This window comes from Cynocephalus volans, chromosome 10 (assembly GCF_027409185.1).
Source record: "Cynocephalus volans isolate mCynVol1 chromosome 10, mCynVol1.pri, whole genome shotgun sequence".
In the NCBI taxonomy this organism is placed as follows: Eukaryota; Metazoa; Chordata; class Mammalia; order Dermoptera; family Cynocephalidae; genus Cynocephalus; species Cynocephalus volans.
Genome location: NC_084469.1, coordinates 66,921,396 through 66,993,484, shown reverse-complemented (window position 1 = coordinate 66,993,484; position 72,089 = coordinate 66,921,396). Strand labels below are relative to the sequence as shown.

The 72,089-nt window shown below is 40.5% G+C and overlaps 1 protein-coding gene across 1 annotated transcript; it reads left to right on the top strand.

The window, feature by feature from the left end:
- The first annotated feature begins 19,408 nt into the window (after positions 1–19,408).
- Positions 19,409–71,253, top strand: LOC134387436 (zinc finger protein 124-like). The gene is made up of 3 exons (XM_063109907.1): positions 19,409–19,625; positions 20,925–20,971; positions 71,116–71,253. The coding sequence occupies exons 1-3, from the start codon at positions 19,409–19,411 to the stop codon at positions 71,251–71,253; spliced, it is 402 nt and encodes a 133-aa protein (XP_062965977.1).
- Positions 71,254–72,089: the final 836 nt, after the last annotated feature.

Here is a 72,089-nt window from a genome sequence, read left to right as displayed (position 1 = left end):
ATTTGGCACAGAAAGGAACTGCTATAGGCACCATGCTTGGAAGGCTATTCTGGTTTCATTTGTTTCTGGAAAAACATCAATTGCCAGTAGTCAATCATGAAATGACTTACAGTTTGGAAGATGGTGAAAGTAGCTTTTAGCTGGTGTCTGCATTTCATTGTTGTTTATTTGTTGCTTTCTCATAGGTTTTCACAAATTTGGGGGAGGTGTACCTACCAAGGCCACAGTCTTTCCTCCCTTTTCAACTTTTATTTCTATGCCAAGTCATAGCTTCAACCCCATTAGTGTCCTCACATGATCAGTGCTAGAGAGACTGCCTTATGGAATAGTACTTGATCCTACTGGATACCACCCTGGGAAGGCAGAGGGAATACATAATCATGGTGAATTTTACTACATTTGTTTCCCTACTGTCTTCTGTGGTGTAGATTTCTGACTTTTTTTCCCCTAAGAGTGGAATCATTAATTGGGGGAAAAAACTTTTTTTTGGCCTACATTGACCATTTTTACAGAAATTTATGTGTCAGGACATTTAAGACTCTCCTCCTCACTAGGTACGAGGCTAGGAAGGAAAGAATTCAGTAAAAGAGGAGAGAATTCTGTGGTGCCACTTATATAAAGATTGCATACAAAGAAAGAAAACAAAACAAAAACTAGGTTTCTAATAGAAAATTAAAAGACATGAAAAAATTATTCACAAAAGAGAGATTAGAAATGACTGACATACATGTGTGAGGAGGAGGTGAGAATTTTCAACCGCTCTAATAAAAATAAAAGAGGCAATTGAAAACATGTGAAGCAATTTTTTACCCCTCTAATTAAGTCACATTAAAAATTTAAAAGACAGAGGAAAAAATGATGTTTGAAAGAGTGTGGCTTAACTTACTTTCCTGCATTGCTCTAGGGAGTGTTCATTAGTACAACCCTTTCAGAAACGATTTAGCAATATGTATCATGGGCCTTTAAAACAATCCTACCTTTTGACCCATTAATTTTACTTTCAGGATACAAATAAAAACAAAATAATCTTGAATGACATAGAAGTTTGTGCAAAAGTACCATATTGAAATTATACTTACAATAGTGATACACTGAAAATAGCTTAAATGTCCAAAGAGATCAAGTTGCATCTATAAAGAATGTTTAAAAACAAATTTTTGTTATTGTTGAATTCAAAATAAAATTTTACAATCAAAAACTTCATTCAAATATACATATAAAGAAGGCATCAGATTTATAAACCTGGAGTGATGACACTTTTAATTTTCTTTTTTATTGTTCAGATTTTAAATAGGTGATCTATAATACTATAATAATTGGAAGAAACTTTATTTAAAACAAAACAATGGCATTGATTGTGAAGTCTGTCTATACTACAAATCACTGAAGAAGACCCAAACCAAAACTGTGTCTTCAGCAGTGTGGCATGAAAGTAAAGGCCATTTGACTGTGCCACCTCAGTCCCACCTATAGAGGTGACCCTAGACCTGGTAATCATTCACAACCTGAAAGCACCAAGGAGGTCTCTGAAATCTCTCCTGGCTCAGGAGGAGAGAAATAAAGTCATTTCGGAAGAGACTAAATTCATCCTGAATGAGAGAAAATCTCAATCATTGCCAAAGTGAATTGTGTCAGAATGTAGCTGATGAAAGTTCCATACTCCCCAAACCAAATTTTGATTGATTGGAGAGAGAGGGAATTCTCTGCAAGTATCCTATCACCTTCTCTCAAGGGATGCTAACTCCATGAGCCCACAGACCTTTGCTGCCTGATCCACCTTTGTAATATCCAACTTCTGGCATATAGTAAATGCTCAGGAAATCTGGCAAATGAGCAAATAAACTCAGTTGCTAAAGCCAGAAACCTAGGAGTCTTCTTGAGTTTTCTCTAGTCTTAGTCCCAAGCCAATCCATCCTTTAGGTTCTTCCTTAAAATGTGTCTCCAATGGTTTCCTTCTCTCTCCTTCCACTGCCTACCCCTCACTCCAGGCTACCATATTTCTTATCTCGAGAACTCCAACAGCCTTCTCTCAGCTTTCTCGTCTCTCATTCTGATCCCTTGCATTCTCCAGCGATCAGCAAGATTGATGGTCTTAAAGTATGATAAGATCGGGTCATTCTGCTGCTTGATTTCAAAGTTTTCCAACTGCTAGAACTCCTTATCGTGGTCCTCAATCACCCACTCAATTGATTGCACTGCCACTTCATATTTCCTTCCAATTCTCAATTCATGTCACTTTCTTATTTATTCATCGTCCCATGATCACACCGTTCTGCTTCCAGTGCCCTCAGTTTCCTTAATACCCAAGCTCCTCTCAACCTCAGGGCCCATTTAGATGCTACTCCTGCTGCACAGAATGCCCTTTTTTCCACTTGGGTTTGAGCTTAAATAACCTATCTTCAAAGATACCCTTATTGTCCATCTAATTAAAGAAGTTTTTCTTGTTATTTTCCATATAATTCACGTTTTGTTGTTGTTGTTGTTTGGCCTTGTATAGCACTTATGATAATTTGTAATTAAGTACATATTTATTTTTTCAGTCTGTTCCTCCCACTCAAATGACACCCCATGAGAACGGACACCATTTTCAGTCTTGTCTACTATGATATCCCCGTGTCTGAGTGCAGAGCTGTGCAGAACAGGCAGTTCACGTCTATTTGCTGAATGGATGAATGAGCTACTAAAGAGAGAAGTGATTGACAACACAAGAATGAGTGAAGGATGAGGCGGAACAACACAGACTTAGGAAGCAGATAGGAAAAAGAGAGGATTAATAAAAGCAGCCCTAAAGTGGAATAGCCCATTGTGACCAGAGTTTCACCAATGCTCCCAGAAGGAGCAAATACACAGACGTTGCTAGGACTTCAAGTACTAATGGAAGATGATGTACTCACAACCTTTATATAATTCAACTTTATATAATTCATTATTGTGAGCTCTCTTTTTAAAAAATACATTTAAAAAGCTTTTACTTTTCATTTTCAGTAATTCTCACCAATTTTCATCCATCTGTTGGTGCAGTATCCTGAGTTTTAAGAAAACTATTGGACCAAGAGGGATCAGGCAGTGATGCCCCAGTACCCAGAATGAACAGAGCAGGAGACCTCCCTCCACATACTGGATTTGAACAGAGCCTATTTACACATCAGGGGCAGGGCTGTCCCTTAAGAGAACACAGATGGCAGAGGCCATACCCCAGGGCTATGTGCTGAACATGTAGGGAAAGCAATTATAAAGGGATTTAAGACGATGGCAGAAAGGGAGAGGTTAAGTCTCACTCCCTTCTGTGATGTATTAAATGGTAAAATGAAAAAGCTTTGGAACATCAAACTAAACTCATCTGGCAAATTGTTTTTGGAATGAGATGAGCTTGTGCATTTGGACTCTTGTCAGCTGTGTAAACACCCCATTATCTAGCTGGTTATCTCTGAGGTTCTGAGAACACCACACAGGCTCACTGTACCTGCCCACAGACCCAGCACTGCCTGGAAAAAAACGCTGCCCTCCTGGGTGGCCTTGGAAGTTGTTATCTCCGTGCACATCGGAGCACACTGGAGCTGTTTGCTTCATGGTCACAATGACCCTTTTGGTGGGAATCCAGGCCAGGGAAGAATAGTTTTCAAAAAAAAAATGAGAGGTTCGTTGACATCCCTGAATGGCAGTATTCAAAAAAGATGGTCTACTGGCTGAATAATCATTTTGTTTTCTTTTTAGGTCCCCCAATTATGTTAATTTGGAAACTGTATCTATTAATTGCCCAATTAGACATCTGGTAATCACTCGCTACAGAAATATCCCAAATCAAAGTGACGAGGGCTGGGTACACTATTTTATTGTATCACAAATAAAAATCTAATTTAGATTTAATAAAAACTAATTCCAGCTAATTTAATACCAATTGATCATTAACGGGGTGCATTTTGTGGTTTATCAAGTATATAAGAAGAGTGTATAATTAGCTGGAAATGGCATCCACAAGGTTATAATTAAATCCTTGGTAACTTTTAACTTTCAGCAAATGTTTTACCACTTAATTAACATTTCAGAAGATGATTTATAACATGATTTATTAAATGCCGATTGCACAGAGTGCTGGGACAACTAATCAGTGTAGTGATGGAGCCTCCTATTTACAAAGTGTCTCTCCTTTCGAGCTAAGTAAATATCTTCTTGCAGAGTAAATAAGGTATCTACATACCCTTTTAGTAAAATTAATAATCAATTATAGGCTGAAGTAATTGGATTTTTTTTAATATTCTGGTCATAGCACCATATTCACAGAGACCCAGAGAATCAAATAGAATAACATAAAGGAAGTTTGTTTGCTTGATTTTTTTCCACTTCTTTTGCTGGACTCGAAGCACTACCTCCATCAGACTGTAATAGGCAAAAGGGCAGGGACCATGTCTGTCTTCTTCACAGTGGCAGTCTCAGCTTTTTGCACCTAGTTAGCAACCTAGTCAGCAACTAGCAAGTCATTACATGCTATAGACATAAAGACAGCTACTGCAAGGAGTAAGAAGGAGACAGGGTCTGTGCTGTCTGTAATATCTAAGCTTCCTATATTAGTCTGTTTCTGTTGCTTATAACAAAATACATGGAACTGGGTATTCTATAAAGAAAATAAAATTTATTGCTTACAGTCTTAGAAGCTAGTAAATCCAAAGTCCAGGGAACACATCCATTGGGTAAGGGTCTTGTCCTGGTGGTGAGTACAGCAACTCAGAATATCACATTGCAAAATGGTTGAAGCAGAGAGAGCAGAGAAAGAGAAAGGCAGACTCTCCTCTCCTTTTAAAGCCCTCAGAACCATGCCCCTGACCACCATTTTTAATCCTTTCACTACCACGACCTGGTCCTACAATCCAATCACCTCTTTAAGGCTCCACCTTTCAATTAACATAATAGGATTTCCCACCATCTTAACAGTCACAGTGGGAGCTAAGTTTCTAATACATAAAACTTGGGGGACACAATTCAAGCTTTAATGAGTTTTGGGGGGACACAATTCAATCCACTACACCACCTCAGTTTATATTCAAAATCCCTTTCTCCTAAAGTTGGCTATGACGAATGCTATGTTTTCCTGATTTATGGTTTGGATGAACACATAAAGTGGAATTGTGACCATGAGACTTACATAAGATATTGCATGTGAAGGGCTTGATGGAGTAAACAGCCAACAAATGTGGGCCCTCATCCCCCTCCTCTGTAGCATTTATCACAATTGTAATTTCACAATGATTTGGGTGATGATCTTATTACTCTCTTTCTTCCTGTCCAAATCAGAAGTCCTATGAATGCAGGACCAGATTTGGTGTTGCTCATCACTGTATCTCTAGCATATTATAGAAAAATGATCACGATGTTGGTCTTTCATGAATATGTACTTAAGCAATAGATGGATGAATGAAGCCATTATCGTTATTAGCAATTTAAAATGCGCAATGTATTTGGCCCTCCAAACCTCTGTTCTTCAAGAGAAGAAGAGAAAACCGGGAACTCAAATCACGGTCTGTTGAACCATTGTGCGGTAACAATTGCAGCAGTCTGTTTCCCCAGCAAGGCAAGTCTCCCCAGCACTGCAGCCACGACTTCTGCCTTCAGCCTTCCAACAGAACTCCAGTGACTGTGCAGTTGGGTCTTCCTGCATTCTGAGCTGTCTCTGTGCTCCCAGCATGGCCGTCAGAGCTTATTGGAGTATCATTTCCTCACAAATGTCTCAATATATTCTCATGCCAAGCCCAGTTCTGCAGGGGCTATCTCATTTGCATCTGAAGGTATCAGAATCTTGCTGAGCAAGTCCCTTCCACCCCAAACATCTTTCTAGATCTGAGCTCAGCACCGTTTTAACGTGATGCTTCTCGCTTTCCCTGAGGCCTGTTCCGGGAAGGTGAGCTATATTAAACTTGCTGCTGTAATGTTTGGGTTTATTGATTTTTTTAAAAAAAACTTGGCACCAAACAGCCAAAAGGCAGTTTTTAAAAAAATCAGAAGGGGAAAAGAAACAAAAAGGGGAAAATATGTATCCAACTGCAGCATTTAGCATTGTCCACTATGGAAAGCATTTCCAAGTGCTTGTGCTTCAAAATGTATCAAAACACAGCTCTTTCCTTGATGGCCTTTTTAAAGAAAGATGGCAGTTTAAGACTGTAAGTAGCACCAGAGGACAGGGATGTGAGTTCATTGTTTTATTACCAGGTCAGTGCTTGGCTGAGTCATAGAAAGTAGAAAACACACTTAGGTGAGACTTCTTGCAAGTAAGGATTCTCTTCTGCCATTAGTTCTGGCATCCTCTAAAATTTGACAACCAGATTCATTAGGGGAGTCTTGAGGTCTGTAGTACTACCACAAATTCAAAGGCACTTTTCACAGAGTTGCCTTTTGGGAGTTGTAGGATCAAGTTTGCTCATCGATTAGATTTGGCCTTTCTGAGCAGAGTGTAGAAAGCCTTGGGAGGGGATGCTTAACCCAGTCTGAGGTATGAAGTAGTCATCTCAAACTTGTCCCCAATAACCACTGCTGAAAAATGGCTGGGGTCACAGTATCCATCCACCCAGCCCACCATTGATCTATTCATCCAACCATCCCTCCTTCCTGTATACCTCCATCTATACATCCATTTATCTATTTATCTCTCCATTCCTCCCTTCCTTCTTTCCATCCAAAAGTTAGTTTAAACACTAGGCTAGACACCATGGATGTATACAATGATAGAATTGCTTCATATCACCAAATGCTTCTCCATATTTCAAATTTGTCATGATCTCCCATCCTTCATGCTTTTGTTCTTTGCTATTACCACCCTGGAATATTCTTTTCTACTTGAAAAATTCTTTCTCATTGTTAAAATCCCAGTCCAAAGTTACCATCACCTGAGAAATGTTCATCCAATGTCTGAGTCTGAATTAATTGTTTCTACCTATTTATTTGCTTGGTATTTTATGTATATATATTCAGTAGATCTTGCCATGTTTTATGTTAGTCATTTAAAAAATAATGGTGATAATAACAATCACGATAAAAAGATTTTATTCAATAAATACTACCTATGACTAGGAGCTTTGCTAATCATTTCACATGTATAAACATTTAGTCCTCACAACGATGTGTGAAGAAGGTCCTATTATTATCCTTAGTTTACAGAAGAAACAGGCACAGAGAGGTTCTTCATATGTCACTCAACTTGGCAGTGAGCTCTCCCCTTGGGAGGTATGAAGGGATTCTGTGTACCACAAAGCTTAGTCAATGCCTGTCACAGAGGCACAAAATAGATCCTCAGAAAATGAACAAACAAACAAAAAAACACATGAATCAGAGGAAAAAAGAATAAATGCATCTCAAAAACACTAGGTATAGTCTCACCTTCCTAAATGACTGGACCCATTTCTGAGAACCACAAAGTAGCATAACGTTACAGGAATAACATTATAGGAGTTTTTACTTGGCCACCTTCACTTGTCATTCAGATGTGGATTCGCTGTGAATTTTAGTGTATTTCCAGGGACTGTTGCTGGGTGTTCAATATATATCAGGAATGCTGATATGCATTTTACATAGATTATATCATTTAAGAACTCACAACACCCTATTAGGTAAGGACCATTGCTATTTCATTTCACAGGTGCATAAAAACTGAGGCTTAGAGATGTTAGGAATCTTGCCCAAGGTCAGCTTACTAGGAAGTAATGAATTTGGTGTTTAAAGCTATGCGGGCTTTCACCAGAGCCTCTGAGCCTCAGCACCACGCTCTGCTAACAGGCACACACAGAGAGAAAGAGCAACAAATGGGAAGGAGAAAAAGGCAGATATAGAGAAAGCAGGACAAGGACATCATTTCCTGAACAGTATAAACACTTAGGCTGCCCTGCCCCTACTTTTCTTTCAGGCTCATTGTTTTCAATAATTCCTATTCAAAATGCCTTGAAATGTTAAGCCCTTGAACAAAATATCTCTCAGAAAAGGCTAAACTTCTGCTCAAGGACAAAACATGTGTGTGTGTGTGTGTGTGTGTGTGTGTGTGTGTGTGTGTGTGTGTGTGTGTGTGTGTGTGTGTGTACAATTTATAATATAGGAATTTATATGAATGTTGTTTGGGCATTTAGGTTCAAAAAGATATTCTTTCTTAACTGTGTTTCTAGAATGGTATGGCTGATCATGATGCCTTCTTCATCTCTATGGGATGTTTTTTGTCTAGGTTTATGAATAGATTAATCTATGCCACTGGCCTTGGCATTCAAAGTAGCCCTACTAATGACATTTCTTGCACTGGAATATCTACCAAGAGTTCAACAAAGCTGTGAGTACAGGTGGTGTGCAATCACTCTGCAATCACTCGCAATTGTTTACTGGTTCTACCACAACCTTGAAATTCCTTTTTTCAAAGATCACCAGTGACCCAATGCTCACCAAAACTAATGGCCTCTTCTCAGCCATCATTTTTCTGGTACTTGCTGAACAATTCAATATCACTCACTCATCTCTCTCTCCCCTGAAGGTCTGTACTGCCTGAGATTCTATGTCTTTAGGTACTGGATAACTTTTAATTTCACCATTTATTTACAATTTCACTATGCATCTTAGAGATCACCATATTCTCTAGCCTTCAGGATAAACTTTTCTATTGATATTCCAGACAGAAATGGTTCAAACCCCCTTCTGATGATAGACTAAAACAACAACAAATTTTACCATAAACCTGCATATTTTGGTCATCCATTTAAGGATACCTATTTTAAAATCATCAGCTGCAGAGTCAGTATTCAAAACTCATTTTGAAATAACTCTAGGAAAGGAGCACAAACCCAGTTTTTTAAAGTGGAATAAGGACAACTTCATTTCCAATCATCAGATTCTTGTCTTGTACCTGTGACTTATCTGGCTTCTACCTGTTGAGTATGACAAACTACATTTCAACACACAAGCAGGCTTCAGACGCTGAGAAATATGACAGACAGTAAGGGAGATACAGAAAGAAAATGTGAGTCTTCTCTTACTTATAAAAAGTTGGAATTCTTTCAGACCCTGTCTGCTAAACAATAGAGAGGAGTGAGTGTTTACAGCCACAAAAACAAACAACAACAGAAAAACCCCTATAATTGATATACAATTGTAAAAATGAGTCAAGAAATTAAAAAGTGATGCTTTAGAGAGACCCATTGACTTTCTGGGTTTTTAAAAGGAATAAAAATTGTCTGAGGAAGAGCATGTGCACACGCACACACAATTTTCATAGTGCTTCACCACAACCAAGCCACCTGCTGTGATTTTGGTTTAATTGATAAGAAAACACTGTTAGAAATATCTGCACTTAGCCTTGGGCTGTTCACAAACATTTCCTCATTTGAGATAGCTATCAGATTCTCTCTTAGGGTTTTAGGGACTAAGGGCAGAATGGGAGAGTGAAGCTTAACCTTGGCCCAGGCATCTACTACTCAACTACACACAGCATGACAGGGGTGGTATTCCAGGACCAGAACTGGGTTTATTTTTGTAAACCAGAAAAATCTAAAAATTGGTGATTGCCCTGTCAAAAAGAGCACCAATTGTCAAACCAGAGAATCCAATTGGGAGGGGCCATTGAGTGATGGAGGAAGGGAACAAAGAAAGGAGTCAGGGGCTCTGGGATGTAGAAATGAGTAAGTGGATAAATAAATGGCATCTGTCCAGCATATGCAATTGTGTGTGTCCTTGAGGGCCCAGATTCCCAGTGTATTGGCTGCTGAATGAGTGGAATATAGATGGGTTGTTCCAGATTCAAAGGTTGGTGTGGATAGAGGCCAGCAAAAGAGTACCACATGCATATTTCTTAAAAAAAGAAAAAAAAATTGAGTGAGAAACTAAAATTACATTGAAAGGAACTTAGGACGATTTTTCTGCTTCTGAGAAAGATAAATGTTCGGCTAATATGCTTTGCTCTTTTTACACATTTATTTTTTAAAAAGACATTATTGTAAGTCTTTTATATAATAATTTGATAAATTAAAAACTGCTTCTCCCATCCCTACTTTGGATTTTTTATGCTATTTACCTTGACATGACAGCTTATTTTTCTTGTCAGTTGAGCTAGTTGGTATGGCAACATTTAATTTCTTGAATAAATGTCTATCAAAATCCTGAGGGAAAAAAGTAGTGCTGGTTCGTTGTACAAAAATGAATTATTACCACCTCCAACAACAGGAGTGACAAAATATTATAATAATTACAATAACAGTAATAACAACAGCAATAGTAACAACACTAAGTATAACAATTGAAGCACAGAAAGCAGAGACTCAGCAGTCAGACACCGCAACACTCAAATTCCTGGGATCTCTTTTTGACTCAGTAAACCTGGGTAAAGATCACTTCAAGTGGCCATTTATTACCTAGAAAAGGAAGCTATTTCTACATCATTCATAGGATTACACACAACTCATAGTGTTGTAGAGGAAATGTATTATGACATAAAAATCAAAAGGAAGAAAAGAAAAACGTCCTACATATCTTCTACCACAGAGTAGGTTTCTAATAGAAAATAATCCCAACATCTGTTTTTACAATCTTAAAGCCAGTTCAGTAACTGTTGAACAATTTTATTTATTTATTTTTTATTTTTATTTTTTTCCTTTTTTTTTTTTTTTAATTTTATTTTGTCGATATACATTGTAGCTGATTAATGCTCCCCATCACCAAAACCTCCCTCCCTTCTCCCTCCCCCCCTCCCCCCAACAATGTCCTTTCTGTTTGTTTGTTGTATCAACTTCAAATAATTGTGGTTGTTATATCTTCTTCCCCCCCCCCCGGTTTGTGTGTGTGTGTGTGTATGTGTGTGTGTGAATTTATATATTAATTTTTAGCTCCCTCCAATAAGTGAGAACATGTGGTATTTCTCTTTCTGTGCCTGACTTGTTTCACTTAATATAATTCTCTCAAGGTCCATCCATGTTGTTGCAAATGGCAGTATTTCATTCGTTTTTATAGCTGAGTAGTATTCCATTGTGTAGATGTACCACATTTTCCGTATCCACTCATCTGATGATGGGCATTTGGGCTGGTTCCAACTCTTGGCTATTGTAAAGAGTGCTGCGATGAACATTGGGGAACAGGTATACCTTCGACTTGATGATTTCCATTCCTCTGGGTATATTCCCAACAGTGGGATGGCTGGGTCGTATGGTAGATCTATTTGCAATTGTTTAAGGAACCTCCATACCATTTTCCATAGAGGCTGCACCATTTTGCAGTCCCACCAACAATGTATGAGAGTTCCTTTTTCTCCGCAGCCTCGCCAGCATTTATCGTTCATAGTCTTTTGGATTTTAGCCATCCTAACTGGGGTTAGATGGTATCTCAATGTGGTTTTGATTTGCATTTCCCGGATGCTGAGTGATGTTGAGCATTTTTTCATATGTCTGTTGGCCATTTGGATATCTTCCTTAGAGAAATGCCTACTTAGCTCTTTTGCCCATTTTTTAATTGGGTTGCTTGTTTTCTTCTTGTAAAGTTGTTTGAGTTCCTTATATATTCTGGATATTAATCCTTTGTCAGATGTATATTTTGCAAATATTTTCTCCCACTCTGTTGGTTGTCTTTTAACTCTTTTAATTGTTTCTTTTGCTGTGCAGAAGCTTTTTAGTTTGATATAATCCCATTTGTTTATTTTTCCTTTGGTTGCCCGTGCTTTTGGGGTCGTATTCATGAAGTCTGTGCCCAGTCCTATTTTCTGAAGTGTTTCCCCTATGTTTTCTTTAAGAAGTTTTATTGTCTCAGGGTGTATATTTAAATCCTTAATCCATTTTGAGTTGATTTTAGTATACGGTGAGAGGTATGAGTGATCCCAGGGTCTTGAACAATTTTAAAGACAAGGAAGATGGCACTACACACAGATGAACCAAGGTGTGTCTGAGTTCTTTCCTCCCACTTGAAATAGCATTATTCCTAGAACCATCTGAATTCTCATCCCTTGTCAACCATAGGGATGGCCTCATTAACGCCATGGAGTTAACGTGAGAAGCAGTGGCCTAACTCTAGACTCAAATAGATTCCTCCCTCAGCCATAAAGTGAGATACTCCAATAAATCAAAGCTGAGAGCAAAAGACAAGGTTTATCCAGAAAGATAATTGTCAAAACAATTTTCAAAATAGAGTGGGAGTGAATGCATACTCAATAATGCACATGAATTCAGTTCCCCTGTGAGAGGCACTGTGCTAAGAATTTTATGAATAAACTCTAGTCCTCAAAACAACCATTGTAGGCAGTGACCTTCTGATTTCCACTTTACAGATAAGGAAACCAAGATTTTAGTGGCTATTAGCTGATTGCACAAAGTCACACACCTAACCAAGTCGCTGGCTAAACTTCAAAAACAAATAGGCTTGCTCTAGAGCCCACGTGCTCAACCTAAAGTGTATTCTCTGCAGAAGAAAGAAAGAAAAACACACTATAAACAGAAAAGAAAAACAGGGACAGGGAGAGAGAAAGAGAGAGAAGAAAAACAATTAAAAAGAAAGAAAGGTAAACAACATTTCCTAAGAAACACAAACAATTGAATTGCTTCCTAAAAAGAAATCTGCTTAAACACTTCTTTTTTCTCCATAACCCCCTTTCAGAGCATATTAGAATGTGAAGACCTTGAATAAAACAGTCTGAGAAAAAACTAAACTTCTGTGCACAGGCAGTACATTTCTACATGTAAGGAATACAATTTGTTTCCGTGTTTTATAGAACTCTATTCTCAAAAGAACACTCTTATTTCTACAGCCTATCACTCATGCTGGCTTGGTTGGACCTTATTTTTGTCTTCACCGTCCCAGTGGTGAAATGTTTTCAGTTTGCTTCTACGGATAGACCTACAGACACCACTGACCTTGGTGGATTAAGCCCATGATGCTGATGGGATTATTTTCATACTAGAATCACCCCCAGGAATTCAACAAAAAAGTAGTGATGGTTCATTATCACTCACACATTATCACGTTATCAACATCTCAATCTGGTATGTCCTCCCTCTGCAATCTGTAAATTCTTTATCTTGAGACTCACAAGACACTATCTCTCCCAAACACAGTGGTTTCTTCTCATCTTCAGTTATTTTAGAATTTTAGAATTTTAATTATTTTAGGATTTTATTTGGACCATGGAGTCCTCACCTCTTTACAACTGGTCTTCTAAACTTTTATAATGTGTTGACTTCATTTCACATTTTTAGCAATAAAACTATTGTAATATTCAAATGACTGCATTCCCAGCTTTGAAGTATCCTTTGATACCATCCCCCCATCTCTCACGTCAAAAGCCAAAGTCTACAAGGTGTTGTTGAAGTTGTCTCCATCTCATGTCCAGGTCAGGCATGAACTCAGGTCTACAAGATCAGCCCAGGCTATATCCTTGGCCACAGTGATTGGTTTAGAATGGGCATGCAATCCTACACAATCCCAGGAAATTTTCACAATTTTGTAGGCAAACAGTCCTCTTTCCTTCTAAGCTGGAACCTGTAAAGATGTGAGTCTTCAGGTCCTGGAGCCATCCTGCCATCATGTATTTTGTGAGAATTAATCCAACAAGGAACAGAGCAGAACTGAGAGATGAAGTGCAAACAACCCCGGAAATAATGAGCTACTGGGAATATAGCTTCTGTATCACATTGCCAGGGACAGTTTCATGGGCGTGGGGTCAGTGTAATCACACAGGCCCTACACTAGGGGTTTAATACTCTGCAGTCACTGGCCTGTGATTATTAATACTTTTGTCTTCAAAGTTGTGTTTTGGAAGGGAAATTCAGTGGGATGATGGAGCATGCACCGGGAGCTTGGAGCTATGGCTCATAAGTGGTTCTGCCTCCTGCCACCTCCCTGCCTCCCTAGGACAAGTTGTCCCCTGCTTGCTCCCTGCTCCCTAGAGTCTTGGGCCCCATCTGGCCTCCTGCTCCCTGTGCTCTGTAGCAGTTCTGCACTAGCTGCTTCTCTCCGCCCAGTCAGGGACTGGTTAACATTGACGGGGAGCGAGGGAATGCATGCAATACACCATCACCCTCAGCCCCCAGCGGAGTCCTGGATGCAGTCAAGGGAAGGGCTGGGTTGGGCACATGTCCTGTAACATCTTAGGGTAGAGCTAGGTGTTGGCCATCCCTACCCCAGGCTGAGAGTGCCAAGCTGTGTTCAGCAGTTGGTCAACTCAGCAGGACCCAAATGTGTCCCTGAGTGGAGGGTGCAATGCCTTGGGTTTATCCTTTCACAGTGGGCTCACGGGAAAGGAGGATTGATTTCCCCTTCTCCAAAAGGGCCCCACTGTTTTATTTTTCACTGGCTCCCCCAGTAATGTTGCTGGACCTGCATATTATCCATGGAGTTTACAACGATGTGAGATAATAAGTTCCATTTTTTGCTTAATTGTCTTGAATTGGATTTTCTATCAGAGGCCTAATGAGCACACCACTGTTTTCTGCTGCCCTGGGCGAGCTGACACATCTCAATCTCTGTGCTTATTCTTGGCCTCCCCACCCTCTGCACAGCTGCTCTCTCCTCCCAGATCACCTGTTGCACAGACCATCAATGCTTCTCCGTGCTGCTGCTCTGCCCATCTGCTGAGCCCAAGGAGTAGACTCTCTCTTAATCCCCTAAAGTGGGGCTGGTTAGTTAGCTCAGTTGGTTACTGTGCAGTGCTGATAACCCCAAAGTCCAGTGTTTGATCCCTGTACCAGCCAGCCACCAAAAAAAAAAAAAAAAAATTAAAAATGAGTAAAATAAAAATCCTCTAAAACACAGCTGAGACCAGGCTGCTAGAAAATGAGCTTGACACCTAGGGAATTAAAGCAGACAATATAATATAGGCATGTCAGTCTCAAAGCTAGAGTGGATTCTGTACTCTTCAGGTTCCGCGCTTCTACAGGAGAATACCTCCTTTCCTGCCACCATGTCGTGGAAGCCAGATTAAATGTGGATGAGTGTTTCAGTGGCCCCCAAGCCACACTCAGAATCTGTATCACGTTTTCCTGAAGCTGTTGGAAAGGAAAATTCCATTGTTAGATCAACAGCAACAAAGGAAAACAAAAAATGATGGTACTAATTTTCAAATTCAAATCAGATTCCATTTCTAGCCATCAAACATTTTTTAAATTTTATTCACTTATTTTTAATTGACAAATAATACTTGTGTATATTTATGGGGTACAATGTGATGTTTTGAACTATGTATACTTCATAGAAAGAATCAATCAAGCTAATTAACATATCCATCAATTCACCAACATATCATTTTTCTGTGGTGAGAATGTTAAAAACCTATTTTAGCAATTTTGAAACATACACTACATTATTATTAGCTTCAGTCATCATGCAGTACAATAGATCACTAAAACTTATTCCCTCAAGTGACTGAAACTTTGTACCCTTCAATTACAATATCTTCCCTTTTTCCCTCCCCACCCCACCCTCAGACTCTGGTAACCACCTTTCTACTCTCTGGGATTTTTTTTTTTTTTATAATTAATAGACTTTATTTTTATAGCAGTTTTAGGTTTACAGAGAAATTGAGTAAAAAGTACAGCTAGTTCCCATACCCCCAAGTCTCCCCCCGCCCACACACACAGTTTCTCCTATTATTAACCTCTTGCATTAGTGTGGTACATTTGTTACAATTACAAACCAGTATTGATATATTATTATTAACTCAATTTTACATTGGGTTCTCTCTTTGTGTTGAACCATTCTACTATGAGATGCAGTCTAGCCATCAAAATAGTAGAAGGTCAGTCAAAGGACACCTAATTATATGAACATTTTATTTCATACTTGTAACGACTTTAAAGATGCAAGCATTACTGTTTCTAGCAATTCAATTAAATAGCAAATTGTAGACCAATCTTGCTTAAGAACATAGATGTAAAGATTATACATAACATGCTAGCAAAATGAATTCAAGGTTGTTATGACCAAATAGAACTTATTGAAGAATAAAACAATGGTTAAGTACTAGAAAATTGAAATTAATTCACAACACTAAATGGTTCAAAAGAAAAATTATATAATTCTTTCAAGAGATACAGAAAAATTAAATTAAATTTAGTTCCTTTTTATGATTTTTTTAAAAAACGAACTTTTAAAAAAGTCGAATTAAAGGGAATTCCTTTAACATGACAAAAAGAACCTATAAATGGTGAAATGTTAGAAACTTTTCCATTAAACTCAGGATTGAGATGTTAATTCCCATTATTACATTTTCTGTTCAATCTTGTCTAGAGGTCATAGCCAGGAAATTAAGGAAGGAAGGAAAGAAGGAAAGAAGAGAGAGAGATGAAGAAAGAAAGAGGAAAAAAGAAAGAACAGCAAGCAATCTTCAGGAAGAGAATATAGAAGAACATCTTTGTAACCTTGAAATAGGCAAAATTTTATAAACAACACACAAATAGCACTTAAATAAAATAAAATAATTATAAAAGAAAATTGGACATAATAAAAATTTTAAACCTCTGTTCAACAGACACCATTAATAATATGAAAAGGTAAGTTACAGACCGTGAGAAGATATTTAGAATGTGTTTGCCTGACAAAGAACTTTGTTACAGAATATATAAAGAACTTCTATAAATCAATAATAAAACATCAATCCAATTAAAAATAAGCAAAATATTTGAATAGGCACCTCAAAGAGAAGATATACAAATGGATAATAAGGACATGAGTAGATATTCAACATCATTCATCATCAGAGAAATGCAAAATTAAATTAAAGTTACATTACACTAAATTAAATTAAAATGCAAAATTAAAACCACTATGAGGTAGCACATCATACCCAAGGGAATGACTAAGACTAAAAAGTCTGATAACAACAGGTGTTGGATAGAATGTGAAGCAAATGGAAGTCTGATATGTTGCTGGTGAGTATGTAAAATAGTACTAACACTTTGGTTACTGGCAGTTTCATGCATGTGTCCTTAGAGACTTGAACAAGCATGCTCCACAGCATCTTTATTCATGTTAGCCAAAAACCGTGAACAACCACATGTCCAACAAAGAAAAAGGGACAAATACATATATTCATACAGTGGGAATACTGGAATAATATTCAACCATGACAAAGAGCAAGCTACTGATACATTCAAAGAGTGTATTTTTGCTACCTGCAGTTGGAGACTGAGAACTCTTTATCTACTAGCACAAGAAGCACAATGTACCTATGGGTTTTATCCAGTGACAAAGGATTGTAGGTGTGGGCTTATGAAAGCATAGCCGCCTTGCCTCAGGGCAGGACAACTCTGAAATCTCACTTCCACTCTACAACTCTGCTGCAGGAACAGCCTGGAGCTTCCTTGCATAGGCTCTGCCTGGAATCACATCCCGTCCTACTTTCCCCATTCCCATGCTGGCTTCTCCTGGGAGACCTTCTTAATAAGCCACTTGCATACTACTCCTCATCTCAGGCTGTACATCTAGGATCCTGAGCTAAGACATCCCACTATCCATGGGCCAAATTTAATTTTTAAAAAATTGTTTGTGATATTTAATTTTAAAACTGAGTATATTTGTACTGCATTTACTAGCCTTATTTTGTTCTTACCACTTCTTTCTGTTTTAATTGAGTCATGTTTTGTTTACTGATCTTCACTGACCTTCCCATGAAGGCATTTGAGTTTTTTACCCCTGACCTGTGGACTTTAGACAGGGAAGTGTAATTTAGGGCCCTTGACAATCCCACCCCATTATACACGTCTGGCTTCATTCCCCACCTCTCTGTCTCAGGCGCCCTCATTTCCTGCCACCACTTAATGTTTTTCCATTCTCTATTTCTACAGGCACTTGCTCACCTTTGTTTCTTTACATATTGTTTGTTTATTACGTTAGGTTCCCCTAGCAAAATCCTATTCATCAAGGCCCTTATCAAATGTCCCTTTCCAGAGCACCACACATTAGAGGAACTGATTAAAGACCATTGCAGGAGGAAGTTAGAGAGGCAAAGGGTAGGAGGGTCAGAAGGAGAGGTGAGGAGGGGAAGAGAGCAGAGATTTATCTTCTGGAATTCATGGAAGAATGCCAGGAGATAGAAAACCCCTTCAATTCTGTATAGCATTGGTGTGTTTCTACTTATTTCTGGGGAGGAGGTTTATGACTTTCATCTCGTAGATATCTTTACTAAGAGACAGAAAGGCAATGGGGGAGAGAGAGAAAAAAAGGAAATAAGAATTTTATAACATTTTCTACATTTCAGAACTATGCTTGGGCTCCTACTCACCATGATAACATCATGAGGTCTACAGCTGCTATATTTCCATTTTACTGATAACAGAACTGAGGTTCAGAAGGGTGAAAGTACCCTGATGACATACATCCTCTCCATGTCAGAGACAAGAGGTCCACCCAGGTTTAGGATATGCAAGATCATGCTTTTTATTCTACTGGCTTCCTTCTGGACCCAAGGCATCAAGTGGAGATATTTCCCAAAGGCTTTTGTGTGACTTCTGAAGGCCAGAGCAGGGCAAGATGCAGGCAAAGGATAACTGGTTGTGTCCCTTGTCTGCTCATAAAACTAAGGCTGCTTGGGGACGATGGTCATTGCAGTCAGAGCTTGCATTGACAACTTCATTAGGAAAAAATAAAAGTCTATAATAATCAGAGGTCTGAGAAGTGAGAGACAGAGAGAGAGAGAATTAAAAGTCATCAGCTCTATCACAACCCTGTGGCCTTCTTTGTTTCAACAAGTGTTCTTTATAATCACCTATACTTTAAAGCTGTGGTTCTCAAAGTGTGGTCTGAGGACCAGCAGCAATAGCATCACCTGGGAACTTTTTAGAAATGCAATTTCAGGCTCTATCCTAGACCTGTGGAATCATGCTCTGGGGGTAGAGCACAGAGATTCATTTTAACAAGCCCTCCAGGGAATTTGAATGCTTGTCTGAGTCTGAGAACCACTGATGTAAAGTATGCAAAACCCTCTCATTTAGTTTCTCAGTGGTTACTTTTGGAAACCTTGATTCTGTCCTTCTTGCTCCCACTGTACATTGAGGATACTAAGGCTTAAAAGGGATGCAATTGCCTGAAAAGAAATCCAGGTGGCTGGCTTTGTAGGACAGCCCTCTTCTCTGAATATGGTGTGTCTCCCACATATTCTCCTGGTGTCTCTGTGAGAGCCCCACCCACCAGAAGAATCAAAAGAAAGCTTTTCCACCTCCACTGTAAGCATTCACAGGCTTCCTGACAAGCCAATGGATACATAGAGCCTTGTATGACCCAAACTGATATGGGAAGATATATTCAGACCAATGCATTTGACTTCAGCTAGGAAAATAATTTGAGTGTCAAGTAGACTTTTGATCCATTAAAGATGTATATTTCCAATAGTTCCATGTCCTCTGCTCCAGGAGTCCCAGGTGACTCTGCTGCAGTCTCTGTTGCCCTGTGACCCACAGGTATTGGGAGATCCTCAGGGAAGATGCTGGGATACCCCAGACTCTGGGAAATGTACTCAATGGCATTTGAGGATGTGCCTGTGAACTTCACTCAGGAGTGGGCTTTGCTAGATCCTTCCCAAAAGAAACTCTACAGAGATGTGATGTGGAAAACCTTCAGAAACCCGGCTTCTACAAGAAACAAATGGGAAGACCAGGACAATGAAGATCAGTACAGAAATCATGAAAGCAATCTAAGAAGTCACATGGTAGAGAGACTCTGTGAAAGTAAAGAAGGTTGTCAGTGTGGAGAATCCTTCAGCCAGATTCCAAATTCTAATCGGAAGAAAATTTCTACTGGAGTAAAACCATGTGAATGCAGTATGTGTGGGAAAATCTTCATATGTCATTCATCCCCTCATATGTGTATCATTTCCTACACTGCTCACAAATATAAGTGTAAGAAATATGGAGAGAAGGCACATAAATGTAAATGATGTGGGAAAACCTTTGTTTCTGTCACAGATGTTCAAAGGCACATGGTAATGAGACAGGAGATGCTCAGTTTCCCAGAGTCTGGGGTCTCAGGCCTCTCCACTGTCTCAAACCGCTCACCAAAGTCTCAGGCCCTTCCTCTGGGCCCTGAGTTACTGTTGCATGTTGCACCTATTTTTAGCACCCAAGGAGAGATTGAGACAGCAAAAGGCATTGATCAAATTTAATTGATCAATGTCCACGGTAGAGCATGTGCAGACAAGGGGTTCCATAAGTGTTACATAACCTGGGAACACCACCTTAGTTAAATATTCAGAGACAGCAATGAAATGTTAGGTAGCCAATGATTAAAGGTAGAAGCCAGGGAAAAACAATGCAGCTACTCACTTTTGAGTCATTCTGCGCTTTGCCTGTGAAGTGTGTACTCTTTACTCTTTCTGTTAAACTCTCTTTCACTTTCTACTCTGATTCTGCTCTTGAATTATTTCCTGTGGTGGAGTCAAGAACCTGGTAGGGGACAGGGTCAAAAGGTCAGTGGTTTGACATACCCCAGACCCTCTCCTTTGGTGACAGTAACACACACTGGAAATGGACCTCATAAATGTGTGGTATGTGGGAAAGTCTTTGCTTTATTCTGTTTATTTTCTATATATAAAAGAATTTACATTGGTGGGGTACCTTATAAATTTAAAAGTTGTAGGAAAGCATTAAAATTTCCCATTGTCTTTGAATATACGAAATGACTTACACTAGAGAAAGCCCTATGAATGTAAAAAATGTGGTAAAGGCTTTACTGTTCTAGCTACCTTCAAATACATGAAAGAAATCATACTGGCAAGAAACCCCATGAATGTAAAAACTGTGGGAAGGGCTTCAGTTATTCCAGTTACCTTCACATACATGCAAGAACTAATACTGGACAGAAACCCTACAAATGTAAGAAATGTGCTGAAGAATTCAGTTTTTCCAGTTGTTATTGAATACATGAAAAGACTTACACTGGAGAAAAACCCTATGAATGTAAAAAATGGGTAAATGTTTCAGTTTTTCCAGTTCCCTTTTAAGACATGAAAGAAGTCACAGTGGAGAGAAATCCTATGAATGTAAGGAACGTAAGGAAGCATTTAAATTTCCCAATTCCTAAACGATAAATGCTGGCGAGGTTGCAGAGAAAAAGGAACTCTCATACACTGTTGGTGGGACTGCAAAATGGTGCAGCCTCTATGGAAAATGGTATGGAGGCTCCTCAAACAATTGCCGATAGATCTACCACATGACCCAGCTATCCCACTGTTGGGAATATACCCAGAGGAATGGAAATCATCAAGTCGAAGGTATACCTGTTCCCCAATGTTCATCACAGCACTCTTTACAATAGCCAACAGTTGGAACCAGCCCAAATGCCCATCATCGGATGAGTGGATACGGAAAATGTGGTACATCTACACAATGGAATACTACTCAGCTATAAAAACGAATGAAATACTGCCATTTGCAACAACATGGATGGACCTTGAGAGAATTATATTAAGTGAAACAAGTCAGGCACAGAAAGAGAAATATCACATGTTCTCATTTATTGGTGGGAGCTAAAAATTAATATATAAATTCACACACACACACACACACACACACACACACACACACACAAAACCGGGGGGAGGGAAGAATACATAACAACCACAATTACTTGAAGTTGATACGACAAGCAAACAGAAAAGACATTGTTGGGGGGGAGGGGAGGAGGGAGAAGGGAGGGAGGTTTTGGTGATGGGGAGCAATAATCAGCCACAATGTATATCGAAAAAATAAAATTAAAAAAAAAATAATAAAATAAATAAATAAATTTCCCAATTCCCTTTGAATACTTGAAAGAATTCACACTGGCAAAAAATCATATATTTATTGTAAAAAATGTGGTGAAGGCACTGGACATTCTAGTTCTCCTCAAATATATGAAGGGACTCACACTGGAAAATAACTTTATGACTGTAAAAAATGTGGTAAAATATTCAGATGTTTCAGTTGCATTTGAATACATGAAAGAGCTTATGGTAGAGAAAAACACTCTGAATGTAAGAAATGTGGTAAAGCCTTCAGATTTTCTAGTTCCTTTCAAATAAATGAAAGAACTCACATTGGAGAAAAACCCTATAAATGTAAGAGATGTGGTAAAGCCTTCAAATGTTTCTTTTCCCTTAGAAAACATGAAAATACTCATACTGGAAAGAAATCCTATGACTGTAAGACATTTGGTAAAGCCTTAGATGTTCCAGTTTTCTTTGAATACATAAAAAATATTCATATTGGAGAAAAAAATGTATAAATGTAAAAAATGTGGTAACGGCTTCAGATTTTCTAGTAATGTTTGGAAACATGTAAGGAGTCATACTGAAGAGAAACCCTTTTAATGTAAATAAAGTGGTGAAGCATTCAATTTTCCCAGTTGCTTTCAAGAACATGAAAGTACTCACATGGAAGAAAAACCCGACGACTGTTAAAAATGTTGTAAAGCTTGCAGTTTTTTCATATTTTTTGAAAACATTGAAGGACTCACACTAGAGAAATGCCTTATAAATGTAAAAATGTGGTAAGGCCTTCTGCTCCAGTAACATTTGAAGACATGAAAGAACTTATTCTGGAGAAAATATCTATGCACAGAATGTGGAAATGCTTTCATTCCTCTGCTATCCGTTCAAAGACACATGACAACACAGTGTAGTTGGACCTATAAGAATGCGTACTGGATTGAAACCCCAGTAGTTTGTAAAAAATAGGAAATTTTTAAATTTTAATAATTACTTCAAAAGTTTTGTGAAAACTTTCACTGGAAAAAAACACTGAATTCAAATAATGTGGAAAGCCTGACACAGATTTATTGTTGTATCATGCTCGAGAAAATTCAAATGAATCAAACGTTTAACAAGTTATAAATCTGCTGTGTTTATTAGGTGCTTATTCTTAAGAGGTCCTCTGGATTTTCAATTTCCACTTTTTTTTGCAAGGAATCACTGCAATGAGAATTCCATAGTTACTCTTTAAGCAATAGTACAGAATTTAATAGGAAGTAGTTTTTTTCTTGTCAGTAAGAAATATAATTTTTCTCCATCTAAATATGTGGATAGCTTTACTTTTTATTGAGTTATTTGTTCTGTGATTAATCGGTTATCGAAAAATAAATTTTTGTTAATTGTTGAGATTTTCTTACTGCCTTATGTGGCAAGCTCTGGGTATCTCTCACCTGTTATGTATATTCCACCTTTTTTGTTTATGGAAATAACTACTCTTTTTTCTTACGTAAAGAAATTCATTCATTTTTTCCTCCTAATAAAGAATTTGTATAAATTTGTAAAGAAAAAAAATATATATATATATATATTACATTTCCCCCAGAGAAATGAAATAGCCAAGTGTTTTTTAAAACTGTAAAATGCTTTAAAAAAATTTCAGTAGTGCTACCCTTTTGATTAGCATCTACTATGCACTGCTAAAAAAAACAAAGAGGAAAATAACTAAGTGATGTTCCCAATTTAATCGTGATCACTATTTCTCTCTTAACCCTTCAGTTAATTTCTGTTGATCTACAACAGTGGTTTTCAATCTTGGTTGCACATTAGAATCCTGGTAAATTTAAAATCCTGATGCCCAGGCCCTCACCCAGACCAATTAAATCAGAATGCCTGATGGAGGAACCAGATATTTTTTAATACGCCAAGTGTTCCAGAGCACAGCCATGTTTGAGAATCACTCTAGAAACTCCAGTCTGCTTAGCACGGTCTGCAAATGACTAGATGTTCCAGCTCCTGCTCAGCTGTGCAAAACTTCTCCCCAGAGCTCAGCTTCCTGACCTCTTTCTGGTCAACTGAATTTCAGTGGCTTCATCACTCCCAGGACTTTGCATCTGCTGTCGCTCCTGCCAGGATGCTCGCTTTAGCAGCTCATCCTGTTTCTGACTCATTGGCATCCTTCATGTCTCAGCCCACATGTTTCCTCCTCTAAAAGCAGTATGCGGGCCACTTCAATTAAAGTCATGTCTGATGTCATTCTCACCTATTACCTGGTTTATCTCTTTCAAAACATATTTTACAGACTTGACCCTATATTTACTGACTTGAGGGCTGTTCGTTGTGCCCCCTCTTAGTGCAGGATCCAGAAAGCAGAGGCTCTGCTTTTCTTGCTCACTGACACATCCCCAGTATCTGGAAGGGTGTCTACTTCAATGGTTATTCCTTGGACAAATGAATAAAGAAGAATGAATGAACTGAGAGGGTCCCAGTGATTATTCTTTGGAACTTTAATCATATTCAGTATTCAAACTCCAGTGTTCTGAGTCCAGATTCATTGATTTTTTTTTCCAACTCAGTCTCACCAACCATTTCTGCTTTCATTCTATTCACACATGTTTAAACCAACAAGGTTAGAAGAGACTCACTGTTCCTAATAAGGAAGCTGGGAGTTGGAGACTTGGAGTTCACCTTCTGTGATATGGCAAGGAGTAGGCAGGTAGGCACAGCACAAAACCAGCTGTGTAAATAGCATCACCTCCAGCCGAATTTAAATGAAGTCAGTAAATTATGCCTTCAGACCCTAAACCATTTTTTTCACCATGCTGGAGAAACAAAAAGGAGTGTGCAGAGAAGCAATTTCTCTGCCCGAGTATTTCATTAAAAAATGAATGAAAGGGGCCCCCCAAGGGAGATATGACCATGGGACATACTTTTCTTAAAAAATGGAATAATCACATTTTGGTTCACCTAGTCTAGTCAATTCTCACCATTAGCAATAATGGAGGGTCATGAGCTGGGATGAACTTCAGCCCGTCACATGCCCTGGAGGAGAAACAGAGGGGCAGGAGAGCCTCTGCCAGCAGAAGCAATAACACCCTTGTTTATAAGTCACCTTTGTCAACTCTTGGGGGATAACTATTATGAAAGTGTTGTTAATATTTTTCTCCCTCTCCATAGTTTCTGACAATGGAAATACACCTGTGGATATATTTTGTTGGCTTAACATGCACTGTAGAACCAGCATTTGCTCTTTTGCTACACAAAATAAAACAACTTCATACAATATCAGTACCAGAGAAGGCTAAGTCTGGGCAACCATTACTGAGCGTTGAATATCAGTATCTACCTAACTAGCATTTATTTTTAAAGAATGTTTAGAGGGGCAGGGGGTTATTTAACAATCATAATTTTATTAAGCCTTGTTATAATTCCAAGAGCAAAGAAAAAGTTTTTGTTTCCATTTGACAGAAGAGGAATCTGAAAAGAAAGGCTATGCCACTTGTCTATGATCCCTTAGTTATTTGGTGGCAGAGCTGGGATTCAGACCCAGGCCAAGCACAAGTCATAATACACCATAGACTTAAGGAGTCTCTATGAGTGCTAATAATAATAACAGTAATAGCTATTTATTATTATCAGGTATATGACAATGCTATGAAAAGTGCATTACACATATAATCTTATTCAAATCTCACAATAAGTCATTTAATTCTCACCACAACCCTATCAAGTAAAAAATGTTACTTTCTCTTTATAGATAAAAATACCAAGGGTCAGAAAGTTTAATGGCTTGCTTAAGGTAATACTCAGTAAGTGGCAGAGCTTTCATTCGGACACATATCTTTCAACCTCTTTTTGCTCTTCTGTAGTAATCCCTATGAACAAGACTAGAAATCACCATGCTTCTCATAGCACCAAGAACATCAAGCCCTAAGATTTGAAACTTGATTTGGCTACTAAGTCATCATGCCATCTTTGGATGAGTCCTCTCTCCTTTCCAATAGGTTGTTGGGCTGAACTCTGTCTACTGCATCTTAATTCCTGGTCTAGTGCTCATTTCCATCACACGCAAACTTGGACAAAACACACAACAACACCATCTGGCAAGCTGTCCAGTGGGGCTCTTTTAACGGTGAGATCACCTGGTTTAAAAAATTAAAGATGAAAGCAAACCCTTCCTGGACACAAGTCTCAGAAAGACAAAAGAGCAGGAGTGGCTGTTGGAGACAAGCAGGAGACAGTCCCATGTCTTTGTTACTGTCACTCCCAGGAAGAGGGGCCGTGGGTGAGTTCCCCACTCCACACACTGTTCACAAGGGCATCTGGGAAAACAAAATAAAAGCAAACAAAAAAACCTGGAGCTGAGAACATAATTACATAAACTTGAAAAATGAAGTAAAGACCAAATTAAGACAGTAAGCCTTAGGCACAAGTATAAGTGGAGGGCTATAAGCAAATCTCTTGTAGCAGCAAGTAAAAAGAAATATAAGGAGATCTTCTTATATTGGGGGGAGGAGATGTAGGCAGTAGCATAGAGGCAGAATCCAAGGGTTTCAGTTTCCCCACAGTGCCCCAAACAGACACCATGGTGACAGCAGCAGTGGCTGACCGCTCCCACAGGCAGCATCTGAGCAGGGCCTGTGCTGTGCACTTTGTGTGCATCAACTCACAGAGCCACACTCAGCCCCATGGTGGAGGCACTACCATCATTGTATAGAGGAGCAAATGGACTCGGATGCTAAAACCTCATCCAGACCAGGATTCAGAACCAGGCCATGCTGAGCTCTTGCTCCTAACCACTGTGATAGATTAGTTTAAGAACAGCTCTTGTCATTGACTGTAGTCCAGACAAGTGGAAACCCTCTTCCGTCAAGAGATAGGACAGTGTGCTCAACTACGGTGGCTGAATTTGTAAATGTGGCCCTCTCTGCTTTCTTTCTCAGTCCCACACTAAGTACTGCCTTTGCCCAATTTCTTAACCACCTCTGCTAAGTCCTTGTCCTCCCTCCTCAGTATGTGTGACATTTGCTTCCTCCCCTATACTCACACTTCTCTATTTGGCTATTGGCAGCCTATTGATAAACTAATTGATTCATTGATCTTCAACATCTCCTGAGTGCACACTGAAATGCCACTCTCAGTCTGAGGTGCTGAGCACAAAGAGGGGTACAGGGCAGGGTGTAGAGGGAAGCACAGGACACCCCCAGGGAGCTCATGGAACAGTGAGGGCAATGTGTAGGCAGGCAGATGGGGTGAAGCAGAGGAAGAGTACTCAGAAAGAGCCCCAAAGTTCCCCCACAGGAAGGACATTAGGTTCTCTACAAGTGATGGATGTTGGAGATTAAAGACTGTTCCATCTTGTCTAGGATAGTGTACAAAGAAAACCTGTGATGCTCAGACTCTGCCATGCATGAAAATCTCTGGGAGACTGGTGGAAAACACAGAGCATAGGCCTCATGAGCACCTAGGCTGTAGATTCTAATATGATGGTCTGGGACCTATGAGGAACCTAATTTAGTAAAAAAAATCTCAAGGTGATTTCATTTCAGGTGGTCTGAACTGCAGCAGGCAGGCAATAAATACTTGCTAATAAATACATACAAACTTACCTACATAGATGTTATAGAAATAGACAAATACACGTTTATTAGCAATTCCATATGGACAGTATTTCATACTCCCCCCAATATAGTTACTGCATGAGCATCACTGGGGAAAAAAGTCCACTTACCTGGAACCCTAGGAACAACTGAAATAAAAGATAAACACACTTATCTCAAAATTGTAGTAAGAGGTTGTATAAGTACATTTCTGTTTCTCATAATGGAATACCTGAAACTAAGAAGTTTATAAAGAAAATGAAATTTGTTTCTTACAGTTTGGTAGGCTGGCAAGTCCAAGGTCCAGGGGGTACATCTGGTGAAAGCCTTCTTGGTGTGAACTCTCTGCAGCATCCCATAGAGATGCAGGGTGTCATGTGGGGACAAAATGTCAAAAACAAGCAAGCAAATATTCTCACTCGCTCTCCTTATAAAGCCCTTAGAACCACACCCATGACAATCCATTAAACCATCAACCCATAACTCCAAGAATGGATCAATACATTCATGAGGACATAGTTCTTACAATCTAATCACCTCTTAAAGTCCTCACCTCCCATCACCATATTGAAGGTTAAGTTCCAACATGATTGTTGGGGGACATCCAAACCACAGCAGAGTCTTTATGAATAACAGCATAAATGTTCACCATTGTGAATGTGACTTGAAACATCTGTACTGAGACCCCGAGAAGGCCTGAGTTGGTAGAGCTTGCTCCCCTTCTCCTGCCCACAGTGCTTAATTTCTCTTCATAACTGGCCACTCAAGGCCAGTGTCCACCTTGATGCTTCACTAAAATCTGCAGCCCATGCTGTATCTTAAAAGCACCACAATTTTTTAAAAAAATTTTTCTTCCATTGAACTGTCATTGCTCCTCTACTTAGATGCTGACTGTGCTTCTCCAGCTAATAAACCAGCCCCCAAATCTTGATTGATCTTGATCTCCTAGATGTCCACATATTCCATAGATGTTATTGTCTAATTAGTCACCCATTCACCAAAACTTATCTAAAGTATTTATTCATGCATGCTGCAACTATTTATTGAGCAACTACTACATGCCCAGCACAGTTTCAGGCACTGTGTACCTTGTAATGGAAAGTCAGACATAGTCGTCCAACCACAGAGAGCTTGGGAAGACAGACATTAAAAAATATCTACAAATAATTAACAATATGAAGTAGTTTTAAGGGAAACTAACAGGGCATGGAAATAGAAAAAATAACACAAGTGATAGTTTAGGCGAATCTGAGGAGTTAGAAAACAGAACATAGCATCCCCTGAGTCTGGAAGGGGCTTGGTGTCTTTAAGAAATTGCAGATCAAGGTGAGCGGATGGTGAGAAGAGGGAGGAAAAGTGTGAGACCAAGTTGAAAGGTAAGATGGGCTACATGACCTGAGACCTTGTATCCATGGACAGTGCATTCCAATTGAACATAAAATGCAGTGGAAAGTCACTGAAGGGTTTGAGCAGGAACATGACAGGACTTGTTAAGATCCCTCTCATGTGAATATGCCACGTACTTTATCCATTCATCAGGTAATAGATATTTGGGTTGTTTTCACCTTTTGGCTATTATGAATAGTGCTGCTATGAACATTCATGTACAGATTTTTGTTTGACTACCTTTATTCAGTTCTTTTCGGTATATACCTTACAGTGGAATTGCTGGGTCATGTCGTAATTACATGTTTAACTTATTAAGAAAATGCCAAATTTTTCCATAGTGACTGCACCATTTTACATTCCCACCATCAATGTATGAGGGCTCTAATTTCTTCACATGCTACAACTTAGATGAAGCTCAAATGCATTATGCTAAATGGAAAAAGCCAAACACGAAAGACGACATATTGTATGATTCGTGGTCATTGCATTGTCCATTCATGGTCTGGACATTGTACGAAATGTCCAGAATAGACAAATCTGTTGAGACAGAAAGCAAATTAGTGGTTACCAGGGGCTGAGGGAGAGGCAGAATGAGGAGTGACTGCTTAGTGGGGGCAAGGCCTTTTGGGGTGAGGAATTAGAGTCCTGATTCTAAGTCCTGAAATTAGCAGTGATGGTTACAAAACACTGAGGATGTATTGAATGCCACTGAATTGTATACTTTAAAATGATTGAAATGGTATTTTTATAACTGTAATTTTTTAAAAAAGGATGTCTGACAAGTGCAGGGAGAATTAAGTAAGAGGGAACATAGAGAGGGACGTAGAAAGAGATGCATGGTGCTGACTTCAGTAGTCCAGGTGAGAGGTGATAGAGTAGTTCTGCAAAGGGGAATGGAATTCTATCCGACTGACACCTTGTTCTTTTTTAATGCAACTTGTTTTTCACAAATTTGATCCCTTGTTATTCCTTTTTAATGCAACTCCTTTTTCTGTTGCCCATAAATTTAATCCTCATGTTCACTGGTTCATCCCTAGGTCTCTCCTCCCACTGAGTCCTCTGTTGTACTGGAAGCATCCATGTCTTATTACATTTGTTAAATAAATAAAATAAATCAGTAGCATCAGATAGCTTAAGGCCATGTGTGCAAACCTGCTGAGCAGCTTTCCTCATTATATCCTTCCTCCCTGTTTCCTATCCCAGCCAACTTAGGGTCCCAGACTTCATGGAAGTAAGAAGGCCCTAAAATCAATACAGTATTTAATGGGAAGGCACTGAAGTGTGGCCAGCCCAGAAGCAATCTGCTGACTCAGAAGCATCAGGAGGGCTTCTTAGGCCTGGATGCTGCTGGCCCGAGCAGCAGTGGAAGCCCCAGACAGACAAATTGCAGTCATCAATCCCAGGGAAGAAAGACTTGCCTCCTACCTCCTGTATCAGCAGGAGGGAGAAAGAGTTGCAACCTGGTAGCTCTGTCTCTGAAATGGTAATGAGGATCATTCCTGACATTGGATAATAGTGGACTTGAAAGCAAGTCAGAAATCACCGTGTGTTTCCTGTTAGCAGCCTGACTTATATGTTGCAGGGTCAGCACAGGCCAGGCCTGTTGGTGTAACTTTGTGGAGAAGGTGCCATGATCCCATTAATATGGACTCTGCCTCCTCCAACTGTAACATGGATAAGCATGCTGTCATCACTGTGCAGCAAAGATCAGGTACACAACAGACTTGTGCAATCATCATTCACTACATTCTCCTCTCATATAATATAACCTTGCACACTAGTTGCACTGAAGCTTGGTGCTTGGCTTCATTGCATTTCATTATGTTTTTTAAAAAGCATTTTATTAGCTATCCCTCAGTAGAAATCAAAGTAGCAGGAGGATAAGACTATGGTCTTTAAAGTCATGCAAACTGATATTTACCTATTGGCTCTACCACGTACTAGTTGAGTGACTTTAGGAAGGTTACTTAGACTCTTAAAGCCACAGTTTCTCATCTGGAAAATGGACATGATGGTATCTACTTCATATAACTGCTGGGGAGTATATGATATACTTCTATTAAGTATGTATCACAGTGCCTGCATACAACAAATGTTTAATAATTTTTTTCCTGTTATTATTGGAATCATTGTTTTATGCAAAAGTAGAGAATTCCATTGCTATACTGATCTCACCGAGGATTAGTGAATGTCAGCATCTACAAATAACTGACTTGCTTTGTTCTTTACTTTTTTCTTACCTGAACCCATGTTCAGTACTGACCAGGAGTCCTGGCTTGAGTCAAAGCTATATTTATTCTAGTTCTAGTGGGGAGAGTACTGCCATGAACCCTGGAGAAGGGACCTTACCCACAGGAGAGAAAGGTGAGGCCCACCCATAGGTCACTTGGAACAAGGGAAGGGGGATTTGGAGAGAAGCACAGTGCTTATCCCTCTGGGCACCCTCCTGGTGTGACTCCCCCGAGTCTTAATCTATTGTGTATGTCTCAACCCAATCCAACAGAGAGGGTACTTTCCTGGAAGATTCTTTCAAAGGACATGCCTAGTGAAATGTTCTCCCTCCTTTTGTGACCCATTGCTCTAGAAAGCCATGATTACTGCAGAGTGATGACTTATGGGTTTATGTTGTATAGTAGGCACAGGGCTGAAGAGAGGTTGGAAACCACCTCACTAAGGTGAGGGGCTTTCAAGAAAGCTTTCACTGCAAGTGAAATCTAAAGACTGGATTAAGTGAAAGAATGTTTATACCAGCTTAATTCATAGTGGGCCCAAACTGGAAATATTTAGATGTCCATCAATAGTAGAATGATGAATATGCTTTATGATTTCATTTACACAAAGTTCATAAATAAGCCAAATTAATTGATGGCAATACATGTGGGAATAATGGCTACCTTATTAAGCAGGTGACTGGAAGGGGGTACAAATGGAGTGCTGGGATGTTCCATTTCTTGATCCACGTGGTGGTTACACAGATGTTTCATTTCGTGAAACTTATTTGGGTTCTAAATTTAGGATCCATGCACTTGTCTGCATGAGGGTACTTCAAAAAGTTCATGGAAAGATTTGTATTATATTTCAATTCTATTTTTCCATGAACTTTTTGAAGTGCCCTTGTATGTGTTATTTTTCGAAAAGAGAGAGAGAGAAGGAAAGAGGAAGTTTACTTAAAGCTGAAGCACTGGCTCCCTCAAATCTCCATGAAGCATTGAGCAGATTAGGATCTGTGGCTTCAGCAGTCATGGACAATGGTGGCCTAGTGCCAGGGCCAGCACCCTCAGCACCACACAACAGGGGTTTTCAGTGGGCAGCAGCATCACAAGCCACAGAAGCCAGGACATTAGGAGATGCTACATGAGCTCAAGTCACTTGGTGGAGCCCACATATGTAGACACGCCGCATTTCAGTTCTCCCAGGAAATATTTAGGGAGGGCTTGGAACACCTTAACCCAGTGGGTTCATCCACATAGGGAAAAAATTCCAGCTTTAGAAAGTTACTGTGACTCTGCTTTAACCCTCAGTCTGGTGACAACTAAGAAATATACTTTGAAATGTTTTGTGAAGACGTCATCACAAAATGGATGTAGCAAACAGTTGGATAACAAATACTCAAGAAATGTTCATCCCCCTTTCTATCATGTTAAATTAAACTCATTGAAGCACAATAAAATAATTTCCTCTAATTTAATATAGCTAAATGAAGAATTTAAATTTCTGAGCTGCGGACATGAAAAATTATTCACTCACAGCACCATTGCCCTGTTGTCTCTAAGCATTAATCAATGGACATATATTAAATTTGGTAACCACACCTACTTCACTGAATATGGAGATTTTTCTAAAACTTTGATATTACAAATATCACTACAATAAAATTGTTATGTATAGTTTGCTTTTTTCCCTCTTTTTGGGATATCACTAATAATTTATTAAATTAATTCCTATAAATAGGATTAATAGGAATAATGATTTGGGCATATTTAAAGCCTATGAAATTTACTTCTTGAATTAAATTATAAATTTCACTGCCAGAGTTTATTTTTAGCTTGCTTTTCTTTTGTTTTATTGTGTTTATTCATATATTGTTTATTTGCATGGCAAGGTTATTTGGAAAAAGGTCAGAAGGGCTTTGTCCCCATGTCTAAACTCTGGCCTAAGTGAGCATTTTAGATTCATAAAGAGAGGCAATTCTGCAGATGGTGAATTTTATGGCTGTGAGTTTAGCCAGGCTCTTGAAATAAGAACAACCACATGCAGCCCTCTCTCAATATTTCTAGCCAACCAAAATCAGACTTCATATTCAAACCATGTCTGGCTGAATTACTTCCAATCTAAAATGGCTTTGAAATTTTTCATATTAATGGATTTGAATATAAAAAGTAATAAGAGAAATCTATAGACCTATATAATTTTAAAGTTTTATGTACGTGAACCTAGAAATATAAGAAACGTAGCTCATGCTGATGGATAATATTCACAATGTAAGAAGATCTATGATGAAACTTGGGTGCTGGAGAAAAACTCATCCAATTGCGTGGCTGGTTTTTTGAAGAGCATGAGAAGTAGTTTAATGCAGGAAACATTGCAGCAGACCAAAGAAAGGAAGAAAGTATGGAACCATCTAATATTTACTTTGCCTCTAGGAGAATACTTGAAAACCTGTACTCCTCTTACAATTGTCATACAATAATCTCCAAATCCTCATATTTCAAAAATTTTTCCTAAGAAAGTTTTCAAATGTTGTATTAAAATGACACTGATTGAGTTGGAATTTTAAAAGCAAAATAATTGAGAAAAACAAAAAGCAAAGAAAAAATATAGATGTAGCAATTATAAGGGTTATAATGTTTCTGTGATTAATTCTAAAATAGGATTCTGAGCTCCCTAGCATCCCAGATAAAGAAGGAAACACGGTTCAGTTCAAATGAGATGAGAAATCTCAATTCTGTAACTGAGTCATAGAAGAAACTTAATGTCTGAATGAAACTTCTTTTCTGGGCCATTATGAAAGGGACACAGGAAAATATGAAGGTCAATGTTATCTGCCAAAATTTTACTGCAAGTGCAGATGTTGAATTCATTCTTTGAGCTTTCAGAGCAACTTTCAGTTAACGTTGAAGTTATTGGCTGCCATCCCATTTAGCACAATTCTGTGAAGACTAGGACAATATATTTCAGGTTTGTAATAAGAGTACTACAAAGACCTCTCTCACATCTCACATTTAGGTTTCCAGGGAATGATCCTTTAGCTCAGGGGTCAACCTGGCCAAAGGTAAAGCACCTAGAGACAAGGTAATCATGACATTTAGAAATCAGTGTTTCACAAAACTGATTATCAGAATCACCTGTGTTTTTTTGGGGGGGGGGGGTTGTTGCTTTTTGGGGTTTTTTGTTTGTTTATTTTTTGACACTGAATCAGAGACACTAAGGTTAGTGCCTAGGAATGTGCATTTTATTTTTATTTATATTTTTTATTTTTATATTTATATTTTTATTTATATTTGTATTTTATTTATATTTATATCCCCAGATGAATCAACAGCAGAGAGTTGGGGTCAGCATTTAGAAACAAGTGGTTGAAAAGGCTCTTTCTGAAGACTTTCTCTGTGTTCTGTCCCTTGGCAGAAGCCAAGTAGCAAATGAGGAGAGACTGGGACCCCTGAAGACCGTGTATAGTAAAGGTTACCTCAGGTGGAAGATTAAGGATGAAAGTTTCATCCTAAGTGCTGCTTAGGGGGCTTTATGGTTAGGATAAGAAAGGACAAGAGTTCAGGCCATGAGCCCACCACCCTGGCATGCCCCTCTTGCATTCATGAGACCCAGATATTCCCTGCAAGGCACAGGGACCCATTAAAGTCATTCTTCTCCCAGGGCAATGCCTGTCTTCTCTGGCAAATTTTGATAAATGCAATGCCAAGTTGAGCAGTGTGCAACCACCGTAAGCAATATTAATCAAAGAAGGGGCTGGTAGATCTCTTGGGTACTTTTGTAGGGAGGAAAAATAATCACATGTCTGATTTCTTCAAATGACCACATTTGTTGGACCACTTTTTTTTCTCTAACCTAACAATCAGGCTGCCTGCAGTCCAGTAGTTAGACTGCTATCATTGGCTCGTGTGTAAAAAGCTGTCCCCCGTAGGCCTATTCCTGATTTGTATTCTCTCCAGGTCCCCGAAATACTAAATAAATAAAAGCGGATGGCTTTTAATGAAAGCCTTAGTTTCGTCGGTTTAGCTTTTAATTGTGTGACAGTCAAACACACACACACATCACATCTTGAGCTGTTTATTGGAATTACAAACCTTCAGCCTAAATGTCAAGCTATACCACAGAGAAATGTGAACAGCTCAGTTTATTAATGGCAAGTTCGAAGGTTGGTCCCATCACTCACTGCAATGGGGACTCCGGCTTGCTCAAGCTCTCAGCTTCTGACACAGATCAACATGATCTCAGTGTTGACATAGACTGGCTTAGAAACCCAAGGCACAGGAGAAACTGGTAAAAGCCCTGTGTAGGCTCTGAGTAACCTGCATGCAGAAACTGAAGCATAAAGACAAAAGGTACACCTGTGTTGGCTTGGATTAGGTTTACCAGCGTTACCTCTTTTGGGTCTATTTACAACAGATTTGGCATTGAGCAATGCCTGAGCCTTCTTTTTCTCATCAGAAAGTAGCCATAATATCATCTGCCTCTATAGGCTGCTGTGAAGTTTTGACATAACATGTTTTAGTCTTTAAACAAGTGTCTGACACATAGTAGATTTCCAAGACAATGGCGATTAGTTTAATTAAGATAGAAAATGTTTTTAAAAATGTATAGGGTATGGTCTAATCTTGAGTTGAGTAGTTAATTCTTTCAGTTTAGGAATTCAAGACAAACATTTATAATAAAGACCACATCTGGACAAAGGCCTTTGAGGCACATACAATAACACAGTTGAAAGTTCAACACCAAGTCGGACAAGACATATTACAATGTTGACCCCCACAGTCCTACTGATACCCCAGATCAGAACAGGTCAACCTGGATCAAAAAAGCAGAAGTCACTTTTCCTCTTTCTGTTGTCATGTCATTAAGGTGACAAAATGCCAAAGGGGCAGGAAGCTATGGGGAAAGAACAATGGCACAGTGGCAGCTGCCAACAATGGGCCTCAGAACATGCTACCCTAATGCTTAATGCTTAATGCTTAATACGCAGGACATTATGAGTTTGTCATACCTTCTTCTCCATATGGAAACAGCAAAAAAAAATAATCTCGGGTCAATAAACATATATAACCACATAGGTATCTTGTGCATATAAATCCCTTAATATTTTTATCAAGAGAAGTCAAAAAACAAGCAGCCAAGTAAAGATGGGTACCTTCACATTTTCTTAAGAAATTAAGGAGAATTCAGTCTCATTGATCTGCAATTTACAGACCCAGAGCCTTTGCTTTATATGTTTCTACCCACATCCCCTGTAGATTTTATCTCCCCTTTAGCCCCAAAGAATAGGAACCTGCTTATCAGAAGAAGGAAGAGATATTTTGCTGCTACCAGTCAATTAACAGCAGTTACTAAAAATGACTCAATTAAATTCTTGTCCAGAAAATTTTATTGGTTTTGAAATAGAAGCAGAGAAGGGTTTTCTGGATTCCTTAGGGTCCCAAATATACCTCTGTGACCTAGAGTTGACTTTTCTCTTATTATGGCAAGTGGAAAATTGGAAGGTCTTAATGGATAGCACTGTTTACAATGTGCCACCAAAGAATGGTCATGCTAAGGTCATTACCTCTTAACCATAGTGTTTGCCCCAGCCCTGAGGTTCACCCACCCTGAACAACACACCTTTGAGGTCCCAAAACATGTCTATAAGCTGCATGTACTGTGGGCCTAGCATCTGCAACACCATGCACACTGTCTGAATAGTTCATGTCTTACAACATTCCTCTTCCACCGGGTGGATAAGAAAACAGATTCAGAGAGATTAAGTGATTTGCTCAAAGACACATGGCCAGTGAGCAGCGAAACTGAGGCCTGAACTTAATCTGCCACTCCACAGCGAGTGCACTAAACCTGGACTTCATTCTGCCTCCCCACTCACTGCTGTTGGAACATAAATACCATTCAGAGGGTAATAAGTCTTTTCTGTTCTCCCACTTGTGTACCACCAACTCTGGCCCTTGACTGGCCCTTGATCAAGAACTCCATCTCCAACCCCATGAGAGGAAGAGGAAGAGCATTTAGATAAGAGGAAGGATTTGATGATCCTAGGGCTAGAGAAAATACCAGACAATCAGGGCAAATCTCTGCTTGGAAAACTCTTATGATTTATACATGTACACCAGGCATTAGAGTTAAAAAGTCATTTTCAAAACAAACAAACAAAAAAGCTATTTTATTTTCATAAAAGTGTAAACTTGAAAATCAAGTGGGAGGCTCACATTTTCTTTTCTAGGTTCCTTCTTCAGTGATGTCAGAGAAGAGACAGAGGAATGATCCAAGGAACATGCAGCAACGTATCTGAAGAAAGGAGAAACACTAACACCTCATTTAATGCTCAGTTATGACTGAGGAGCTCTTCTGTGTAATCAAATGTTTTAGCATAAATACATCACCACAAAATACAATAGAATTGAATTCAAACAAAGTAAAGATAGGCAAAGTAGATGAGAATTTCCAATTGTATTATATCTAGGCCCTTTAGGAACCAAATGTTCCTTTAGGACAGGAAGGATCCTTTCAGAATGTTCCCAATGCCTCCTCCATGAAGTATGTTCCATGTTCTGCTGATTTTGGAGTCATGTAATGTCCAGCAACCCTGTCTTAAACTCAGTGTGGAAAGCACAAAAGACAAGAGCAGTCAACCTCTGAGTTAAACCCAGGCATGACTTCTTGTGTCTGGACCCCTGTAGCCTTCCTCTGATTGCTCTGTCACTATTGATTGCTTTTCCTGGGGACTGGCTAATGACTGCAGGAAACCTGTAAACCTGTTCCATAATGATCAGCCTCAATGATGAGCAACCTTGACCTCACAGTGACCCAAGCAATGCAGTATAGAAGAAAAGGTGTGTGTGTGTGTGTGTGTGTGTGTGTGTGTGTGTGTGTGTGTGTGTGTGGTGGTAGTGGTAGTGGTGGTGGTGATGATATAAGGCAAGACAGGAAAACAAAATTATTCAGCCTCTTTGGTCGTGGCTAGCACATACTACCAAGAAAAGATGGTGCTGGACAAGCAAACCCAAATAACAAATTCTCATTGAAATAGCTCTAGAGCATACCATCCCCACCACCCCCACCCCCACATACCTTATCTTCAGGCCTAACCACTCACCTGCACCTGGCCCTGAGTCTTAACTCCATACTTCAGCTTTAGTGCCTGCCTTTGGCCCCTGCAGGTTTGGACCCCTCTGTGTCCTGACCTGGCTATCTGAAATTTGCCTGAACATTTTAACTGAGAAATCTACTGCTCCCCTCAAAGTGCCCCAAGGCACTGATGAATCTCGATTTGCTTTTAAACCCACAATAGCTAAAATTGAGCTGCGGCATGGGCTGTGCTGATGACTTTCCAGGCTGGGCTAGCTATGGAGGTGCCAGCAAATTCCTCCACAACTGCATCCTTGCTGGCTCCACTCCCTTCTCCTTCTCATATTTCAACAGAGGCTCAATTTGGAGGTTTCTAGACCCTCAACCCTGAAGCTATTTTTACATCTCTGTCAAATCTCTTCCTGATCCCCCTCCTTTGAAAAAGACCCTTATAAATCTCATCATAATGGCAGGAATACAAGACACTGAAAGGGTAGAAAAGGATTGGGCAGCACATGTCCTACAGCTGTCACCATTTGGGGATCAGAAAGCTGGTGAAATTTTTTAAAAGGCAGCCACACTGCCATACATTGCACGTATCTGTCTTATGTATGTTTTAACTGTCTAATAAGACCATTCATGTATTTCTCTCTAATAAAACGTAAGTAAATTTTTAAAATTAAATTAAAGTTAAGTCTTTTTAAGTTAAACTCTGTGACTCTTGGAATATACACCAACTTGAATGTCCCATGTACTTATTCAGAGGGTCCACATCCTTATGAATGCCCCAATTTAAACATGTATATGATGAGGGAGAAGGAGGAAGAGGTAGACTGCAGATAAGTCACCAAGCAATAACATACAATGTGACATGTGTCCTCATTGAAAAATCACCAAGGGCTGGATGAGCCCAGGGAAGAGTCCTAACTCAGACTTGCTGAATAAAATAACACTGTGAAAGTAACATCTGAGCTGAAGCCTGAAGGATGAATGAAGAGCCAGATATAGAGAGAAAAAGTCAAGCTGAGGCAGGAGCTGTGCTGATGACATAGGCTCCAGAATGTGCACTGGTCCAGAGACCCATGATGGTGCAGTGAAGGAAACCTGATCTCATTTTTGGAGGAACCAAGAGAGCCAATGGTGAGGAACAAGGTTACCAAGGTGACCAGGGCCAAATTATGAAGACTATTTATATCAGCTTCTAATAACCTGCATAGTCCACCCCAGCTCTAAACCAGGAAGATGCAGAGTCACCCCATCCCCTTTATTTCTGATAAATGGGGTGTTTGGCTACTTATGGACCTTTCAGGATTGCCATCACCTAGAGTATAAAGTTCATACTCTTGAGTTTTTTATTAAAATTTCATTAAATTTTGTAACTCACCCATTCAGACTCATCTCACCGCATCCTTATTCCCCCATACCCCTTGATACTGATACCACTTACCAGATTTCTCTTGAGTTCCTGACATTTCACACTCGTTCCTACCATGATATCTCTGTATGTGCCCCCTTGCCTGTTATTGCTTCTACATGTTCATGTTCTGTTAGCACGTGCCTGCACAGGTTTTCAAGATTCAACTCAATGCCACCTCCTCCAGGAAGCGCCTTTACTTCCCCCAGCAAGAATTAGCCACCCTCTCTTCTGCGCTTGCACAATGCTGCCGGTGTTCTTCTCTAGACATGTCTTTATAGGACTGGACTCAAGCTCTCCATTTTGTTACACAGGGTCTTCTCACACACACTTAGGTAAATACAAAGTACTTTTTTAATATCAAGAAATGACAGTTGGCTCATCATTTCACATAGTGTATAGAACAAGTCATAATTATAATTTGCAATTATTTTATGTATATTCATGTTGACTTGTGTGTATGGTCTGCATCTCCAAATAGACTCTAAGATCTTTCAAGAAAGGAAACATATTTTTCTCTTTCATTTCTATATTTCCAGTGTTTAATTTTAGAGCATGAAACATATTAAGTGCATTCATGGATATTTGTTGAAAAAAACAAATAATAAAAACAATGTACACAGTGTCCGCCTTCGCCCCCCCCCCATACACATGCACGTGCACATGCACATGCATGCACAAAGCCCCTTAATCCTCTTTAATTTTCCTGCTAAGGATTAAAAAATACAAGCAAATGGAGCGCCCCCCTCCCCAGCCACCTTGTGTGCACGTGCACACATACATCCATACAAACCCTTCCTAATCCTCTTTAATTTCTTGCTAAGTATTCAAGGGTCAATGAAGACAGCAGTTTAAGGTCCAAAATGCCTTTTTTGAATGTCCAAGAAAAATTCAAACTTTTTATGGTGAGTTATCCAGACTGGTGGAATTCAACAAGACAAGACAGTCACTGAGGATTTACTGTTGACTTTACCACTGACCTTTGAAAGGCATTCAACATACCAATTAGAAACTGCACATTTGTGGAACTCAGTAAAGTAAAAGATGACTGAAAAAACCCTTTTCTCCAATTCACTGCTGACTTTCCAATCTGGTGCCCAAATTTCTGCACACACTTTCACTAGGAAAACAATGAAAGTCCATTTTTCATTATCAGCTGCCTTTTGCTCTCTTTGAGGTCTTTTTGTTTGTTTTTTTCTTTTTTTTTTAATTCCCTGGCATATGCAAAATTAACTGCCCCTGAAAAAAGGAATGGTTTGGGGGTAAGTAAGCAGGCTCCTGCTTTAGCAGTCCCATAACGTGTGGGACCAGGCTCACTCTTGTGTTTGCTAAACATGGGGCAGGAGAACTATGGTGTATTCCACAGACTCTGCATCTGTTTCTAATCTGGCTAAAGATCTAGGGAGTTCTAAACTGAAGACTGTAGGAGGGTTATTCCTAGAATCATCACTGGAGTAGACTCCTAAGAACAGAGCAGAAGCTTAAAAAATCAATCTGGGAGGCCCTGTTCTTTTGCATGATAAGAGAAGACCAGCAGGAAGTCAATAAACTTTCTCTTAGTTATGGGAAAGAGAAAATCAACTCATGGATTTCATTCAGTTTAGCATCTGGTCTAGGTGCCTTTTTTTTTTTTTTTTTCCTTTAATTACTTATACAAGTATATTAACATTATACCTGCTGGAAGCTGCCTTTTTCTCAGGCCTATTTGTAAACACAAAACATTGAAGATTGATGGTAATTGTGACAGTAAAATCATCCTAGTGTTCTACACAAATCTCATAGCTGTGGCAATTTACTCAATTCTGGTTGCATTGTGCAAATTGGCCTAATAATGAAAAGCCATACGTTTTCGTTAGTGTACTTGTCCTGTCTGCTGATGGCTGACATTCTAACTTTTGATAAACTTCAGGATTCTCTAAACTGCTGATTTTGCAGCTCAGAGCTCTCCACTCAAAAGAAATAAAATTTGACTTCTGAATTTTGCTGTTAAATACTCCTCAAAGATATTCTTAAATGATAGGCATTTTTAAAAGCCAATCAAAATGGCTACCTCTTATTGTAAACTGTTTTCTCTCATTTGAAAAATGTGCATAATAATGCATTTTAGAGGGTCATTTATCTATTCCTTTATTCTTTTGACAGATATTTGCTAATTGTCTCCTATGTACCTTGTCCTACTCTACGTGGTGTTATGAAGTTGAAATAACATGAATATTCAATGTCTGGTGCATAGCATATTCAATAAACAGTAGAGCCTTCTCTCTTGTCTACAAGAGTGTAGGTAATATGGATAATAATGAGATGTTTTTCTTATGGTCAACAGTGTGGTCAAGGATTATCATCTCTCATACGAATGACTTAGATTTTGACACCATCAAGCTCTCTCTCTAATTTGTATTGGGCTCCCCCATTGTGCTGCTCATGTTTGTATTCCTTCAGCAAAAGTAAGCTCAGAACCTACAAGGCAGTCCATTCTGTGAGCAGACTGCTTGAGTAGCTGGATCTTAAAACACACCTTTAAAAAATAGTCTACCCATTCTTGGGCTTGTCCCAATAGTAGAAAAAGCAAATCATTTTAATTTTCTCTAATTGAAGACAGTTGTTTTAACTCCTCCCCTAAGCCTTCTCCTCTCAAAGCTAATCACCCACTTTTCCTTACCTGTTTGTTATAAGATTCTGATGTAGGTTTTAGCCTCTTCACAGTGTTGTTCAATTATCTATGGATGTCAGTCAGTCAATGATCCTCTTAAAGGAAAATATTCATGTGAAATCTGACTCAAAGTGAATGAGAAGTAATATCAATAGGATTTCCCATGGGCACAGTGCTCAGAAACCTCTGTGTATTCAACTACTCTTGGGTCATCATAAGCAGCCTTCAGTGGTTCCTATTTCACATTTGAGAAAACTGAGATTCAGAAAGGTAATGATGGCCTATGGTCACACAGATACTAAATGGCAAAGTGGACATTCAAACCCTGGGCTTACTCCTCAGAAGCCATTTCTTCTGCTCCACCAATTCCTTGTAGCTAGAGTGTTTACCAGTCTATTTCCCACCTGCATTATTTTATAGTAAACATTTCTCTTGTAACACTGGACCTAAACGAAGAATACAGAGGAAAAAAGACTTATCATCGCCGCAGTTCTATATTATCCCCTGAATGAAACTGTAAAGTAAAAGACAAGGAACCAGACAGAAGAGAATTATGTAGAAGCAAGAGGGCTTTAGATGATATATGAAGGCATTAATAGAAAAGTGGTTATTCACAGGGTTATGATTGATTATGTATTTAAAGTAAACACAGTTACTTTTCTTTACTTTGGAACTGAGAGGGGCTGAACTTTAGCACCATAATGGCCCACTGTTGTCCACATGACAGGTGGCTAGTACATAAATCCCAGTGAGTGGCAGACTGAGGGGCCAATGTATGGACTGGATATATGAATATTGCATACCCTGTAGTTTTGCAGAGAAACAAGCCAGCACTGTTTGCGTTCCCAAGTCTCTCTTCAGCTTCATGAGAAAAGCAGAGAGGACCTACCTCCCCTTTGGCTTAAAAATAGAGATGACTAAGTGCAATTAAAAGTTAATTGTTGTAATTCCTCATGTGGCACATCTTTCCAGAGTAAGGAAGGAGTATTTTCATGAATTCAGAGGTTGAAAAGTGTCTTCTGGGTTTATCAAGTCTAATCCCTAATGGGATACTTTAGGCATCTTTACAATAACTCAAAGTCACCGTAATGCCTAGTGGAATATTTTTGGGAATAGAAATACATTATTTCCAAATTTGGTTCACCCTTTCCTATATAACTACACATTTCTTTAATATGGTAACTCAGTGGAATATTAAATACTTTCATGATTGCAGTTCCCTCTAATAATTTATATTCACTGGGGGATAGAAGGTAAGAAGGACAACTAAAAGAAAAAGCAAATCTTCATTGGAAATCCATTCCTGTGCCAATGGCAGATTTTGAGGAAAAAGCAAAAACTCTTAGAGTTGTAATTGGCTCTTGAAAATTGTCCGGCCTACCATCCTGATGCATAGACGAGAAAACCAAAGCCCAAATGGAGTCATAACTTGCTCACCATCAGAGAGCAAACTGTGTTTAGAGCTATTTCTATCCTACTAGTCTAACAATAGTCTCTGGCCTGATGTCACAAATACTCCATAGCTTTCATCATCCGATACATAATTAGGCAGTGTTACACAGTGATTAAAAATTAGTGTAAATTTCTCTCTGATTCTATACACATGTTGACCTATAATTGAATAACCAGACATTTGTTTAATTATTTTTAGAAACATGGGCACGTTAACTATGTCATCTCTTTTAATCCCCCTGTAGACCAGAATAACAACTAAAAAACACATTATATGTGTTAACCTTATTTTACAGAATATGAGGTTTTGTTTTCAATTGATATTTTCTTCTACTAATAACAGCAATGATGATACTGTCAACACTCACTGATATATTAGTATATTCTGAGCATCATGCTTAGACCGCTTCTTAATATTTTTTTAAAATTTTGATAAAAACAGTATTTAATAAATACAATTATTTTTATTATGCTCATTTTACAGTTGAAGAAAATGATGTTTCAAGAGGTTAAGCAACTTATCTAATGGCATAGATCTGGACAGCAATGCAGCCAGGACTTTAACACAGGTAATGGACACCAAAAACCTATATTTTGTACATATGGCCCCATTCTTTAGGAAGGCAGGTGTGAAGATATATAGGAACTGGGACACTTAATTGTACAATGGAAAAGAGAATAGAAAAATCTGCTTTAAATACTTTGAAGAACTAGATGAAGTAAAAAATCAATAAGTAATTTTTTAAAAAAGCAAAATTCCTGATTGTATGTCACCACAACCACATTTATGTGGAAACATGTGTCCATACGGACAAACATTGAAAAGATAAAGTCATTGTGAGACTTGGAGCTGTTCATTTTATTACTTAAAGTATCCTTCAGTTGATCACATTTTTATCAATATCAATGTTAAAAAATTAAATGATAATAAAATGAACTTTCCTATGTCATCTTTTGGTCATATCGTCTACTGAATTCTTCAGGTTGGGTAAGAATAATGATGAAACTACCCACACAATTTCTTGTTCCTGCTCTAGTGTCTCTTTTGCTTATGTGATGATTGGACCCTCCCTACAGCAAGGTGCACCAGTCTGTCTCTTTGGCGTCTATTTTATTCAGCAGTTATTGTTGGGCACCTACAAAATGCCAGATGTCTCAGCTGAGACTTGTTCTGTTCTCAAGATACTCTAGTAAAATGAAAAGACCCTACACAGAGACCATACTAGATGTAGAGAGAAACCGACAGAGGACTACAGGGGCTGGAGCAGGGGATAAAGGATCTTAACTGGGCCCTTCATAAAGTGGGTTTTTATCTGAGTGGAACCTGTAAGGATGAGTCGCAGTTTGCCAGAAGAAGAATAAAAGAATTGAGCGTAGGGGGAACGGTCTGTGCAAAGGCAAAGGGTTACAAAACCAACACGAGAAGGTACATGTGGCTGGGTGTGGCTCTCAGGTAAGGGTGGCCAAAAACAAATATAGATAGGTGCTCAGGGCCATTTCATGGAATGTGTTATAAGCTATGGTGAGAAGCTGGAGGATCCCTGGATGCATTCTGAGTAGATCAGTGTCAGGACAGTGCATAGACCTTCCTGTTCATAGAGTTATAGGGGTCCCCAGCCCTCATGCTACCACCCACGAACGTGAAGGAAAACTCTGAAAATTAACAGCCACAGTGGAATAGGCTGCCTAGCTGGAAGCTCAAGTGTCTGGTTCGGAGCACTTTGGGGGCACCCTCTCCTGAGAGGAGGAGCGGCATCCATGCCAACAGGCCACCTCACAGACACACTGATCAACTCACAGACTGTGTCTAAGTCTCTTGTACCTGAGACAGATTTAAACACACACAAGCACCTACTCACAGGAAGTGTTTTTCTCTAATTTGTGTTTTTTTGTTTTGTTTTGTTTTTGAGAGTAGAATAAACAGCAAGAACGGTTCACACATAATCGGTTGAACGGCATTCCAGCGTCCTGGTATGTTCTGCTTTCGTGTTTTAATAAGCTTAACCGTGAACACAACTCAATGTTATTAAAAAAGAAACAGCGGATGGCTGTTTCTTCCCAGTCATCCTATAAATGTGCTTCCCTCTGTTATTTCAAAAGTATTAAAAGGTAATTGTTTTATTTTTCAATTAAGGCCTGCATGTGCAAGAGTTTGTGTCCATATGTGTCCCCAACAAAACTGCATTTGCACGGTGCCATGGCTCTCCCTTGCGTGGCTGTTTTCCCTTTGGTGGTGAATGATGGTAATTCAAGCCTAGCTCTAGTGAGCAGTTGGCGGAGTCTGAGCTAAAACTCACCCAAGGATCACACAGCTTGGGTTTTTTTCAGCAAAGCACTATGAATAATTGAAAGCGAAAGGAAGCAAAGATTCTGTTTTCTTGGAGTCTGGTTAGACAGAGGGAGATAAAATGGCTTTGATTTAAGGGGAGAGAAAGCGACACCATAATGAACTCCAGGATTTCATAGGCGAATTTTGCCATTTTATCAAGGGAGCAGGCAAAACCGATGTAACTCAAAATGCTGATTATCTTCCTTCCTGGATTATGCAGGGTAGTAACTTCTGGGAGCAAGGAGACAAATTGGAGCAAGTTTTAGGAGAAAATGATCGGGCTGTTCTCATTTAGAACCATCTCCCTCTCCCCAGTCCTACCCTGGCAAAAATGCAAATGGAAATTGTCTGGCAGCTCTTTCTAATCAATCTGCCTCCAGAGGTAGTAAATTCTCGCTGGTCTCCTCTTTCCTTAACTCTGCTGCAGATAGAATAAGACAGATTCTCTGCCTTTTTCCGCCTCCAATTGTGACACCTCAGGGAATTAGACTCTCGAAAATTCACCACTAGGAAAGTATGAGATGCCCAAATGCAATCCCACCAATCTTAAATTGAATTGTTTCTCAGTGAAAAGGCAGCTTATTAAAACCCACAATATTTCACTCAATTTCAGCTCATCAGAAATAATTCAATAAAGGTGCATTCTTCACTAATCAACTGCAGAAACTCTGTGGTATATGAGGAGAGACAAAGATGTCTTAGTTTGCGAAGTGTGGGGTCCTTCTTCCAAGGCAACATTTGTTATACTTTATCATATTTACTTGTTTGATATCAGTATGACCTGCAGGATTATATGTTCCACGCTGGCAGAGAGCAAGGCTGATGTTTTTCAGCTTCTCTTCCCCATGCTTGGTTAATGACTGGCATATGAGAGCTCCTTAATTAATACTTCATACGTTCATTCAGCAAATCAACTGAGGGCCTACTATGAGCGAGACACTGTGCTATACCCTTGAACTGCAACAACAAATTAAACAGGTATGTATCTCAGCCTTACAGAGCCTAACAATGTGTGGGACAGACTTGGGTAGCAGAAAATCGTGGAGAGCCCAAGAAAGGAAATGATCATGCTCTGTGAGAGAGACTAATGAGAGGAGGGGTTGCATTCAATTTTGGATCAGCAAGAGCATTTCTGAAAAGATGACATTCCAGATGAGACTAGAGGAACGGGCAGGACCCAGAACACACAAAGGTTGAAGGGATAGCTCTTCTGGTACCGTGGAGGTCCTGCTGTGTCAGAACTTGGCATACTTGGGAAACTTGGTGTGTTAGTTTGGTAAAGCTGCCATAACAAAGTACCAAAGACTGGCTGGCTCGAATAGCAGAAATTTATTTTCTCACAATTCTAGAGGCTGAATGTCCCAGATTAAAGGTGTCAGCAGGGGTGTTTTTTTCTGGGGTCTCTCTCCTTGGCTTGCAGATGGCCATCTTCTCCTGTGTCTTCATATGCCCTTTCCTCTGTCTCTCTGCGTTCAAATTTCTCTTCTTATAAGAATATCAGTCATATTGGATTAAGGCCCACCAAAATAAATGACCTCATTTCAACTTAATTAATTCTTTAAAAACCGTATCTCTAAACACAGTCATATTCTGAGTTTGTGGGGGTTAGGACTTCTACATATGAATTTGGGGGGACCTAATTCAGTCCATAACACTTCGTGAAGGCCAGTGAGGTTGTATCCTTCAGTTTAAGTGTAAAAGAGCCATGAAGTGGTAACAAACAAAAGCCACAGGGCCAGTTTGCTTTTAAAACCACTGCTTTGAGAAAAGTTGGTGGCATTTAAGTCCACCCCATCCTGCCTATCTCTTCTAGAAAAGTCATGCCCCAACCACCTCTTGTAACTTCCATGGGACAAGTTGCTCACCACTTCACAGCACTCTCCTCCATCTCACTCCCCAGTCACTCAAGTGGTTAGGCTTGATATAAAGAAGAAAACTTAGGTTGTTCTTTCTGTACTCACACAGCTCTCCCCGTCTTTCCATGTGCCAGCCATTCGCAGGTCCGCAGCTTCCTGTTCAATAGCTCCATACCCTTTAGTAGACAGACAATGGGAGATGGTTTTGGTGCCTTCACCAGCCTGGTTATTTCCCTCCTGGAAGGTCCAAGTTGGTCACTGTCTCTATTTGAATGAAGTGCAGGCACTGAACAGAGTGCCCCAGGCATGTAATGACCAGGAGTCTGTGTTGGTTGCTGGAACCACCACCCACATAGACACCGAAGTCCAAATTCTGATCTAATCTTCCTTTCTTTTTTCTTCCTACATCCAAATCACACCACCTTGAGATATTTATCCCTTAATTTTCTCTTGGCTTTTTCCTTCTTCTTTACTCCCATTTACATCAATCCATTATCTGCTTTTCTTCTTGACTAAAGAGTACAAAAATCTTAGATAAAACTATAATTCTCATTTCTAGTCTTTTTACTCTTGCCCAACACTTACCCCCAATACCGCCCCAATGACTATGAATTGTGGAATCTAAGCTTGTGCTTCGCTTCCTTAAAGCCCTTTTCAATAAGTTTGGGGGTGGGGGATTGGAGAGGGGTGTATAGTGGTGGAGGAGGTTTTCGATGGTTCTACAACACCTTAAAGTCCAAGTTTAAACTTCAAATTTTTATCCTGTCCCCTGATTTCCTCTCTAGCTCCACCTCTCATCTCTGCCCCTCTACTGCACTTTTTGATTTCCATGTTAATTCTCAACCTCATCATATTCTTCCACTTGATTTGACTTGCTCATGCTGATCCTTCCGCCAATCATGACCTTTCCCCCTTCTTTGCTGGGGCAACACTACTTGTCTGTCAAGATTTGGAGTCCCATCCCTCATGTGGCTGTTCCTGACTTCCCAAGTCAAGCTAGTACACCCCCCTTCTCTGACCAGGCCCTCATGAGGCTTCGTTCTGGCTTTGAGTGACAAACACATCAAAATGCAAGGTACATGTCTAGTGACTGATACATCTCTCCCATTGAACCATGGGCCCCAGTCAACCTGTATCCTCAGTGTCTGGGACTCTACCTAGAATGCAGAAGACTTTCAGTGCATGTTTGTTAAGCTATACTTTTATCCCCTCTGATGAGGCACTGAAGATTGGGGCTGCCCTGATATACTTGGGGAGGCCATATCATGTTTTACATATTTATTTTCCAAGTGGAATTGAGCATAGGGAAGATACAGTCTCTTCCCCACAGAATCAACCTGAAACCCAAAAGTCATCAGGGCTTGATAAAAAGCCTGCTTCTAAGCAGTTATGATTTACACTGCACTTGGTACACCAGTTCAAAGACAGCCCAACAATACTTCATCTCAAGAGAACTGGGAATTCTTCATGGACCAAACACAGCCTCAACCACAGTCACTAGTAACACCTTCCCATCTCAGCCCAGCACTGAACATATACTAAATTGATTTGTTGACAGTCGCACTCAAGTATTAAGGAAGAAAAATGTGCCCACATTCTAATCAGTAATTTTTAAAAGTAATTTTATACATATTTTTATGATCAAACAATGCAATATAAAACAAATATTTAAAACTTATCTTAAAACATAGCTACCCTGATAAGCATAATTTGGAAATCTTTAATGAATTCACCTCAATTAGCCTTTAATTAAATAGCTCATTAAAAGCTGATTTGAATACTGCTCACGGAGAAATCCTTGTTCAACTGTTGTGACAGAACAGGAAGTTAAAGAAGTTAAAATTAAGCGCAATTTGGAGGGAACAGTCTGAAAGTCATAAAGCTACAAGAGGAAATAAAATCTCTGAACTTTGCCTGACACTTCAGACTTTTCATCATAATCAAATGCTCAAGTAAATGTTAGACTTGTGGCCCCGGGAAGGCCCAGGGAGACTGCTTTCCACCTCCTGTTCTCAGCTTGAGGCTTAGGACACTGGAGATACAAGGCAATGTTTGATGAATGAGTGAACGAATGAATGAATGAATGAGCAGTCTAAACAGATCTGCATGCATTCTAAACTCAAGCAAAAGGTAAGAGAATATAAAAGAAACTTACAGTTATGGAGCACCTACCATATATCAAATATTTTGAAAAAAAATGATTTTATTTATTTTTCCTAATAACATTTCATGCTGGGGGCTAAAATACTATTCTTATTTTACAGATAAAGAAGAGCAAAGTGGTTAACTAGCACAAGTAGTAAATATCTGAGCTGAAATTTTAATCCAAATGCAAGAGAGAGGAACCCTAAATATTTTTAAACTTTCAAGTCAGGAGCAGCCTTCACCTTCTCATAACCTATCAAGCCTACTCCAAAGAACATGTCCCCAAGCCAGTGGCTTTTGTGCCACAGCTCTGTCATTTCTGGGGGTACTGATTATCACCAGGTTCTTCTAAGAAATGAATACCACTCAGGTTCCTCTCTTGGGGAATCCTGAGCCAGAGAGTTTAGCAAGGCAGACATGCAGGGGCAGAAGCAAGCTTTGGGATTCACACACTCCCAGGGGAGAATGCCACCCTCTTGAAAGAGAGGAAAGAGAGACAAGGTTGCCATTTTCATTACCTCCATCATTCAGGGACAAATTCAACAGATTTTAAAGCAGAAAAGCACCCAGGGAACCAGTCTGACCTGAAATTTCCAGCAGAAAACAAAATGTTCTGAGACCTGCCTGGCTGCCATCCAGGAAGCCTCACTGTGGATGCAGGGCCCAACTTCCGGGTCTTCTGTTGGGCTGAGCTACCTTGGATGGTTAGAGGCATCAAAGTTTGTGGTCCACAGCTTAGGTCACAGGGCCCAAGGGATCTAGGGAGCACAAGAAACATGGACCTGTGTTCTCAGCATGGCAGAAAGCAGGGGGGCTTGCTTGACTGGAACTAGACCCCTGCCCAGGTCTGCAATTGGAACCACTGCCTGCAAGGATACCCAGGTCCAACTCTAGCAGCTGGTACAGACCAATTCTGGCCCAGATATAGATGTGAGCAGGACTGTGGCATCTAAAGTTCCCAGGACTCATGTCAGAGTGTGAGAAGCCATCAGATCACGGAGGCTGAGGTTTTCTAGCATCACTATAATTAGTATAGTGAGGACATGGGAGGCTGGGGTGGGGAAATGACGGGTATCCGGTATAACCAGTTTCATATCATGATATCGCAAGAGAACTCCAAAAGACAAAAGTTCTCCTGGCTTAATGATTAAGTAACATTCGCAAAATGCTGATGGGGCCCAGCCCCCTACCTGTACCAATCGCACTGATTTCACAGTAGTTTGAACACTATGGGCAGGGCTAGAAGTCTCTCTGAGCCCAGGAGCAGCCAATTCCATTCTCAGATAGGTGTGACTCTTGAGAATAGTCTTCCCTGTGTCAAACCAAGAGGCCTTTCAATAGCCAATAGCCAGCAGCCCTGTTTATGTCATCTGAGGAGAGGACATGTCACAGAATATCCATTTTCTCTATTCACAGTAATTAACATTTACCGAGCACCTGCTTTTAAGCCAGTGACCCCTTCCCCCTCTCCCACACGTAGATGACATCAGGTGGGGATTAGTGAAGCTCAGTGGATGAGGACAACTAGGTCCCGCTGACGGTGTTTAGTGGTGGCGAGAGTCAAACTAGGTCCGATTCAAACTCCCCTGCTGGCTCATGTGCAGAGCAAAAGGTGTGGGGAGAAGATGGGTGGCCTCTGACCTGCAAGGCCCCTGAAAGCTCAGGCTGGGACACAGGAGCCTCTGTGCCCTGCCTCTGGACTCCAGTGGTCCTCTGGCCATCCATCCTCCTCTCACACCAGTGCCAACCCACAACCTGGCACATACCGGACACTCAGTAAACATGTGCTGCCAAAATAAATAAATGTAGAAGTTAGAAAATTCTTCAAGGTGCCTTCTATTCTTTCCTTGCAACAGTTTTCTGGAGCTCAGTTTCTTAATCTGTAAAATCGACTTAATGCACTGCTCATGAATACATTTTGAAATATGTAAAACTCTGTGCATAGGAAACAGTATATATCTGTCCCTTGCCCATTTCTCCAGCCTCACCTCCTGCCAAATTCCTACTGCCTTTCTGTGCTCCTGCCTCCCAGAATTTTGCTTCATCCTTGAATGGAGCATCCTCCGTCCTCTTGGGTGGTTTTAGCATGGGCTCCGCCCCCTGGCTGGACACTTCTCTTTCACTTCCACATTTACTTGCTACTTCCTGCTCATCCAGCCCTTCTTCAAGGAGGCTTTCTCTTTCTTTCCAGTGTAGATCAAGTACCATATGTGTCATCTCAGGGGACTCTGCACTATTTCCTCCTTTTCAATAACATAGTTGCATGCATACACTCAACACCTGTAGCCTCCACTAGGGAAATCCTTGAGAGGCAAGGAAGTGCTGCTTGCTCTCCACGGGAGTCCCAGCACCTGGTACCTAGTAGTTGCTCAGTAAATATGCACTAAATGAACAAATAAGTGAGTGAATAAAAATGAAAGCATGGTTATTAATATAAGTATGTGAGCAACTCCAGCATGTAAAACATGTAAATATTTAAATGATCACATCTGTATAAACCGCTCACTCTTCTGCCCTATCCAGACGGCCCCAGGAGGGTCACTGAGCTCCTTTCTTCACAGGCCAAGATGCCTCTATCTGCAGGCCTGGCTGTGCCATGGCAGCACCTCTGGGATGGATAAAGAGCTTCTAGGAAGGTTGAGTCAGAACAACACATTCAAGACCACAAGGGGTCTATGGGTTACAGCATTGTTAAACTAAAGGTAGTTGGTTCTGAATAAATCTGGAAAGTTTTCAAAAGTCTGCTTAAAACTATGGTCTGCATATCCCTGTATGTGTGATTAGCACATTTATATCCCAGTGCAGCTCCATAGCATGGGCAGGAATCAGCCATTCTTGGAGAGGACACTGGATTCTGCCATGTGCCCTCAATCATTCATTCCCCCTTCCATCCTTATTTTTTTGTTCATTGCCTTCTTCAGTCCTTCAATCAGACCCTTGCATTAAGAATTCCTCCATCCATTCATCCCTCCATCCACCCATCCCTCCCTCCACCATCTACCCATCCATTCACCCATTTGCATTTCTAAGCGTCTAATCTTTGCCAAACACTCCACTAGTTACCATAGGATCTATAGGGATGGGTATTCTGAGAATTCATGGCCTAGTACTTAGGTTCCAGGTCAAATTAGAAATAAAATGGATAGCCAAGAAGAATGGAGGAAGTTTCTCCTCTAGTCATTTTCTACATGCCGAATGGGATTCCTTATCTCACCTACTGTCACCTGGAGGCAGAGAACTCACGTACATATCTCTCCAGGCCAGACCCATTTGGTGCACTCCATGCAGGTAATTTGAACTTCCTACTTTGACATATTTACTGTTGGCTAATTCAAAAATGAATTTTTCATATTGGCTAAGACTGAACCATTGATTGTGAGTCTAACTCATTGTCTTCCAGGGTTTGCTGACTCACCAATGACTATTTCCACACTAGAGAACTAGAGACCATTCTTGCCTGCACCTGCCTTCCTGACCAACAATGCATCATATTTTACATCTCCATATTCTTCCCAATCAACCACCATTGCCCTAGTCTAACTCCCATCATGTCTCACTGGACAATGCAATCCTAACTTACATCTGCTTGGGCTGCTCCAAATCAGTCTTAGCAATATCATTTTCAAACACAGATCTCCCTAGGTGACTCACCTGATGCTTAAGAACTTCTAGTGTCTTCCCTATCATTGTTCTTGGGGTGAGTCAAGGGCTACAAGGCTGGCGTGGGCTCCCCAGAGTACCTGCCATGTCTCCTCTCATCCCCACCCTCCCCACTTGGCTCTGTATGCTCCCCCCACACTGGCCACACTCACTCTGATGAATATGATATGTTTCCTCCTGCTAAATGAGTTTTGCCTTTCTTGCCCTATAGAAAACCTTCATCTTTTCTCATTCTTTGACTTTCAGCATAGAGGCTTTTCATCAGGACAGTCTTCTCTAATTCCCTGATCTGGGACCAGGAGATACTTTTGTTGTATCCACCACAGAAGATGCTGTCATCTCTCCACATGCCCAAGAACTAGCCCACAAACAACCCCCGCTTTTCTTTCCCTGATATCTCTCTGGCCAGAGGAACATGCTTGACCTACATAGACAGGCTGAGAGTGCCAGGGGGTCATGGAACTGAAGTACTCCTCAACCAATGAGCCATGGAAGTTGGGTCTTGCTCGACAGTGGGGCAATTCCCAGGTGGGTACCTGGGCCCCAGTAGGGCCGAGCTTCGGTTGCCCACGGCATTAATCTGCTCTTTAATATAGAGTTTATCAGCTTTTCTCCATTTCCTGTTTCATTTCTTCACTTCCTCATTGCACTCCCTGAAATCACCTCCCAAATAAGCACTTGTACCCAAACGCTTGTCCAAGGGTTTGTTTGGGAAGAGACAAAGTAAGACATCTTCACAGAAACATGCTTGTTTCTTGCAGGGCACTGAACCCATCTGTGGTTATGCATTTATGAGAGCAAATCTTTGATAACTGTCTCCCTCTTTAGATAGTTAGCTCCATGAGATTGAGGATCCAGGCTACCTTTTGTTCTCCATTGACTACCTAGTGCTGAGCACAATATCTGGCACATAGTAGGTGTTCAATGAATCTTTCTTTATTATGAATGAAAGGATACATCAGGTTGTGTCCTTGGCACTGGAAATAAAACTACTATGACTCAATTCCTTCCCTTAAGAGCCTCACAGTCTGGAAGGAGCAGATTGAAATGTATTTAGTAGACTGTCATTGAAATTAATATCATTCATTAGTATTGGATGTTAAGAAATCTTAGAGAAAGGAACTTAATCCAGCTAAAGAGTGCAGTGAAGACTTCCATAGAAAAAGATCCTCAAGCCTCATCATAAGGGTACATACCCTAAGGAAAGAAAGCTTCCACACCAAGATTCCATGGAATTGTTAAGAAGAGGCAGGTTCAAAGTATTGTCTCCATGACCTTGACACTTGGGAAAGTTACAGTAACCTCTAACCCAGAGGCTCAGAACCAGACTAATCACATTGTAGTAAATATTAATAATAGAAATTAGATAGCAGAGGAATCAGTAACAGTGTACACATTGAGTGTGAACACTCAGATGTGGCTTGTTCTAAAAATTAGGATGATCTAAAAATACTCTTGTTGAGGTGTTCTCATTTTCTGGAAGCAGTGATTAGGACGGCAGGGGGCATGGCGCAGGAAGTTTCCTGTCTGCCAAGCCTTTGTCAGCCCCTGGGGCAGGGGGATGGGGGTAGGGGGACAGGGGCAGAGTCTTGTTCATGGAACAGATGCCTCCACAGGCAGAGCCTTTGAGTTCTGAGCTCTGCTTCTGTATTTCAAGGCCCATACCTGCAATTGTCAGTGAACTCTGTTTTCATTTGTAAATGTACTAAATGCTGGGAGGAATTTGCCAAATTGTCTATCACCTGTCATCACTAGTTCCGATCCAAGTTTGTCTTCAATATTATGGTGAAGCTGAATGCTGTAACCAAAAACCCAGAACCTCAGTGGCTAAATATACCAACAGTATATCATTTCTTGCTCAGGTAAAGTGGAATTGGATGTTTGGTGGGTATTCTTCCAAAACTCTGGTTCAAAGCCCCAGACTTCTGCCTGGTCATTCTGCCATCCTCTTGGGCCTCAGTTCTTGCTGGATGCTCTGCACCCTTCCAGCAGATGTGGAAGAGCCTCTCGGGCTGTACAGGAGGTTTTATTGGCCAGCTCTGGAGAGGCTTGCTGTTTCTGCTCGCACACCGTTAGTCATAACTCAGCTCCGAGTTCCATTTACATGCAAGAGAGGCTGAGATACATAGGCCAGATGTGTTCCCAGGCAGAAAAGAAAACAGCATCTTGTGAATTCCTAGAGGTCTCTGCCATACTTTTCCAGGCATATTTCGAAAGGACAGGGCCATGAGACGGTAACCACAGATGGCATTCCCTGTCTGTTCATGGAATGCCATCTGAGCTTGTCTTTCTTAATGACATCATCTTTTTTGCTTCTCAACTGACAATGAAGAGCTGGGTCTGTTGGACCTGGACTTTGACTGACAAATGTGTTCACATTAAGACTTATGAGAGAATATGTATCCAAATCACTTTTCACTTCACGAAATACAAGGTTCAAAAATCAGTGATATTTAAGGAATGGCCTTCTCCTAGGCAAATAACTAGCTTTAGTTTGGGGGAAAATTCCTTAAGTTCAGGTACACTGTGTGTGTGTTGGAGGGATGGGTGTGCATGTACCCAAAATACCTTGAAAGAGGTGATGTCGAGACATATCCAGTGAGAACTTATCCCCAATATCTATATCCTAGAAAAACTCCACATTAGAGTTATAGTAGCTGAATTTATTTTCTCCTTACTAAGAACAGAGTTGGAACTCTAAGCTCAGCAACCATACTAGGTTGTTACTATAATCATCTCCATTTTAAAAGTGAGTAAACCAAGGCTGAGAGGCATTAAGGATTTTTTCCCCAAGGTTATACCGCTACTAAGTGGTAGAGATAGGATTGAAATTCCAAAAGTACAATATGAAAGCGATGTTCAACAGTATATTTTCCCAAGCCACGTGGAGTTATTTGCCATTGCAGGAAAAACATTGCTTTCTAAAATGCTCTTAACTCATTGGTAAACATTGTATACTACTGCCTGAAATTTTGGAATAAAGCAGAATAAACAAAAATCCACAGCTCCTCTTCCCAACTGCAACCATGATTAAAATTTTAGCATGAATGAGAACAAGTACTATTGGTCATTTTTTAACCACCCCACTCCTCATGTCCTACCTTTAGAAACCTTCTTTATTAAATTAACTCTGACTGGTCCTTCTCCATGCTTCTGAATCATCCTCAACGTCTTCTTTTCTAACTTTGGACTTGGAGAAGCCAATCCAAATTTAGGGTAAGTCCAGACTTTGCTGGTATTGAGAAGTCTGTTTTCCAATGCAGAAGAGCAATTTTGGCAATTACTGACTCAGGGCTGCTGCTCCTTACAGTACACCCACATCAGAAAAGACGGAGTGGCCAGTAGCAATGTGATGTGGGATGTGGCCATTCTCTGGAAGGGTCCAGAGTCACACTGACTTTGAATGCTCTGAACACACTGTTTCTAACATGTGTGCATTGTCTCCAAGCACTGTGACACCTCTCCTTTCCATCTTGTCATGGAATCATAGGAATAATTGAAGAAAACTTTAGATAGTGTTTGATATATATATATAAATGGATATACATACATACATACATATATATATATATAAATATATATATATATATATATATATATATATATATATATATATATATATATATATATATATATATATTAATTGGTGTGTACTCTGCACAGAGTACCATGGCAGTTATGAAGAATAAGACACAGATCAAATTGTACCTTATGGTGTATTTTCTATTTGGAGTCTTGGGAATGAGCAAGGGGAATGATCAAGTCCTCAGTCACTGATGCTGTATCTGTTCCTATGACACATAGGAGGTAGAAGGGACACATCAACATCTCCATTTTGCTGAGGAGGAAACTGAGGCTGTGCACCATTTAGTGTCTTATTGAGAGTAAAGCCCAAGTAGAAAGTTGCTACAATTTGAATGTGTCCCCTCCAAAATTCAGATGCTGAAACTTAATGGCTGGTGTTATAGTATTGAGAGGTGGGGCCTTTAAAAGGTGATTAGGCCAGGAGGGCTCCTTCCTCATGCATGGGATTAGGCTCCTTCCTTATGAAAGAGGCTTCACGCAGGATTAGGCCCTCTTGCCCTTCCACCTTCCACCATGTGGGGACACAGTGTTCCTCCCCTCCAGAGGATGCAGCAACAGGGTGCTACCTGCCAGTGCCTTGATCTTGGACTTCCCAACCTCCAGAATAATAACATATTTTTCTTCTTTATAAATTACCCAGTCTCGGGTATTTTGTTATAGCAGCACAAAATGGACTAACACAGTAGTCAATCTGGGACTCAAACCTATGTCTGTAATTTATAATACAAACAAAGTGTGATATTGTGAAACATATATTTGGTCTTTATCCCCATTTGCTGGCATACAACTCCTAAAATTATTCAAATCTTCAAAATAGTACGTGTGTTTTTGTATGCTAATTAGTTAACTGATAGCTGGCAGCCCCTATGGTAGTTTCAGGATGGGGGCTGCTCACCAGAAAGATCAAGACGGGATTAGAGGGTTGAGACTTTCAACCCCAACTTCCAGAGATGGGTGAGGGGCTGAAGGTTGAGTTGGTCATCAATGGCCAATGATTTAACCTATCGTGCTATGGAATGAAGCTGCCATAAAAACCCTGAAGGGACAGTGTTCAGGGAGCTTCTGGATAGCTGAACACAAGGAGGTTCCTGGAGAGCAGTGTGTCTGAGGAGGGTGTGGAAGCTCCACACCCCTTGCCCCATATCTCACCCTATGCATCTCTTCATCTGTATCCTTTGTAATATTTTTTATTATAAATCAGTAAACATAAGCGTTTCCCTGAGTTCTATGAATTGCTCTAGCAAATTAATAGAACCCAAGAAGGGGGCTTGCGGGACCCCCAAATGATAGTCAATAGATCAGAAGCACAGGTAAGAAAACCTGGGGTTCGTGATGGGCATCAGAAGTTCAGGAGAGCAGTCTCGTGGGACTGAGACCTCAACTTGTGGAATTTGACACTATCGCCAGGTAGATGGTGTCAAAATTGAATTGGAGGACATTCAGCTGGTGTCTCCTGCAGGATCGATTGCTTGTTCGGAATCTGGGGAAAAATCCCTACACGTTTGGTCACAGAAGGCTTCTTGTTGTTTTGGGTGGGAGAGCAGAGGAAAACTGTTTTTTTCTTCTCACAAGAGCATTTTAAGGGGTTATAAATGGTCATTTAGACATAGCCTTGAATACTTCAAAACCCATTTTACCCAATACTATTTTCCTATCCCAAGGTCTTTACCACTTGCACGGGGGATCATGATGACAGTCAGGATGTTCTTCCATTTATAAATCCAAAATAACCTTATGTTTTCTCTGCCTCTGAAATTGTACATTAAAGTACCTAGCACTGTGTGTGGCACTTGAAACTGCTCACTATATATCACATATTCTGCACTTGTCACACTTGAGATGATGACTACATGAGTATCAAATTAGTTACTTTTTGTTTATTTTTCCTTTTGTTGTCTGTGCTTTTGCGGTAGTATTCATAAAGTCTATGCCCAGTCTTACTTCCTGAAGTGTTTCCCCTATGCTTTCTTTTAGGAGTTTTATCGTTTCAGGATATACAGTTAATCCTTTAATCCATTTTGAGTGAATTTGGGTATATGGTTCTAGTTTCATTATTCTACATATGGATATACAATTTTCCCAGCACCACTTATCAAAGAGTCAGTCTTTTCCCCAGTGTATGTTCTTGATGCCCTTGTCAAAGATCAGATGGCAGTAGGTATATGAGCTGATTTCTCAGTGGCTCTCTATTCTGTTCCACTGATCCATGTGTCTGTTTTTATGCCAGTATCATGATGTTTTGGTTATTATAGCTTTGTAGTATAATTTGAAGTCAAGTAGTGACTCCAGCTTTCTTTTCTTTTGGCTCAGGATTGCTTTGGCTATTCGGGATTATCAAACTAAAAAGCTTCTGCACAGCAAAAGAAACAATTAACAGCAAAAAGACAACCAAAACCAACAAAGTGGGAGAAAATATTTGCAAAATATGCATTCAACAAAGGATTAACGTCCAGCATATACAAGGAACTCAAACAACTCAACAGCAGAAAAACAAGTAACCTCATTAAAAAATGGGCTAAGGAGCTGAATAGGCATTTCTTAAAGGAAGATATACTAATGGCCAACAGACACATGAAAAAAAAGCTCAATATCACTCAGCATTCAGGAAATGCAGATCAAACCACCTGAATTATCATCTCACACCAGTTAGGCTGGCTTTTATCAAAAAGACTGAGAACAACAAATGCTGGCAAGGATGCATAGAAAGAGGAAGCCTTCTACAATATTGGTGGGACTGTAAAATGGTGTAGCCATTATGGAAAATGGTATGGAGGTTCCTCAAACAACTAGAGATAGAGCTGCCATATGATATAGAATTTCCACTGCTGGGTATATACCCAAAGGAATAGAAATCATCATGTCAAAGGGACACCTGTACTCCCATGTTTATTGCAGTGCTATTTACAATAGCCAAGAGGTGGAACCAGCCAAAATACCCATCCATCATCAGACAAGTGGATAAGGAAAATGTAGTATAGTTACACAATGGAATACTACTTTGCTATAAAAAAGAATGAAATACTGCCATTTGCAGCAACATGGATGAACCTAGAGAAAATTATGTTAAGTGAAATAAGCCAGGTACAGAAAGAGAAATACCACATGTTCTCACTTCTATGTGGGAGCTACTAAAATAAAAAAAATAAAAATAAAAATAAAAGATGCAACAATCACAATAATTTGTTGAGCTTTTTAAGAGAACAGAACAGAACTTAGGTTGCTGGGGCTGTAAAAGGGGAGAGAGAGAGGGAAAAGGGCCACAAAAATTGATTAGATTGTACAATGATAAATAAAAAAAATTACCTACTTTTCAAATCTACATGAAAGGCAGAAAGGAAGGAAGAAGGTAGGAAAGAAAAATTCTTATTTTGGTCCCTGAGATATTTCCATAAATTGTTGTGAGAAAGAACCAATTTATTAGCAAAATAAAATGTAAATCTTAGCATGAATCTTCTATAACCTCACACTGTTTAAAATGGTACCAGTGTCCATTCTCACTCCTAACCACTATAATCCTTAAGTCCTGGGCTGATGTTTCTAAAGCAGGAATTGATTTGAATTGAATAGGAGGTAGGCAACATGGGACACAGGTAAGCATTAAAATGAGCTTTTCTTCTTGGCCGTATCACATGTGTATAAATTACCTCCAGCACAGAGAGTTTTATTTATTAATCACTTGTGCCACTAAATGTCTCATTAAATCTGTTTCACTTATGGTGTATGCAATTGTCATTATATAAATATTATTTAATTACTTAATGGCTCAACTATTAAGAAATCTGTATTTAACTGATATTTGAACCATATTCATAAAATGCTCTGTCCTAGGGACTATTTGAGAATTCCATAGTCTTTTGATTAAAGATGATAGCACTTTACTGATTATGTTTGGATAAGCTGTGTTGTCTTTATAATAAGGTGTGTTGATATTAAAAACTGATTAAACATTTTCAAGGGAAGAGGTGCTTCCTTTTCAATCACCTTTCATCTTCATATTATGAATTATATATTATTCTTTCCCTTCTATATCCTCAATACTTTTTTTCTCTCTTCCTAGGCAATTATACAGTGACCCATCCATATAGCTCATGAGATTTCTCAATTTTTTATGAATGTTCGTAAATATGGAGGAAATGAGTGCAAAATTTATAACCAGTTGGACCATATTAATTTTTTCTGTTGGGGGAAGGTGGCTATCATCATCACACTGCACTGTTTGAATTTAAGAGGAAATTATTTTAGGGTAGTATGGGGAGTGAAGGATGTTTAAATCTAGAATGCGCCTTTGGCCTAGATCCACGTAAGTTGAGGATTTGGGAAGGCTAACTTGAGTGCTACTTTGATTTATTGTGTGAGCGATGGCAGGAGACTCAGGGTCCAGGGCATGATGGATGTTGGCTGCCAGCTGCAGAAAAGAGGGTGAAGGGAGACGGGATTGGGCTGGGTCAAGTTTACAGAACTAACCTATGGAGGGTGTCCATGTTCAAGGGGACGTGGCAGACTCAAATTTGGTCTCAGCCCAACATTAATATCTAAGGGCTGTTGACATGACAGCAGAATTTGTGGAGTGGCTACATTTGAGATGTGGCTGCCTCAGGCAACAGGCAGGAATGAGAACATAGAGTCCTCCCAGAGATACGGCAGGAAACAGCTCATAACAGAGTGCAAGTTCAGTGAGGACCAGGCCTGTACCTTTTTCATCCACGGTTATAACCATAGTTCCCAGAACAGAGCCTAGGACACTAAATTTCTGGAAATATTTGCCAAACATGGGTGGAGGGAGGATGCAGTTAATGTCAGGGCAGGATAGAGTGTCAGTTTTGTGGGTTTGAATTTAGAGCATGGATGGGGAGCTGAGGCAGACCCCTAAGGATGAAGCCAGATGTGTGGACCAGTCCTAGAGAAACACGCAGCATCTTCAAATAGGGGAAGGTATATGCTAATCAGGGCTCACTCAAGGAGCAACGTGCACCTATCTAAGGTGGGGTGGGTGTCTGTTACCCTCATTTATTCATTTAACAAAGATCTATTAGGCACTGGCTTCCATCCAAACATTGTGTGATGAGCTGGGCCACAGAGATAAAATGCAATGATTCCTGACATCGAAAAACTTCTGGCCTTGTAAAGAGAAAGATGCTCAAACACCATTACGCTGTGAGTCAGCACAGGCTGTACCTTTGCAGAGTCTCAACAGGACCACCTCTAGGATGGCGGTCTGGATATCAGGTCTTTGAGAAAGCTGTACGCTTTCTGATGCTTTCTCAGAACCCCAGAACCTCCTCCACAGCAGGGCTTGAACATTCTAGAAACTCAAAATTATACTGAAAGTGTTGGTTATTCCTTTACTTTTCAGCAAACATTTGAATTGGGTCGGGCACTATGCCATGGGCTTTGAAAATGTTTATTCATTTAATCCTCACAACAACATGGAAAGAGAGGTGCTACCATTTCCATTTTATAGACAAGGAGGCAAGAATTCACAGGTTAAGTCATTTGCCCAAGATCACACAGGTAATACATGTGGGATACTGAATTTGCACTCAGAAAATTGCTCTTTAAAACCTATAACCTTGAAACCTACACTATAGCATGCAAAGTTATGACTTCAGAAGGAGGAGAAAACCAACATGAGGTGGAGTTGGTGGAGGCAGGTGGTAGGGATGACTAGGGTGGAAAATGTAGACTAAATCCACATGTGGAAGAGAAAGGCCACTCTATGCTGGAATCCCTGAGGAGTGTAAGTGTGAGTGTTTGTCATTCATTCGAGAGACATTTATTTGGCATCTGCAAAGCATGCCAGGCCAACCCTGTGCTAAATACTGGGCATGGGGTAGTAAGCAAGAGAAATAAGAGCTCACCCTGCATGGGGCTCCTGAGCCAGTGAGGGATTCACACAGGTCAATAGGGGATTGCAATAGGGTCTAGAAGAGCAGCTCAGCTCACAAAGGGGACAGGATAGAGGGGCTCCTGACCTGTGAGAGGAGGCTGGCCAAGGGAGGCCTCCTAGAAGACATACTCCATGAAGATAATAGCATTGGAAGAGTCTAAAGTGAGAGCTGGGCTGCATGCTCTGGGGAATGGAGGCAGGAGTTGAGAAGTCTCAACTGGAAGAATCCCGAGAGTCCACAATCGAGTGGGATCTAGGGTTCAGAGAGTCTTCTGCCCTTCACACTCCCTGCTCCTGGTGCTCAGAGTGGAGACAGTGAGGCCCCCAGGGAGCAGAGTCTCAGCCACTGTCTCTGAGGACAATATTGCTGATCATGTTTAGTTCCTTCCAACCCATCTTTTCCCTTACATAGCCAATTTAGTAGGTTCAACTAGATTATGTCTCTGTTTCAGTCTGCTCTGTGAAGTGCTTAGGAAAAGACCCTTTATAAATCTGTATAACAATGAATTATGAACAAGGAAAAATGAGCTGTAGCGTCCCCCTCCTGCTCCTCCAAGGAGAACACTGAGCCTGATTCACATATTCTGCTCTGTCTGGCCTTGTTTCTTTCAAAGACAAGACAACATCATAACCTTGAGCTATCTGGCAGAAATAAAAGATTGATGCAAACTTTACCATGTAAAATTTTGGCTCTTTTTATCCAGATGAGAAGACCATCAACTATTATAAAAACATAAGCCACACTTGAGGAAAACTTATGTTATTCAAACACTGAGAACCTTCACCCTAGGAGAAGTGTCTTTACGTGAAAATAAATTAATTAATAAATGCCTTCATGAGAAATAGATTTCTCTGGCAGTTTTGAAGCTGAGAATTTTGCAGCTGAAAAGTCCAACTGTTTCTTTTGAAAAGTGCAGAAACATATAACCCCCAGACTGGAACGTAATTCACTTAAGATCATACAAACATAAATGGACAAATTCACCCAGAGAATGGGACTCTGGAGTCTCCTTTGGCAACCACGACACTAGGTTAACTCTCACCTTTCAGGCCATGCAGAAAAGTCTGCAATTCATCCTGAGATATTCCAGAGCACACAGAATAGAGAAACTTCTGGAACCCCAGCCTCACTGGCTGAGTCTGCGGCAGACAGGGGCCAAAGGAGGGGAAAATACCTCCCACAGAAGGTTGTCATGAGACCACCCCCTTGCAGTTCATCTCTAATTGTCATGCTCATAATAAATGAGCACCGGTGTGTCCGATTAATACAGCACCAAAAGAGGATGAGGCCACCACCCTCCTGGGAATGGCATCGGTGACAGTGTCCAACACAATACAGCCCAGCCCACTAGCATGTGGTATTCAGTCCTGGCGCTGCTGTTCAAAAACATGCTGAGAAAACAGAAGGCAGAGTCAAGAGCAGGTCACGTGATAAAGACCCAGCCCAACTCTACTCCAGAAACAAGGCAATGACATGATCCAGGAGGAAAAATACGTATCTTTCCATCATTTTAATAACTTTCAAAACTTTAAAGGACAAACCTACAAACAAGCCAAACCCTAATAAAATCTCAAAGTTACATCAAGAAAAGCAGAATGTCTAAAGTATGGTCACGGGAGGTGATAAGTGCACTCCACTCTTCATAGGATAAACAGTTAGCAGCAGCAGCAGCAGCAGCATTATTGCTAAGATTAACAATATGATCATTATCACTGTCTACATTTTTTTAGTGTCAGACATTCTGCTAAACATTTCAGATGTATTCATTCCTAATTCAATCAATCTCCACAACCACACTAGGCGATGGATGTTTTAACCTCATTTTACAGATAAAGAAAATGGGGCTTAGTTGGATCGTCCAAGTCCCATGACTGCTAAATACAGAAGTCAGGAGTTCAGAGTTGGTTAACGTAGGGGTCACTGACATCCTCAGTGTCCTCAGCTCCTTCCCCCTTTCTACTCCACCATCCCCAATGGGTCATTTTGTCCCATAATGGCTGCTGCAAATCCCAGTCATTAGGAGCAGACAGCAATGTCTTGAGGAAGAAAAGGGATTTCTTCTTCCCTACATGGGTCTCTTATTAAGAATAAGAAAGCCTTTTAGTACATCTGCCTCCATATCACAGTAAACAGAAGTGGATCCCAAACAAATTATCCCAGTGGGATATGTTTTAAAAGCCTTTTGGATGATTCTCACGTGCAGGCTGGGTGCACATTCACTGGCCATGACTAATTCAGATTCACCTGCTGGGACTAAGAGGGGTACAGCCATGCTTGAGGCACAGGGTGCCAGATGCTGACCAACACTTGAGTCCTGGTGGCAAAGAAGGAGGGGCTGGAGCCCCCCGTCTCTCATATCCAGGCATCGGGTGGAATCTGTTATCCCACGGGGAACTCGCACATCAGGTAGAGCTGAAAGTTCCCATTTGCCCACCCTATTTCCATCCACAAACCTCCAAGGCTCTGGCTTTTGTGCAAGCCAGGGAGTGATTACAAAATTATTTTCAGATCATAGAAATTCCTGTTGGATTGCAAGAAATATTGCTATGTGGCAGGAGGATGATGGCTTTTTCATCAAAGAGGAGTCCACGGGGCAGAAAGGAGGCTGAATCACCAAGTGGCTGTGCTTCAAAACCCTGAGACATTTATCTAAAGCAAGTGTAACACACACACACACACACACACACACACACACGCACACATACACATGTATGTATGTACATATATACATGCAAAGTGTGAAAGACATGTGTGCAGGTCTTTTTAGGGTATGAAGTTGAGCCAGGTACTTTCTCCCCTTTTCTTCTTCCCTCCCTCCCTTGCTCTCCTCCTTTGTATCTTCCTTTCTTCATCCATCCCTTTCTTCTTTCCTTCCTTCTTCTGTCTTTCTCTCTCCCCATCATCTTTGTAATGGTGAACGAGGCAGGTCAGGTCCTCCTGCTGTGAACTCACCCTGCTCCACCTCCTTCCCGCTGCCACCAGCCTCACACATCACAGACTAACATCTGCTGTGCCTGCGAGGCTCTCAGTTCCACGAAGGCAAACACTCTTGCCTTTCCACACTTCTGCAGGGGTCACCACAACGCATAGCCCATGCAAGGCACTAAGGTCCACTTAACCAGGAACCGTTGGGTCTTCTTCCTCACAGCCTTGTTGGAAGAAGTCACCTGCTTGGGCTGAGGATGTTGAAGCTTCTATAGAAGCTGAAACGCATGCACACCTGTGATTAGATAAACCTCTTGAAAACAGGATTGTGTACAGGGGTGGGGGTCACAGCCAACTTGGTATTGCCTTTGTGGGCAGGCGTGAAACATGATTTGAAATTCTATGCAGGAAGAGGAGGGAACACAGCAGAGCACCTCCCATCCTGCTCATCTCTCTGCAGCAATTGTTCTCAAACAAGCCTCAGAATCTGCTGGAAGCCTTGTTAAAACACAGATTGTGTACCTCCCCCCACGCCCACCCCAATCCATTTCTGACTTAGCAGGTCCAGGATGGGGCCTGAGAATTTGCATTTGTAACAAGTTCTCAGGTGAGGCTGCTGCTGCCAGCCAGGCTTTTTGAGAACCATCACTCTATGACATCCTCTGAAGGAGTTCTTTATCTCAGGAATTCACAAAGACTCCTTAGGGATTATTGGAAACAACCACGTCAGCCCATATCTCTCTGAAAGGTGACAATACTTGCAGGTCTCTGGGTAGACATCAAGGCCAAGGGCAGGCAGTTCTCAGGGCCACCCTCTCTCATGAACGGAGCTGGTGGGAGCCATGAGCAGCGAGGCTGGGGAAGAGTCTGGAAACAGTGGCTCCTCCTCCGTGGAGTCAGGGCAACAATTTACCCAGATGGAGCCCAGGGAAGACTCAGCCCTGAAAACACTCATTTCTTGCTTCAGGTGTTTGTTCCCACAGTCACCCAGCAGAGTTTTCAGTCATTTGCAACAAAAGTCCAGCTCCCTCCTACATACCAGGACACACTCACTCCAGGGCCTCTTTCTCTCTCCCGGCTTGTCCATGTCCACGTCTGAGTTCTCTCTGGCTTGTTAAGGTTTCCCTCTGTATGTGGCAATGGGTTATGTGTTTTAAAAGAAATTTTTTTTTGTTTTGTTTTATTTTTTTGGCAAGAACCATCACATCCTGCTTTATTTCTGAGCTAATAATAGATTTTCCCCATTTGAAGAAACTTAGACACCAAAAAAAAAAAAAAAAAAAGTCTAGGACAACAGCATTGACTCCCTCTCCAGCAGCAGCAACATCTGGAATTGCCGCTTAATTATTTCAGAAGCAGCGGCATGCAATTTAGAGGTTTCAGGGACATGAGGGAACCTCACTTGTAGTTTTGGCAGCTTCCAATCACAAGGTGATCCAGCCCAGGAGCCAGGGTGCCTCAGCTCTGTCACCTACAAGCTCTGTGACCTTGGGCATGCTCTCTCTCCTCTTGGAAACCCAGGTTCCTCATCAGCAAGTGGTGGGACAATGTACTCAGGTTTCAGGGCCAGTGTGACAATGCACTGAAAGTGCATTTGTGAGGAGTCCTTCTTTCAGAAGGAGGAGGAGAGATGAGACCTCTGCCATGAAGGGTGGATAAGAGGCAGGGACTCTGAGAGGAGGGTGTGAGTGAAGTTTATTGACCAAAGCAAGAGGCTGCGGAAACGGTGGCAAGCTCAGAAGGGTGGCTGAGGTCAGAGGGAGGCCAATCCAGTGCAGCTTGGGATCTGACACAGACGGTTTTCTGTGGCTGATGGAGCATCACCAGAAGATTTTGAACAGGGAGCGACATTGGAGCTGTAGTTTAGAAAATATGAAAAAGAAAGGAATAGCCTGGAAGCAAAGAGTCCAGTGAAGAGGATTTGGCAAAACAGTCAGAAATAGTACAGGGCAGTGAGGACGGAAAGCAGGAACACAGAAGATACTTTGAAAGGCTGAAAAAACAGGCCTATTAGTGATTAGAAATGATTTGCAATTAGTATAAGCAAATGAAGTCCTCTCTCCCCAGGGGCTGCCTCCTCCTCAAGCCTGCCTGCCCCTCGCCAAGTTCAGCCTTGTCCCCACCTGTCCCCCTAGTCACACCTGACTGTCTGGATCTATTGTCTCCTTCCAGGCCTGAGCCCAAAGCCAAGGCTCACCCTGCTGACCGCAGCCAAGGAAAAAGGACGTACAAATGGGAGGAAAATGCAGAGTTTTCTGTTTTCTTCTGCAGGAGAAAGCAAGGTTATTTTTGGTCCCTTTCAATACAAATCAGATTTTTTTTTTCTTTCTCAAAGCCCCATGTCTGGCAGGCTTCAGGCAGAGGAATGAAAATCAGAGCTCGCATTTTGAATACCTTTGTATGTTTTTCCCAGTCTCAGTTTTATTTGTTTTCCTCTGCCTGGCTGTCTCCCATGTCTCCAGATTGTTGACTTCTCTCAAATGCTGCTCTTAAACCAAAGGAAGTGAAAGCAAGGCCTGTGTTCAAGGATGGGGCACTTTGGCCAGAGATGAGGAAAGAATAAAAAGTCAGCCATTCCTCAGTATGGATCTGTCTGTGCACCAGCACCTGGAAACACTGTCCCACTTTTGGTTCTTACGCTACCTGTAATGCTAGAACAACCTTCCCCTTGATCAGAGAAGATGCTGAGACTCCCTGGCAGTCACACAGCTGGTGGTGTAGGACCAGAATTGAAGACGGGCTTTCCGGCCTGAGAGTCACCTTTCTTCCAACATTCACCACCGCCCCCTTAGCAGGTTGTAAAGTTTGCTGGTGTCCCCTGAGGTGAAGTGGAACCAGGAGTTATGAGTCCAAGAAGAACTGCCAGACTGCCTGCGTGGGTTAGAACCCTGACTGAACAAGTTTCTTGACCTCCGTAAACCTCAGTTTTCCTGATCTATAAAATGGGGATAACAACAGTGGATCCTTGAGTTGTTGCAAGGGTTAAATGAAATGATCCACGTGGAGAACTTTGGGAACTGCCTGGGATGTGTTCAGTTCCGACTGCATGTGTGAGTGCTTGTGTGCTTCTGTGAAAGCCACACTGACATTTTCACCCAGTGGCCACCTAGTTTTGTGACCTGCTCATGGTATTTTTCCGGAAATTACAAATATGTGGGAATTGAGAATTCTTTCAAGCCTTTTCTTAGAAGATTCTTTTTTTTTTTTTTTTTTTCTCTCTCCCAATAGAATCTTTCACTTAAGGCAGTCAGGATAATGTGACCTGGAAGAATGTGACAAACAGCAATTGGGAGGATTTTCCTATCTAATTCTACACATTGTTTTGCACATTTCTAGCCAGAGGCTTTTGTGGGTGCTACTTGCAACTCTTTCTTGCCTTTAATAAAACATAACACAGGTATGTGCAATCACAAACACATTCAAGAGTACTTCAAGAAGTTCATGGAAATATTCCTATTATTTTTTAATTCTATTTTTTAAAGAACATTTTAAAGTGCCCTCCTACATGCCTACCATCCTGGATGATACTGTGTAAACATCACCGTTTCTCACATCTAGTTTGGTAATTTTGAAAGAAAATTTCGCTGCCTGCTATAGGAGGTCCTTCAAAAGTTCCCACTCCTGCTAACACTAAATAACAATTGATATAATAATGATAAACAAACACCATTGACTGAGCATCTGCTATGTTTTAGGAACTTTGCTTACATTATTTCCAATATTTATGACAGACTGGAATTTATCCTCATTTTTAAAGAAAAGTAAGGCACAGGAAGTAAAGGATCACAAGACTCAGCCAAGATTAAAAAGCAAGCCTGGTCACAGAAGGCACACCTATCTGGTTGCAAACATAGTGTTTTTAACATTATACCAGGATGCTTCTCCTTCAAGACAAAAGGGATGTCTGCTTTGTCCCCTCTGTGCCCTTAGTTCCTGGCACATATTTGTTCAATATTTGCAAATATTTGTTGAATGCCAGCAGAAACAGACAGGCACGCGCGCGCGCGCGCACACACACACACACACACACACACAGTGCATATGCAGATTGTTGTTATATTTTTATAAGATGTATATGGCTGTATGCCCAGGTTTTGGTGACCATGGAGAGGCAGGAATGGGCACTGTATTCAGGAGACCCTGGGTCTGGTGAGGGAGGAAGGAAGATCTCAAAGAGCATAGGAGGTGGCAGCTTTCTGAGGCACCTGGCACCACAAAGACACTCCAATTTTGCCTGGGTTTCCTCATGTCACAGAGAGCCCTGAGCCTCCTGGAACTCCTTCAAAGTCTTTGTCCTTGAATGTGAACCAATTAATTAACACTGACTTAAATGAACAGCTGATATCTTGCCATGGGTGCCCTAAATCAAATATTCTCCATTTTCTAGGACTGCAGAATAGCACACACAGGGCACCAACTTTTCTCACAATTACTCACACTTGCTGTGTTAATCCCATGAGCACTAACTGCACTGTCAGAAGAAATACGTGGGTCTAATTCTTCAGGCTTTCTTAGGACGTCTCGCCCTGACTAATGGTATTTGAGTGAAAGCATTTGACACCAGTCATGGGAAAATCCTTCTTTCTGATAAGTTTAGCCTCCCTGTGGGGGTAGAGACTGTACAGAGACTGAGAACGCTGACAATAAGAAGGATGTGTGTGTGTGCGTGTGTGTACATGCATGTGTGTGTCTGTGTGTGCATGTGCATGTGTGTGCATATGTGTGTCTGTCCTGAAATGGGCATCTCTGTGAGCCTATTGTTTTATTCATTCATCAAATGAAAGACTATTTCTCCCAGGATAGTGTTTCTCAAAGTTTCTAGAAAACATTGTTTTGTGGTCTGCTAATAAATTAGATTGGGGAAAAAAAAAGGGAAGCATCTCTCAGTTAAATAATTTTGGCAAATTCTGGAATAAACAAAGTTAAGCATTTTTTTTTAGTTGCAGGATTTTCAGTCTTTAAGAGGCTAATATGCATTATGACTGTGCAAAAGATAAATACTATATCTTATAGTTAATATATACTCTTCTGACAGAAGAATGTTTTTAAACCCCAAAATATCCCAGGGAACCAATGTTCTATACCACACTTCGGCAAAAGGAACTGCCATAGAGGAAAATGAATGGGACCCTGGTCTTTAATGCAAAGTTTTTACACAGATTGAAAAACTTCCAGGTGATCCAAGACAGATCAGTATAAAAGGCCTCAATCTGTAGATATTCTCCTTTTAACAGCAGTTCCATGTATGAATTCCTCCACAACAAGCTTGTGTTCTCATGTGCTCCATGCAGGTTTCTGCCGTGTCTTCAATTCAGCTACTTGGGAGAGGCATGGAGATGTCTGACCTCACGGCATGTGGGTATTTCAGGCTCCGAGGAGCAGACAGACACCTGGGCTTCCCGAAGAAGATGGAGAATGAATCACAATGACAAAGGGGCACAGCTCAGCTTCCTTTCCTGGTCTTTGCTTCTTGCACCCAGATTAGCTATGCTCATCAAACTCTGGGAAAGACTTAGAAAAGGGGTTTTCAAGTGTGTGAGTTTGGATGTTGCCTTGGGGGTGTGTTTAAGGCTAGGTTCCTAGGCCCAGCCTGAAGCTATTGAACCCCAAAGGATCTCAGTTTGAAAAATGCTCGTGTAGGCTGTGTGGAAGCTGTGATGGCGCAGAACAGTTGTCAGGGGATAGTGTATACTGAAAACAGTGTAACTGGCACAGAGTAGTCCTCAATGATTTGGTGGTCTAGATAATTTCTCTAGGTGAGGAGTTTGGTCATAAATCCTTACAAGCTTCTCTATATTCATGATCATTCTTAGTGTCTTAATGCACAAGATCACTTTAAACCTCAAGCAACCAACTAATGTTAACTTTTGGAGGTAAGACAAATGTAGGTTTAGAGGGCTAGAGTCCGCCAAGGTCCTGAGTCTTGCATGATGTTGCAGCAGAGGCACCCTACCCCCACCCATCAAGCTCCTGTTGGGGGGGGGGGCTCTCTCATCCAACACCCTCACTTAAGGCAAAGAGTGACTCAGAGCAGAGCTGATGACGGGATTGTCATAAGAAGAAAGGACAGGAATTTCAGAAATGCCATTGCCTCTCTTTCCAGAAGCTTCCAAAGAATCAAACCCTGACCTCCCACTACCCTTGTTCTCAGAAAGATTGGGATGGAAAGTCAGGGAGCATCACTGGGATTGCAGCCTGGGCCCCTCCTTGACTGTTTGGCTTAGTTAAGGGACTAAGGGATTTTCAAAATGTTTGGAGACATTTG

Coding starts and splice junctions, on each gene's coding strand:
- LOC134387436 (XM_063109907.1), top strand. CDS start 19,409: ATGCTGGGATACCCCAGACTCTGGGAAATGTACTCAATGGCATTTGAG. Junction 19,626..20,924: donor TCATGAAAGCAATCTAAGAA/GTCACATGGTAG, acceptor TTCCCTTTTAAG/ACATGAAAGAAGTCACAGTG. Junction 20,972..71,115: donor ATCCTATGAATGTAAGGAAC/GTAAGGAAGCAT, acceptor TGCTCCATGCAG/GTTTCTGCCGTGTCTTCAAT.